Source organism: Dendropsophus ebraccatus, chromosome 1 (genome assembly GCF_027789765.1).
Source record: "Dendropsophus ebraccatus isolate aDenEbr1 chromosome 1, aDenEbr1.pat, whole genome shotgun sequence".
In the NCBI taxonomy this organism is placed as follows: Eukaryota; Metazoa; Chordata; class Amphibia; order Anura; family Hylidae; genus Dendropsophus; species Dendropsophus ebraccatus.
Window position 1 is genome coordinate 231,676,188 of NC_091454.1, and position 69,656 is coordinate 231,745,843.

Below are 69,656 nucleotides of genomic sequence, written 5' to 3' on the forward strand. Positions count from 1 at the left end.
CATTATAGTCTATGGGAGAAAAATCCTTGGGACCTGGAAATCAAAATTAGATGAATTGGAGGTCACCGAGTCCAAGACATCGATAGAAAGTGACACCTCAGGATGCACCTGGGAAAGCGGGGAGTCAGTGTTACGGGGAGTCAGTGTTACGGGGAGTCAGTATTACAGGGATCAGTATTACCGGCAATAATGCCCATCAATGTTATAGTTAATATTTAACCCCTTAAGGACTGCGGGCATATATTTACACCCTGCGGTCATTAAGGGAGTTCAGAGCAGCAGCGACGGGGACCACAGCTATTAGCGGACACAGCCTGATCACCGTGCCCGTTAATCAGGAATAACCCTAACCCCAGGGGGGGGGAATAACCCTAACCCCAGGGGGGGGAATAACCCTAACCCCAAGGGGGGAGAATAACCCTAACCCCAAGGGGGGAATAACCCTAACCCCAAGGGGGGAATAACCCTAAGCCCAGGGGGAATAACCCTAACCCCAGGGGGGGGGGGAATAACCCTAACCCCAGGGAGGGGGGGGGAATAACCCTAACCCCAGGGAGGGGGGGGAATAACCCTAACCCCAGGGGGGGGAATAACCCTAACCCCAGGGGGGGGAATAACCCTAACCCCAGGGGGGGAATAACCCTAAGGCCAGGGGGGAATAACCCTAACCCCAGGGGGGAATAACCCTAACCCCAGAGGGGAATAACCCTAAGCCCAGGGGGAATAACCCTAACCCCAGGGGGGGGGGGAATAACCCTAACCCCAGGGGGGGGGAATAACCCTAACCCCAGGGGGGGGAATAACCCTAACCCCAGGGGGGGAATAACCCTAAGCCCAGGGGGGGAAATAACCCTAACCCCAGGGGGGAATAACCCTAACCCCGCGGGGGGAATAACCCTAACCCCAGGGGGGAATAACCCTAAGCCCAGGGGGAATAACCCTAACCACAGGGGGGGGGGGAATAACCCTAACCCCAGGGGGGGGGAATAACCCTAACCCCAGGGGGGGGAATAACCCTAACCCCAGGGGGGGAATAACCCTAACCCCAGGGGGGGGGGGAATAACCCAAACCCCAGGGGGGGGGAATAACCCTAAGCCCAGGGGGGAATAACCCTAAGCCCAGGGGGGAATAACCCTAAGCCCAGGGGGGGGGGAATAACCCTAACCCCAGGGGGGGGGAATAACCCTAAGCCCAGGGGGGGGGGAATAACCCTAAGCCCAGGGGGAATAACCCTAACCCCAGGGGGGGGGAATAACCCTAACCCCAGGGGGGGGGAATAACCCTAACCCCAGGGGGAATAACCCTAACCCCAGGGGGGGGGGAATAACCCAAACCCCAGGGGGGGGGGAATAACCCTAACCCCAGGGTGAATAACCCTAACCCCAGGGGGGGGGGGAATAACCCTAACCCCAGGGGGGGGGAATAACCCTAACCCCAGGGGGGGGGGGAATAACCCTAACCCCAGGGGGGAATAACCCTAACCCCAGGGGGGAATAACCCTAAGCCCAGGGGGGAATAACCCTAAGCCCAGGGGGGAATAACCCTAAGCCCAGGGGGAATAACCCTAAGCCCAGGGGGGAATAACCCTCAGCCCAGGGGGGAATAACCCTAAGCCCAGGGGGGAATAACCCTAACCCCAGGGGGGGGGGGAATAACCCTAACCCCAGGGGGGGGGGGGGAATAACCCTAACCCCAGGGGGGGGGGGAATAACCCTAACCCCAGGGGGGGGGGAATAACCCTAACCCCAGGGGGGGGGGAATAACCCTAACCCCAGGGGGGGGGAATAACCCTAACCCCAGGGGGGGAATAACCCTAACCCCAGGGGGGGGAATAACCCTAACCCCAGGGGGGGGGGAGAATAACCCTAACCCCAGGGGGGAAATAACCCTAAACCCAGGGGGGAATAACCCTAACCCCAGGGGGGAGGGGGAAATAACCCTAACCCCAGGGGGGGGGATAACCCTAACCCCAACCCCAAGGGGGGGAATAACCCTAACCCCAGGGGGGGGGGGGATAACCCTAACCCCAGGGGGGGAATAACCCTAACCCCATGGGAGGAATAACCCTAACCCCAGGGGGGGGAATAACCCTAACCCCAGGGGGGGGGAATAACCCTAACCCCAAGGGGGGAATAACCATAAGCTCAGGGGGGTCTATGGTGTCTATGGAGCCAGCAGAAAGGCGTGCGCACGGACACACAACGGATTTCCACGGACATTGTCTGCGAGAATTCCGTAGTATGAACCCACCCCCAATTCTTGAGGAATTGAAGCAGAAAGTTTTCAGGCAGAATTCAAGCAGAATTTAAGCCCCCCCATTGACTTCTATAGGATTCCTCTAGCAGATCTACAGCAGAAAATTCTGCTTAGAAATTCTGCATTGTGAACAACAGAGCAGAAAACCCATTGAACACAATGGGACTCTGTACATATTTTATGGGAGGGATTTTAAGCTGAATTTCCTCTTCAACTCCTCACCTTTTCCTCAGTGTGCACATAGCCTAAGGCTATGTGCACACTGAGGAATTCTCGAGGAATTGAAGCAGAATTCAAGCAGAATTTAAGCCCCCATTGACTTCGGGTGCGTGCACACTACGGAATTGCAGCGTATAACCCGCGGTGTATTCCGTCGCTCGTCCCCGGCGGATTCTGCGTTCCGTAGAAAGAAGTGATATGTCAATTCTTTTGGCGGAAACGTGGATTCCGTGCCGAATTTTGGACAGAAATTTACTCTGTATGCACAGGCAGTCGGAAATCTCATTGTTCTCTATGGAAAAGAGCAATGTTGCATTTACACAGGCGGAATTCCGTGCGGATTCCGCCTGCTTTTTGCGGCGGAATTCGGGCACAATTCCACTAGAATTGCTCAGTGTGCACATTCTCTTACATGGGGGCAGGACGATAGGAACCTGGATTCCTATTTGGGTGCCTTCTTGGACCTTGGTAGTTTTCCACCCGGGGGTCGGTCCTTGGCCTCGGGGGCAGGTCGTTTAACTGGTAGCAAGCCTTCCGGTAATGGCCAGACCCTTTGCAAAAAGTACAGTAGGGTCTCTCAGAGGCCGGCCCTCTCCTAGGTGAAGGGCGTTCAGGACTGGCACGCCGGATGGGGGGTACAGGTGAGTGTGGGCGGCTGCCAGAAGACTCTCTAGGACTAGGAGCGGGAGAAACTTGCAAGTTCTTTAGGACCTGACGCACGTCTTTAAGAGTCTCTGCCATTGCCTCCACTTGTTCTTGCCGAGGCGTAACAATTACACAGAACGATGGTCGTTAGTTTTGATCCTTATTGCCATCATTACTAAGATCGTTTATTCCTTCTGATCCCAGCAAAACAACGGACAATGTGCAATTACACTGAACGATTAGTGAACAAACGCAGAACTTGGAATTACAGCGAACGATTAACAAGGATTTTAGGTTCAGATCTAAATGAACGATCGACACACAAACGATTTTTCGATCGTTGCCTGCAATTACACAGAACGATTATCGTTAAAATTTGAACGATATAACGATTTTCTGCAGGATAATCGGCCGGTGTAATAGGGCCCTTAGCAGGGGGTCACCGGTGCCTGGAGGGCTAAGTGACTCTGTGAATGGCATGTCAGGGTTCTGTCCGGCTAAAGGGGTTATCCAGCGCTACTAAGACATGGCCACCTTTCCCCCTACTCTTGTCTCCAGTTCAGGTGCAGTTTGCAATTAAGCTCCATTTACTTCAATGGAACTAAGTTTCAAAACCCACCCAAACTGGAGACAACAGTAGGGGGAAAGTGGCCATGTTTTAGTAGCACTGGAGAACCCTTTAAGTCCCGCAGTCTATCTTGTGTGGACCTGGAATCTACACCCTCTCTGAACCTGTCCACCTTCTGTGGTGTACCCCGGAGGTGTTATATCGGAGGGACGGCCGGTCACATGCTTATATCGGCGTGGCGCCAGTGCCTGGTGGGCACACAGATGTGACGGCACGCCTGCTGTTATAGTGTAAGGCCGGTTGTACCTTCTCCCCTGTGGTCGGTGTCCTGCCGGGATGCTATCGGGTCCCTTGGGATAGTGTAGTCACTGATGATACAGTCACAGGTGGTCAGAGCAGTGTAGTGACCCCCCGGATAGTAGGACCCCCCACCCACAGATAGGAGAGAGGTCCCAAGGTTGCGGTGTATATGCTGTGCAGGTGGTCAGAGCGGTGTAGTGACCCCCCCGGATAGTCGGACCCCCCACCCACTGATAGGGGAGAGGTCCCAAGGTTGCGGTGTATATGCTGTGCAGGTGGTCAGAGCGGTGTAGTGACCCCCCGGATAGTAGGACCCAGGGCCGGTCTTTGGGGTGTGCGAGCTGTGCGCTTGCACAGGGCGCCTCACTCCCGGCCAGCAGGGGGCGCTCCGGCAGAGAGCTGCACTGCACAGCTCCCAGCCTCGGGTCTCTGTGTCAGAAGCTGCAGTGAGTGTCCTCCACCACAGGGGGGCAGTGTGTGGCAGGCCGAGGGCGGCACCATGTCTCTCTCATCCTCCTGTGAGGAGGCAGGAGGAGGGGATCAGCGCTCCATATACACAGCCTGGGCTCCTAACAGCGGACTACTGTGCCCAGCACTGCACAACTCAGCACCAGGTACACCATCCGCAGTGGGGGAGGAGCCTCAGGCCGGCAGGGGGCGCTACAGTCATGTTCTGGAGGGAGGAGATGGAGCTCACCCTGGTAGGGCTGCTGCAGGCCTGAGGAAGCTGAGATACAGGCTGCTGCAGGCATGAGGAGGCTGAGATACAGGCTGCTGCAGTCCTGAGGAGGCTGAGATACAGGCTGCTGCAGGAATGAGGAAGCTGAGATACAGGCTGCTGCAGGCCTGAGGAAGCTGAGATACAGGCTGCTGCAGGCATGAGGAAGCTGAGATACAGGCTGCTGCAGGCATGAGGAGGCTGAGATACAGGCTGCTGCAGGCATGAGGAAGCTGAGATACAGGCTGCTGCAGGCATGAGGAAGCTGAGATACAGGCTGCTGCAGGCATGAGGAAGCTGAGATACAGGCTGCTGCAGGCCTGAGGAAGCTGAGATACAGGCTGCTGCAGGCATGAGGAAGCTGAGATACAGGCTGCTGCATGCCTGAGGAAGCTGAGATACAGGCTGCTGCAGGCCTGAGGAGGCTGAGATACAGGCTGCTGCAGGAATGCTGAGATACAGGCTGCTGCAGGCCTGAGGAAGCTGAGATACAGGCTGCTGCAGGCCTGAGGAAGCTGAGATACAGGCTGCTGCAGGCCTGAGGAAGCTGAGATACAGGCTGCTGCAGGAATGCTGAGATACAGGCTGCTGCAGGAATGCTGAGATACAGGCTGCTGCAGGCATGAGGAAGCTGAGATACAGGCTGCTGCAGGCATGAGGAAGCTGAGATACAGGCTGCTGCAGGCCTGAGGAAGCTGAGATACAGGCTGCTGCAGGCATGAGGAAGCTGAGATACAGGCTGCTGCAGGCCTGAGGAAGCTGAGATACAGGCTGCTGCAGGCCTGAGGAAGCTGAGATACAGGCTGCTGCAGGCATGAGGAAGCTGAGATACAGGCTGCTGCAGAAATGAGGAAGCTGAGATACAGGCTGCTGCAGGCATGAGGAAGCTGAGATACAGGCTGCTGCAGGCATGAGGAAGCTGAGATACAGGCTGCTGCAGGAATACTGAGATACAGGCTGCTGCAGGCATGAGGAAGCTGAGATACAGGCTGCTGCAGGAATGCTGAGATACAGGCTGCTGCAGGAATGCTGAGATACAGGCTGCTGCAGGAATGCTGAGATACAGGCTGCTGCAGGAATACTGAGATACAGGCTGCTGCAGGCATGAGGAAGCTGAGATACAGGCTGCAGCATGAGGAGGCTGAGATACAGGCTGCTGCAGGAATGCTGAGATACAGGCTGCTGCAGGAATGCTGAGATACAGGCTGCTGCAGGCATGAGGAAGCTGAGATACAGGCTGCAGCATGAGGAGGCTGAGATACAGGCTGCTGCAGGAATGCTGAGATACAGGCTGCTGCAGGCATGAGGAAGCTGAGATACAGGCTGCTGCAGGCCTGAGGAAGCTGAGATACAGGCTGCTGCAGGGCTGAGGAAGCTGAGATACAGGCTGCTGCAGGCATGAGGAAGCTGAGATACAGGCTGCTGCAGGAATGCTGAGATACAGGCTGCTGCAGGCATGAGGAAGCTGAGATACAGTCTGCTGCAGGAATGCTGAGATACAGGCTGCTGCAGGCCTGAGGAAGCTGAGATACAGGCTGCTGCAGGCATGAGGAAGCTGAGATACAGGCTGCTGCAGGCATGAGGAGGCTTAGATACAGGCTGCTGCAGGAATGCTGAGATACAGGCTGCTGCAGGCATGAGGAAGCTGAGATACAGTCTGCTGCAGGAATGCTGAGATACAGGCTGCTGCAGGCCTGAGGAAGCTGAGATACAGGCTGCTGCAGGCATGAGGAAGCTGAGATACAGGCTGCTGCAGGCATGAGGAAGCTGAGATACAGGCTGCAGCATGAGGAAGCTGAGATACAGGCTGCTGTAGGCCTGAGGAGGCTGAGATACAGGCTGCTGCAGGAATGCTGAGATACAGGCTGCTGCAGGCATGAGGAAGCTGAGATACAGGCTGCTGCAGGCCTGAGGAAGCTGAGATACAGGCTGCTGCAGGCATGAGGAAGCTGAGATACAGGCTGCTGCAGGAATACTGAGATACAGGCTGCTGCAGGCATGAGGAAGCTGAGATACAGGCTGCTGCAGGAATGCTGAGATACAGGCTGCTGCAGGAATGCTGAGATACAGGCTGCTGCAGGAATGCTGAGATACAGGCTGCTGCAGGAATGCTGAGATACAGGCTGCTGCAGGAATACTGAGATACAGGCTGCTGCAGGCATGAGGAGGCTGAGATACAGGCTGCTGCAGGCCTGAGGAAGCTGAGATACAGGCTGCTGCAGGAATGCTGAGATACAGGCTGCTGCAGGCATGAGGAAGCTGAGATACAGGCTGCTGCAGGCATGAGGAAGCTGAGATACAGGCTGCTGCAGGCATGAGGAAGCTGAGATACAGGCTGCAGCATGAGGAGGCTGAGATACAGGCTGCTGCAGGAATGCTGAGATACAGGCTGCTGCAGGCATGAGGAAGCTGAGATACAGGCTGCTGCAGGCCTGAGGAAGCTGAGATACAGGCTGCTGCAGGGCTGAGGAAGCTGAGATACAGGCTGCTGCAGGCATGAGGAAGCTGAGATACAGGCTGCTGCAGGAATGCTGAGATACAGGCTGCTGCAGGCATGAGAAAGCTGAGATACAGTCTGCTGCAGGAATGCTGAGATACAGGCTGCTGCAGGCCTGAGGAAGCTGAGATACAGGCTGCTGCAGGCATGAGGAAGCTGAGATACAGGCTGCTGCAGGCATGAGGAAGCTGAGATACAGGCTGCTGCAGGCATGAGGAAGCTGAGATACAGGCTGCTGCAGGAATGCTGAGATACAGGCTGCTGCAGTTATGAGGAAGCTGAGATACAGTCTGCTGCAGGAATGCTGAGATACAGGCTGCTGCAGGCCTGAGGAAGCTGAGATACAGGCTGCTGCAGGCATGAGAAAGCTGAGATACAGGCTGCTGCAGGCATGAGGAAGCTGAGATACAGGCTGCTGCAGGCATGAGGAAGCTGAGATACAGGCTGCTGTAGGCCTGAGGAGGCTGAGATACAGGCTGCTGCAGGAATGCTGAGATACAGGCTGCTGCAGGCATGAGGAAGCTGAGATACAGTCTGCTGCAGGAATGCTGAGATACAGGCTGCTGCAGGCCTGAGGAAGCTGAGATACAGGCTGCTGCAGGCATGAGGAAGCTGAGATACAGGCTGCTGCAGGAATACTGAGATACAGGCTGCTGCAGGCATGAGGAAGCTGAGATACAGGCTGCTGCAGGAATGCTGAGATACAGGCTGCTGCAGGAATGCTGAGATACAGGCTGCTGCAGGAATGCTGAGATACAGGCTGCTGCAGGAATGCTGAGATACAGGCTGCTGCAGGAATGCTGAGATACAGGCTGCTGCAGGAATACTGAGATACAGGCTGCTGCAGGCATGAGGAGGCTGAGATACAGGCTGCTGCAGGCCTGAGGAAGCTGAGATACAGGCTGCTGCAGGCATGAGGAAGCTGAGATACAGGCTGCTGCAGAAATGAGGAAGCTGAGATACAGGCTGCTGCAGGCATGAGGAAGCTGAGATACAGGCTGCTGCAGGCCTGAGGAAGCTGAGATACAGGCTGCTGCAGGCATGAGGAAGCTGAGATACAGGCAGCTGCAGGCCTGAGGAAGCTGAGATACAGGCTGCTGCAGGCATGAGGAAGCTGAGATACAGGCTGCTGCAGGCATGAGGAAGCTGAGATACAGGCTGCTGCAGGCCTGAGGAAGCTGAGATACAGGCTGCTGCAGGAATGCTGAGATACAGGCTGCTGCAGGCATGAGGAAGCTGAGATACAGTCTGTTGCAGGAATGCTGAGATACAGGCTGCTGCAGGCCTGAGGAAGCTGAGATACAGGCTGCTGCAGGCATGAGGAAGCTGAGATACAGGCTGCTGCAGGCATGAGGAAGCTGAGATACAGGCTGCTGCAGGCATGAGGAAGCTGAGATACAGTCTGCTGCAGGAATGCTGAGATACAGGCTGCTGCAGGCATGAGGAAGCTGAGATACAGTCTGCTGCAGGAATGCTGAGATACAGGCTGCTGCAGGCCTGAGGAAGCTGAGATACAGGCTGCTGCAGGCATGAGGAAGCTGAGATACAGGCTGCTGCAGGCATGAGGAAGCTGAGATACAGGCTGCTGCAGGCATGAGGAAGCTGAGATACAGGCTGCTGTAGGCCTGAGGAGGCTGAGATACAGGCTGCTGCAGGAATGCTGAGATACAGGCTGCTGCAGGCATGAGGAAGCTGAGATACAGTCTGCTGCAGGAATGCTGAGATACAGGCTGCTGCAGGCCTGAGGAAGCTGAGATACAGGCTGCTGCAGGCATGAGGAAGCTGAGATACAGGCTGCTGCAGGAATACTGAGATACAGGCTGCTGCAGGCATGAGGAAGCTGAGATACAGGCTGCTGCAGGAATGCTGAGATACAGGCTGCTGCAGGAATGCTGAGATACAGGCTGCTGCAGGAATGCTGAGATACAGGCTGCTGCAGGAATACTGAGATACAGGCTGCTGCAGGCATGAGGAGGCTGAGATACAGGCTGCTGCAGGCCTGAGGAAGCTGAGATACAGGCTGCTGCAGGCATGAGGAAGCTGAGATACAGGCTGCTGCAGGCATGAGGAAGCTGAGATACAGGCTGCTGCAGGAATACTGAGATACAGGCTGCTGCAGAAATGAGGAAGCTGAGATACAGGCTGCTGCAGGCATGAGGAAGCTGAGATACAGGCTGCTGCAGGCCTGAGGAAGCTGAGATACAGGCTGCTGCAGGCATGAGAAAGCTGAGATACAGGCAGCTGCAGGCCTGAGGAAGCTGAGATACAGGCTGCTGCAGGCATGAGGAAGCTGAGATACAGGCTGCTGCAGGCATGAGGAAGCTGAGATACAGGCTGCTGCAGGCCTGAGGAAGCTGAGATACAGGCTGCTGCAGGAATGAGGATGCTGAGATACAGGCTGCTGCAGGCCTGAGGATGCTGAGATACAGGCTGCTGCAGGCCTGAGGAAGCTGAGATACAGGCTGCTGCAGGCATGAGGAAGCTGAGATACAGGCTGCTGCAGGCCTGAGGAAGCTGAGATACAGGCTGCTGCAGGCATGAGGAAGCTGAGATACAGGCAGCTGCAGGCCTGAGGAAGCTGAGATACAGGCTGCTGCAGGCATGAGGAAGCTGAGATACAGGCTGCTGCAGGCATGAGGAAGCTGAGATACAGGCTGCTGCAGGCCTGAGGAAGCTGAGATACAGGCTGCTGCAGGAATGAGGATGCTGAGATACAGGCTGCTGCAGGCCTGAGGAAGCTGAGATACAGGCTGCTGCAGGCCTGAGGAAGCTGAGATACAGGCTGCTGCAGGCCTGAGGAAGCTGAGATACAGGCTGCTGCAGGCCTGAGGAAGCTGAGATACAGGCTGCTGCAGGCCTGAGGAAGCTGAGATACAGGCTGCTGCAGGCATGAGGAGGCTGAGATACAGGCTGCTGCAGGCATGAGGAAGCTGAGATACAGGCCTGCAGCAGCCTGTATCTCAGCTTCCTCAGGCCTGCAGCAGCCTGTATCTCAGCTTCCTCAGGCCTGCAGCAGCCTGTATCTCAGCATCCTCATGCCTGCAGCAGCCTGTATCTCAGCTTCCTCAGGCCTGCAGCAGCCTGTATCTCAGCGTCCTCATGCCTGCAGCAGCCTGTATCTCAGCTTCCTCATGCCTGCAGCAGCCTGTATCTCAGCTTCCTCAGGCCTGCAGCTGCCTGTATCTCAGCTTCCTCATGCCTGCAGCAGCCTGTATCTCAGCTTCCTCAGGCCTGCAGCAGCCTGTATCTCAGCTTCCTCATGCCTGCAGCAGCCTGTATCTCAGCTTCCTCAGGCCTGCAGCAGCCTGTATCTCAGCTTCCTCAGGCCTGCAGCAGCCTGTATCTCAGCATCCTCATTCCTGCAGCAGCCTGTATCTCAGCTTCCTCAGGCCTGCAGCAGCCTGTATCTCAGCTTCCTCATGCCTGCAGCAGCCTGTATCTCAGCTTCCTCATGCCTGCAGCAGCCTGTATCTCAGCTTCCTCAGGCCTGCAGCTGCCTGTATCTCAGCTTTCTCATGCCTGCAGCAGCCTGTATCTCAGCTTCCTCAGGCCTGCAGCAGCCTGTATCTCAGCTTCCTCATGCCTGCAGCAGCCTGTATCTCAGCTTCCTCATTTCTGCAGCAGCCTGTATCTCAGTATTCCTGCAGCAGCCTGTATCTCAGCTTCCTCATGCCTGCAGCAGCCTGTATCTCAGCTTCCTCATGCCTGCAGCAGCCTGTATCTCAGCTTCCTCCGGCCTGCAGCAGCCTGTATCTCAGCCTCCTCATGCCTGCAGCAGCCTGTATCTCAGTATTCCTGCAGCAGCCTGTATCTCAGCATTCCTGCAGCAGCCTGTATCTCAGCATTCCTGCAGCAGCCTGTATCTCAGCATTCCTGCAGCAGCCTGTATCTCAGCTTCCTCATGCCTGCAGCAGCCTGTATCTCAGTATTCCTGCAGCAGCCTGTATCTCAGCTTCCTCATGCCTGCAGCAGCCTGTATCTCAGCTTCCTCAGGCCTGCAGCAGCCTGTATCTCAGCATTCCTGCAGCAGACTGTATCTCAGCTTCCTCATGCCTGCAGCAGCCTGTATCTCAGCATTCCTGCAGCAGCCTGTATCTCAGCCTCCTCAGGCCTACAGCAGCCTGTATCTCAGCTTCCTCATGCCTGCAGCAGCCTGTATCTCAGCTTCCTCATGCCTGCAGCAGCCTGTATCTCAGCTTCCTCATGCCTGCAGCAGCCTGTATCTCAGCTTCCTCAGGCCTGCAGCAGCCTGTATCTCAGCATTCCTGCAGCAGACTGTATCTCAGCTTCCTCATGCCTGCAGCAGCCTGTATCTCAGCATTCCTGCAGCAGACTGTATCTCAGCTTCCTCATGCCTGCAGCAGCCTGTATCTCAGCTTCCTCATGCCTGCAGCAGCCTGTATCTCAGCTTCCTCATGCCTGCAGCAGCCTGTATCTCAGCTTCCTCATGCCTGCAGCAGCCTGTATCTCAGCATTCCTGCAACAGACTGTATCTCAGCTTCCTCATGCCTGCAGCAGCCTGTATCTCAGCCTCCTCGGGCCTGCAGCAGCCTGTATCTAAGCCTCCTCATGCCTGCAGCAGCCTGTATCTCAGCTTCCTCATGCCTGCAGCAGCCTGTATCTCAGCTTCCTCATGCCTGCAGCAGCCTGTATCTCAGCCTCCTCATGCCTGCAGCAGCCTGTATCTTAGCTTCCTCATGCCTGCAGCAGCCTGTATCTCAGCTTCCTCATGCCTGCAGCAGCCTGTATCTCAGCTTCCTCATGCCTGCAGCAGCCTGTATCTCAGCTTCCTCATGCCTGCAGCAGCCTGTATCTCAGCATTCCTGCAGCAGCCTGTATCTCAGCTTCCTCATGCTGCAGGCATGAGGAAGCTGAGATACAGGCTGCTGCAGGCCTGAGGAAGCTGAGATACAGGCTGCTGCAGGCATGAGGAAGCTGAGATACAGGCTGCTGCAGGCATGAGGAAGCTGAGATACAGGCTGCTGCAGGCATGAGGAAGCTGAGATACAGGCTGCTGCAGGCATGAGGAAGCTGAGATACAGGCTGCTGCAGGCATGAGGAAGCTGAGATACAGGCTGCTTCAGGAATGAGGAAGCTGAGATACAGGCTGCTGCAGGAATGAGGAGGCTGAGATACAGGCTGCTGCAGGCATGAGGAAGCTGAGATACAGGCTGCTGCAGGCCTGAGGAAGCTGAGATACAGGCTGCTGCAGGAGTGCTGAGATACAGGCTGCTGCAGGCATGAGGAGGCTGAGATACAGGCTGCTGCAGGCATGAGGAGGCTGAGATACAGGCTGCTGCAGGCATGAGGAGGCTGAGATACAGGCTGCTGCAGGCATGAGGAAGCTGAGATACAGGCTGCTGCAGGAATGAGGAGGCTGAGATACAGGCTGCTGCAGGCATGAGGAAGCTAAGATACAGGCTGCTGCAGGCATGAGGAGGCTGAGATACAGGCTGCTGCAGGCATGAGGAAGCTGAGCTACAGGCTGCTGCAGGCATGAGGAAGCTGAGATACAGGCTGCTGCAGGCATGAGGAAGCTGAGATACAGGCTGCTGCAGGCATGAGGAGGCTTAGATACAGGCTGCTGCAGGCCCGAGGAGGCTGAGATACAGGCTGCAGCATGAGGAAGCTGAGATACAGGCTGCTGCAGGCATGAGGAGGCTGAGATACAGGCTGCTGCAGGCATGAGGAAGCTGAGATACAGGCTGCTGCAGGAATGAGGAGGCTGAGATACAGGCTGCTGCAGGCATGAGGAAGCTAAGATACAGGCTGCTGCAGGCATGAGGAGGCTGAGATACAGGCTGCTGCAGGCATGAGGAAGCTGAGCTACAGGCTGCTGCAGGCATGAGGAAGCTGAGATACAGGCTGCTGCAGGCATGAGGAAGCTGAGATACAGGCTGCTGCAGGCATGAGGAGGCTTAGATACAGGCTGCTGCAGGCCCGAGGAGGCTGAGATACAGGCTGCAGCATGAGGAAGCTGAGATACAGACTGCTGCAGGCATGAGGAAGCTGAGATACAGGCTGCTGCAGGCCTGAGGAAGCCGAGATACAGGCTGCTGCAGGAATGCTGAGATACAGGCTGCTGCAGGCATGAGGAAGCTGAGATACAGGCTGCTGCAGGCATGAGGAAGCTGAGATACAGGCTGCTGCAGGCCTGAGGAAGCTGAGATACAGTCTGCTGCAGGAATGCTGAGATACAGGCTGCTGCAGGCCTGAGGAAGCTGAGATACAGGCTGCTGCAGGCATGAGGAAGCTGAGATACAGGCTGCTGCAGGCATGAGGAAGCTGAGATACAGGCTGCTGCAGGCATGAGGAAGCTGAGATACAGGCTGCTGCAGGCATGAGGAATGCTGAGATACAGGCTGCAGCATGAGGAAGCTGAGATACAGGCTGCAGCATGAGGAAGCTGAGATACAGGCTGCTGTAGGCCTGAGGAGGCTGAGATACAGGCTGCTGCAGGAATGCTGAGATACAGGCTGCTGCAGGCCTGAGGAAGCTGAGATACAGTCTGCTGCAGGAATACTGAGATACAGGCTGCTGCAGGAATGCTGAGATACAGGCTGCTGCAGGAATACTGAGATACAGGCTGCTGCAGGAATACTGAGATACAGGCTGCTGCAGGCATGAGGAGGCTGAGATACAGGCTGCTGCAGGCCTGAGGAAGCTGAGATACAGGCTGCTGCAGGCCTGAGGAAGCTGAGATACAGGCTGCTGCAGGCATGAGGAAGCTGAGATACAGGCTGCTGCAGGCCTGAGGAAGCTGAGATACAGGCTGCTGCAGGCATGAGGAAGCTGAGATACAGGCTGCTGCAGGCATGAGGAAGCTGAGATACAGGCTGCTGCAGAAATGAGGAAGCTGAGATACAGGCTGCTGCAGGCATGAGGAAGCTGAGATACAGGCTGCTGCAGGAATACTGAGATACAGGCTGCTGCAGGCATGAGGAAGCTGAGATACAGGCTGCTGCAGGAATGCTGAGATACAGGCTGCTGCAGGAATGCTGAGATACAGGCTGCTGCAGGAATACTGAGATACAGGCTGCTGCAGGAATACTGAGATACAGGCTGCTGCAGGCATGAGGAAGCTGAGATACAGGCTGCTGCAGGAATGCTGAGATACAGGCTGCTGCAGGCATGAGGAAGCTGAGATACAGGCTGCTGCAGGCATGAGGAAGCTGAGATACAGGCTGCTGCAGGGATGAGGAAGCTGAGATACAGGCTGCTGCAGGGATGAGGAAGCTGAGATACAGGCTGCTGCAGGCCTGAGGAAGCTGAGATACAGGCTGCTGCAGGCATGAGGAAGCTGAGATACAGGCTGCTGCAGGCATGAGGAAGCTGAGATACAGGCTGCTGCAGGAATGAGGAAGCTGAGATACAGGCTGCTGCAGGCATGAGGAAGCTGAGATACAGGCTGCTGCAGGCCTGAGGAAGCTGGGATACAGGCTGCTGCAGGCATGAGGAAGCTGAGATACAGGCAGCTGCAGGCCTGAGGAAGCTGAGATACAGGCTGCTGCAGGCATGAGGAAGCTGAGATACAGGCTGCTGCAGGCATGAGGAAGCTGAGATACAGGCTGCTGCAGGCCTGAGGAAGCTGAGATACAGGCTGCTGCAGGAATGAGGAAGCTGAGATACAGGCTGCTGCAGGCCTGAGGAAGCTGAGATACAGGCTGCTGCAGGCCTGAGGAAGCTGAGATACAGGCTGCTGCAGGCATGAGGAAGCTGAGATACAGGCTGCTGCAGGCATGAGGAAGCTGAGATACAGGCTGCAGCATGAGGAAGCTGAGATACAGGCTGCTGTAGGCCTGAGGAGGCTGAGATACAGGCTGCTGCAGGAATGCTGAGATACAGGCTGCTGCAGGCATGAGGAAGCTGAGATACAGTCTGCTGCAGGAATGCTGAGATACAGGCTGCTGCAGGCCTGAGGAAGCTGAGATACAGGCTGCTGCAGGCATGAGGAAGCTGAGATACAGGCTGCTGCAGGAATACTGAGATACAGGCTGCTGCAGGCATGAGGAAGCTGAGATACAGGCTGCTGCAGGAATGCTGAGATACAGGCTGCTGCAGGAATGCTGAGATACAGGCTGCTGCAGGAATGCTGAGATACAGGCTGCTGCAGGAATGCTGAGATACAGGCTGCTGCAGGAATGCTGAGATACAGGCTGCTGCAGGAATACTGAGATACAGGCTGCTGCAGGCATGAGGAGGCTGAGATACAGGCTGCTGCAGGCCTGAGGAAGCTGAGATACAGGCTGCTGCAGGAATGCTGAGATACAGGCTGCTGCAGGCATGAGGAGGCTGAGATACAGACTGCTGCAGGCATGAGGAGGCTGAGATACAGGCTGCTGCAGGCATGAGGAGGCTGAGATACAGACTGCTGCAGGCATGAGGAAGCTAAGATACAGGCTGCTGCAGGCCTGAGGAAGCTGAGATACAGGCTGCTGCAGGCATGAGGAAGCTGAGCTACAGGCTGCTGCAGGCATGAGGAAGCTGAGATACAGGCTGCTGCAGGCATGAGGAAGCTGAGATACAGGCTGCTGCAGCATGAGGAAGCTGAGATACAGGCTGCTGCAGGCCTGAGGAAGCTGAGATACAGGCTGCTGCAGGAATACTGAGATACAGGCTGCTGCAGGCCTGAGGAAGCTGAGATACAGGCTGCTGCAGGCATGAGGAGGCTGAGATACAGGCTGCTGCAGGCATGAGGAAGCTGAGATACAGGCTGCTGCAGGCATGAGGAAGCTGAGATACAGGCTGCTGCAGGGATGAGGAAGCTAAGATACAGGCTGCTGCAGGCCTGAGGAAGCTGAGATACAGGCTGCTGCAGGCCTGAGGAAGCTGAGATACAGGCTGCTGCAGGCCTGAGGAAGCTGAGATACAGGCTGCTGCAGGCATGAGGAAGCTGAGATACAGGCTGCTGCAGGCATGAGGAAGCTGAGATGCAGGCTGCAGCATGAGGAAGCTGAGATACAGGCTGCTGTAGGCCTGAGGAGGCTGAGATACAGGCTGCTGCAGGAATGCTGAGATACAGGCTGCTGCAGGCATGAGGAAGCTGAGATACAGTCTGCTGCAGGAATGCTGAGATACAGGCTGCTGCAGGCCTGAGGAAGCTGAGATACAGGCTGCTGCAGGCATGAGGAAGCTGAGATACAGGCTGCTGCAGGAATACTGAGATACAGGCTGCTGCAGGCATGAGGAAGCTGAGATACAGGCTGCTGCAGGAATGCTGAGATACAGGCTGCTGCAGGAATGCTGAGATACAGGCTGCTGCAGGAATGCTGAGATACAGGCTGCTGCAGGAATGCTGAGATACAGGCTGCTGCAGGAATGCTGAGATACAGGCTGCTGCAGGAATGCTGAGATACAGGCTGCTGCAGGAATGCTGAGATACAGGCTGCTGCAGGAATACTGAGATACAGGCTGCTGCAGGCATGAGGAGGCTGAGATACAGACTGCTGCAGGCATGAGGAGGCTGAGATACAGGCTGCTGCAGGCATGAGGAGGCTGAGATACAGACTGCTGCAGGCATGAGGAAGCTGAGATACAGGCTGCTGCAGGAATGAGGAGGCTGAGATACAGGCTGCTGCAGGCATGAGGAAGCTAAGATACAGGCTGCTGCAGGCCTGAGGAAGCTGAGATACAGGCTGCTGCAGGCCTGAGGAAGCTGAGATACAGGCTGCTGCAGGCATGAGGAAGCTGAGCTACAGGCTGCTGCAGGCATGAGGAAGCTGAGATACAGGCTGCTGCAGGCATGAGGAAGCTGAGATACAGGCTGCTGCAGCATGAGGAAGCTGAGATACAGGCTGCTGCAGGCCTGAGGAAGCTGAGATACAGGCTGCTGCAGGAATACTGAGATACAGGCTGCTGCAGGCCTGAGGAAGCTGAGATACAGGCTGCTGCAGGCATGAGGAGGCTGAGATACAGGCTGCTGCAGGCATGAGGAAGCTGAGATACAGGCTGCTGCAGGCATGAGGAAGCTGAGATACAGGCTGCTGCAGGGATGAGGAAGCTAAGATACAGGCTGCTGCAGGCCTGAGGAAGCTGAGATACAGGCTGCTGCAGGCATGAGGAAGCTGAGATACAGGCTGCTGCAGGCATGAGGAAGCTGAGATACAGGCTGCTGCAGGCCTGAGGAAGCTGAGATACAGGCTGCTGCAGGAATACTGAGATACAGGCTGCTGCAGGCATGAGGAAGCTGAGCTACAGGCTGCTGCAGGCCTGAGGAAGCTGAGATACAGGCTGCTGCAGGCATGAGGAGGCTGAGATACAGGCTGCTGCAGGCATGAGGAAGCTGAGATACAGGCTGCTGCAGGGATGAGGAGGCTGAGATACAGGCTGCTGCAGGCATGAGGAGGCTGAGATACAGGCTGCTGCAGGCATGAGGAAGCTGAGATACAGGCTGCTGCAGGGATGAGGAAGCTAAGATACAGGCTGCTGCAGGCCTGAGGAAGCTGAGATACAGGCTGCTGCAGGCCTGAGGAAGCTGAGATACAGGCTGCTGCAGGCATGAGGAGGCTGAGATACAGGCTGCTGCAGGCCTGAGGAAGCTGAGATACAGGCTGCTGCAGGCATGAGGAGGCTGAGATACAGGCTGCTGCAGGCATGAGGAAGCTGAGATACAGGCTGCTGCAGGGATGAGGAAGCTAAGATACAGGCTGCTGCAGGCCTGAGGAAGCTGAGATACAGGCTGCTGCAGGCCTGAGGAAGCTGAGATACAGGCTGCTGCAGGCATGAGGAAGCTGAGATACAGGCTGCTGCAGGCCTGAGGAAGCTGAGATGCAGGCTGCTGCAGGAATGCTGAGATATGAGAAAGAAATATGAAATCCATCTAGTAATTACTATACTATGTTTTCTCTTGGGTTTGCTGACCACTCCTGCCGGTCACCCAGCTTTCCTAGTGTTCTGTACGGCCATTCTGTTGTTCCTTTCTTACTAAACAACCAGACAGATTGTATATAGGAGGATATTGGCTGATCATTACCTGTCACCCAGCTTTCCCAGCCTCCTGAATGTGATGCAGCAGTGCTCCCCTTACCCCCTGAGGAGGATGCTGGGGACAGTGTTATGTATGATGTGTGTGTAGACATCACTGGGATGGAGGGCGGCCATGATGTGTGTGATGTGACGTCCTCTCATAGAGGAGCAGAGCTGTGCCTGGCTGGATGGAGGGGAGAGGCCCAGCAACAGGGGGATGGGGAGGCCTGGGGCCTTATATACAAGCCTGGCCTCTACACACATCATGTATATACTGTATGTATGTGTATATACTGCATGTGTGTATATACTGTGTGTATATATTTATTAGAGATGAGCGAATTGCTGGCGCAGCGCTCTGTTCATCAAGCCGATTGCCTTTCAGCGCTGCTCCACTCCCCGTTGCTTCACGCTGGGTGCCAGGGAAAAGCTGGATCCAATCCTGATAAACTAAGAGAATATTCCCAGGATTGGATCCAGCTTTTCCTGGGAGGGGTGGCCGGGAGCAGAGCAGCGCTGACAGGCAAACGGCTGGATGAGCAGAGTGCTGAGCAAGCCAAGCACTTAGCTTTGTTGAGATGAGCGTCTCTCTCTATCTATCTATCTATCTATCTATCTATATCTATATATATATATATATATATATATATATATATATATATATATATATATATATACAGTATTTATATATATATACACACACACACACACACACTGGGATAGATGAGCTGATATATTAAATGAAACCGCTGTACCAGCTGCACTGCTCTGCTCTTACAGAGGTAGTCACCCAGCTTTCCTAGTCTGCTCTGCTCTTACAGAGGTAGTCACCCAGCTTTCCTAGTCTGCACTGCTCCTACAGAGGTAGTCACCCAGCTTTCCTAGTCTGCACTGCTCCTACAGAGGTAGTCACCCAGCTTTCCTAGTCTGCACTGCTCCTACAGAGGTTGTCACCCAGCTTTCCTAGTCTGCACTGCTCCTACAGAGGTAGTCACCCAGCTTTCCTAGTCTGCACTGCTCTTACAGAGGTAGTCACCCAGCTTTCCTAGTCTGCACTGCTCTTACAGAGGTAGTCACCCAGCTTTCCTAGTCTGCACTGCTCCTACAGAGGTAGTCACTCAGCTTTCCTAGTCTGCACTGCTCCTACAGAGGTTGTCACCCAGCTTTCCTAGTCTGCACTGCTCCTACAGAGGTAGTCACTCAGCTTTCCTAGTCTGCACTGCTCCTACAGAGGTAGTCACCCAGCTTTCCTAGTCTGCACTGCTCCTACAGAGGTAGTCACCCAGCTTTCCTAGTCTGCACTGCTCCTACAGAGGTTGTCACCCAGCTTTCCTAGTCTGCACTGCTCCTACAGAGGTAGTCACCCAGCTTTCCTAGTCTGCACTGCTCCTACAGAGGTAGTCACCCAGCTTTCCTAGTCTGCACTGCTCTTACAGAGGTAGTCACCCAGCTTTCCTAGTCTGCTCTGCTCTTACAGAGGTAGTCACCCAGCTTTCCTAGTCTGCACTGCTCCTACAGAGGTAGTCACCCAGCTTTCCTAGTCTGTACTGCTCCTACAGGGGTAGTCACCCAGCTTTCCTAGTCTGCACTGCTCCTACAGGGGTTGTCACCCAGCTTTCCTAGTCTGCACTGCCCCTACAGAGGTAGTCACCCAGCTTTCCTAGTCTGCACTGCTCCTACAGAGGTTGTCACCCAGCTTTCCTAGTCTGCACTGCTCCTACAGAGGTAGTCACCCAGCTTTCCTAGTCTGCACTGCTCTTACAGAGGTAGTCACCCAGCTTTCCTAGTCTGCACTGCTCCTACAGAGGTAGTCACTCAGCTTTCCTAGTCTGCACTGCTCCTACAGAGGTAGTCACCCAGCTTTCCTAGTCTGCACTGCTCCTACAGAGGTAGTCACCCAGCTTTCCTAGTCTGCACCGCTCCTACAGAGGTAGTCACCCAGCTTTCCTAGTATGCACCGCTCCTACAGAGGTAGTCACCCAGCTTTCCTAGTCTGCACCGCTCCTACAGAGGTAGTCACCCAGCTTTCCTAGTCTGCACCGCTCCTACAGAGGTAGTCACCCAGCTTTCCTAGTCTGCACCGCTCCTACAGAGGTAGTCACCCAGCTTTCCTAGTCTGCACTGCTCCTACAGAGGTAGTCACCCAGCTTTCCTAGTCTGCACTGCTCCTACAGAGGTAGTCACCCAGCTTTCCTAGTATGCACTGCTCCTACAGAGGTAGTCACCCAGCTTTCCTAGTCTGCACTGCTCCTACAGAGGTAGTCACCCAGCTTTCCTAGTCTGCACTGCTCCTACAGAGGTAGTCACCCAGCTTTCCTAGTATGCACCGCTCCTACAGAGGTAGTCACTCAGCTTTCCTAGTCTGCACTGCTCCTACAGAGGTAGTCACCCAGCTTTCCTAGTCTGCACTGCTCCTACAGAGGTAGTCACCCAGCTTTCCTAGTATGCACCGCTCCTACAGAGGTAGTCACTCAGCTTTCCTAGTCTGCACTGCTCCTACAGAGGTAGTCACCCAGCTTTCCTAGTCTGCACTGCTCCTACAGCTGTAGTGTGTACATGGGTGTATACATGTAAATACTCGTCTTGTAGTTTGTACAATACAGGATGTGTACATATACATATACAGCTATGTACACACTACAGGACTTGTATGTAGAGGTATACAGCTATGTACTGCATAGCTGTATCACGTCCTGTAGTGGCTGTATACCTGTATATACATGTCCTGTAGTGGCTGTATACCTGTATATACATGTCCTGTAGTGGCTGTATACCTGTATATACATGTCCTGTAGTGGATGTATACCTGTATATACACTCCTGTAGTGGCTGTATACCTGTATATACATGTCCTGTAGTGGCTGTATACCTGTATATACATGTCCTGTAGTGGATGTATACCTGTATATACATGTCCTGTAGTGGATGTATACCTGTATATACACGTCCTGTAGTGGCTGTATACCTGTATATACACGTCCTGTAGTGGATGTATACCTGTATATACATGTCCTGTAGTGGCTGTATACCTGTATATACATGTCCTGTTGTGGATATATACCTGTATATACATGTCCTGTAGTGGCTGTATACCTGTATATACACGTCCTGTAGTGGATGTATACCTGTATATACATGTCCTGTAGTGGCTGTATACCTGTATATACATGTCCTGTAGTGGCTGTATACCTGTATATACATGTCCTGTAGTGGCTGTATACCTGTATATACATGTCCTGTAGTGGATGTATACCTGTATATACACTCCTGCAGTGTGAGCATAGCTGTATACCTGTGTATATAATAATAACAAATAATAATAATGACTATAGACTAAATAGCACGGCCTTGTGTTGATGCTCAGTAAGTTCCTTTTTGGCATGGCTAAGTGGATGTGGCTTGCAAAAAAAGGGTGTGGCTTGTTAAAAGGGGCGTGTCATAATTATCGTTACCGTTATGTTAGTTGTTTGGGGGGGCTGGCGGTGGTAGATGTGTGAATGGCTGGGGGGAGGAGGCTGAAGGAGCTTTATGTTACATTAAGGGGGGGGGGGGGGGGGCACCGAAAAAAGGTTTTGCACAGGGCGCCATTTACCCTAAGGCCGGCCCTGGTGTAGGACCCCCCACCCACAGATAGGGGAGAGGTCCCAAGGTTGTGGTGTATATACTGTGCAGGTGGTCAGAGCGGTGTAGTGTCCCTCCCGGATAGTAGGACCCCCCACCCACAGATAGGGGAGAGGTCCCAAGGTTGTGGTGTATATGCTGTGCAGGTGGTCAGAGCAGTGTAATGATCCCCCGGATAGTAGGACCCCCCACCCACAGATAGGGGAGAGGTCCCAAGGTTGCGGTGTATATGCTGTGCAGGTGGTCAGAGCAGTGTAATGATCCCCCGGAGAGTAGGACCCCCCCACCCACAGATAGGGGAGAGGTCCCAAGGGTGTGGTGTATATGCTGTGCAGGTGGTCAGAGCGGTGTAATGACCCCCCGGAGAGTAGGACCCCCCCACCCACAGATAGGGGAGAGGTCCCAAGGGTGTGGTGTATATGCTGTGCAGGTGGTCAGAGCGGTGTAGTGTCCCTCCCGGATAGTAGGACCCCCCACCCACAGATAGGGGAGAGGTCCCAAGGTTGTGGTGTATATACTGTGCAGGTGGTCAGAGCGGTGTAGTGTCCCTCCCGGATAGTAGGACCCCCCACCCACAGATAGGGGAGAGGTCCCAAGGTTGTGGTGTATATACTGTGCAGTTGGTCAGAGCGGTGTAATGACCTCCCGGATAGTAGGACCCCCCACCCACAGATAGGGGAGAGGTCCCAAGGTTGCGGTGTATATGCTGTGCAGGTGGTCAGAGCGGTGTAATGACCCCCCGGATAGTAGGACCCCCCACCCACAGATAGGGGAGAGGTCCCAAGGTTGCGGTGTATATGCTGTGCAGGTGGTCAGAGCGGTGTAATGACCCCCCGGAGAGTAGGACCCCCCCACCCACAGATAGGGGAGATGCGGTGTATATGCTGTGCAGGTGGTCAGAGCGGTGTAATGACCCACCGGAGAGTAGGACCCCCCACCCACAGATAAGGGAGAGGTCCCAAGGGTGTGGTGTATATGCTGTGCAGGTGGTCAGAGCGGTGTAATAACCCTCCCGGATAGTAGGACCCCCCACCCACAGATAGGGGAGAGGTCCCAAGGTTGTGGTGTATATACTGTGCAGGTGGTCAGAGCGGTGTAGTGTCCCTCCCGGATAGTAGGACCCCCCACCCACAGATAGGGGAGAGGTCCCAAGGGTGTGGTGTATATACTGTGCAGGTGGTCAGAGCGGTGTAGTGTCCCTCCCGGATAGTAGGACCCCCCACCCACAGATAGGGGAGAGGTCCCAAGGTTGTGGTGTATATACTGTGCAGGTGGTCAGAGCGGTGTAGTGTCCCTCCCGGATAGTAGGACCCCCCACCCACAGATAGGGGAGAGGTCCCAAGGGTGTGGTGTATATGCTGTGCAGGTGGTCAGAGCGGTGTAATGACCTCCCGGATAGTAGGACCCCCTACCCACAGATAGGGGAGATGTAGTGTATATGCTGTGCAGGTGGTCAGAGCGGTGTAATGACCCCCCGGAGAGTAGGACCCCCCACCCACAGATAGGGGAGAGGTCCCAAGGTTGCGGTGTATATGCTGTGCAGGTGGTCAGAGCGGTGTAATGACCCCCCGGAGAGTAGGACCCCCCACCCGCAGATAGGGGAGAGGTCCCAAGGTTGCGGTGTATATGCTGTGCAGGTGGAGATGAATGACCACAGACTCTGAGATAACATTGAGTTGGTTACTACTTGTAAATGTGCAGCAGGTGATACAGAAGGTCTCTGACAAAGTTACAATACAGACTTGGACGTGGGACCACCAGATCTGTAGGATAAGTGCAGTGTAGGAGATAGTCGTGTCGGTAGAGTTGTGCTGAGGTAGAGTAGCAGAGAGGAGGATGCCGTGAGAGTCCCAACCCATGTAGTAATGTGCTCTGCCGGGATGTTGGAGGATACAATAGAATACTTGTGGAAGAACACCGGTGCCTGTGTATTGAACTTTACACCACCTGATGCCCACTAGCGTTGGCCAAACCGTACTAATGGGTGACACTGTCAGCATAGGGACAGGGAGACACAAGGACAGGTGAGCCCTGAAGCTGGCACCCGCCCTACCTGCTGGCCCCAGATGCCCTAGGTGGCAAACGGACAACTGGACGGGAGTCCCTGTACTGCTAGGGTGCAACACGAAACAAAACAAGACAGACACACACAACAAGAGCGAGGTCAGAATTCCGGGTCAGCAACAGTCTAGCGACGAGGTACAAAAACGTGTCCAAGGGATAGTCAAAATACAAGCCAAAAGGTCCGGTAAACAGGAATATCTAAGTCAGGGAAAACACGAGGTCAAGAAACACTAGGAGTACTAGGCTCTATCACAGGCAAGATACTCAGACAGGGGATTATACTTATGGGACCTGTAGTCCCAGCCCCAAGGCGTGATTGGGGCTGAGGCTCCAGGTCCTGCCCAGATACTGACAGCTGAGTCAGCTGTCAGTCATTGATTAGTGAACTCACTACACCTATGCTGATCTGTCAGGGAGTGAATACTGGCCACTACTACAACATGAATAGCAGAGCAGAGCAAAACCTGACATGCAGTCTGGCTGCTAAGGACGCCGAGCCAAACGCATAGCCCGAGTCCTAACAGACACAGGCCCCAGACCTTGTTACCTGGCATGAGCGGAATGCTGAGGGTTCCCTGCTGACACCCACGCTGTGAGATGGAGTTCATAGGCTTACTGCAACTTTGCTCCACCCGGATCAGTTCTTGACTCTGTGGCTCTATAGTGGATACTGTCCCGCTCTGCGACTTCTCCTTGTCCACAGCGTGGGTTGAGGTGATCTGTTCCTCTCCTAAGAGGTTTAACACTGCATAGTGCTTGGCGTAGGTACTTGTAAGAAGGTTGGTAACAGTGTGTTGTCTTGCGTCCTACCCATGTGGGGCAACGGCTAAGACTGAACTGCGGGGACCTGGCAGAGGGCTAGAGCCCGGACAAGACTGCTGTGGAGAGCTATCTAGCTTGAGTCCTTTCTCCACACCGTCCCGAACGGAAAGCTCTTGCTCCTCCCCCACCCATGGGACTAACTTCCCCCATAGTGTGTATAGTGCACTGTGATTGGGTGAACAGAGTGCAATAGAAGAAAAGAGAGGAGAGGTGATAGGAAAGAATAAAGCAGAAATCCTTCTGGTCTACAGATTCTGGAAACACACAAACACAATAACCCTTTACGATCCTTCAGCTGTGCAGCTTCCATATAACAATACATAATACAGCGACATCTAGTGGTCAACTTTCACCATAACAAGACACAAAAGTACAGACTTTTGCGAAGGGTGTAAACAATAGTAACACCCCTAGTGGGACACCACAGTATGACTATTACTGCAGTTGTTACTACTATCACTGTCCTGTAACTATAACCTCTATCAGCCTTTATGATAATGGATGTTACAGCGCCCCCTATCTGAGGGTATATTCACATGGTGGGGTTGTATTGTGCCGTAGCTCATGTGCTCTTTGTGACTAGTCCTACATGCTGTGGCTCCTGGCAGTGTGAGGGTTAATGCAGGGATTATACCGGGATATACCAGCAGTGGCCACCAGGTGGAGCTGTGGGATAAGCAATGATTCCCCTATCACCTGCCCTCCCTCCCCAGCTCTGAGCATTCCCCTCCCTCTGTCTCATGTGTCAGCTGTTCTCTCCTACCTGCTGTCTCTCCCTCCTTCCTGCAGTCTCCCAGTCTCCCTGAGGGGGGCCCCGCCCTGCGCTCTCCTCCCCCTGCCCTGACACCTCCCCTAACAAAGCAAAAAATAGCCTGACACCAAGAGAGACAGCAGGAAAGAGAGAGCCAGAGAGACCGCCAAAGGGGGAGACCCCACCAGCTGCACCCTGGGGGGAGGGCCGCAAGGTAGGAACTGCCCCCACCCCAACTTTATACTCACCCCATAACCCTTCTCATTGCTCCCCCCCCCCCCCCACCGTGTTATCTACAGGACCCCCGTATCACCCCCAGCACTAGTATACCCCCCCCCCCCATCTACAGGACCCCCGTATCACCCCCAGCACTAGTATACCCCCCCCCCCATCTACAGGACCCCCGTATCACCCCCAGCACTAGTATAACATGTATACCCCTCATCTACAGGACCCCTGTATCACCCCCAGCACTAGTATACCCCCCCATCTACAGGACCCCCGTATCACCCCTAGCACTAGTATACCCCCCATCTACAGGACCCCCGTATCACCCCCAGCACTAGTATACCCCCCCCCCCATCTACAGGACCCCCGTATCACCCCCAGCACTAGTATAACATGTATACCCCCCATCTACAGGACCCCCGTATCACCCCCAGCACTAGTATACCCCCCATCTACAGGACCCCCGTATCACCCCCAGCACTAGTATACCCCCCCATCTACAGGACCCCCGTATCACCCCCAGCACTAGTATAACATGTATACCCCCCCATCTACAGGACCCCCGTATCACCCCCAGCACTAGTATACCCCCCATCTACAGGACCCCCGTATCACCCCCAGCACTAGTATACCCCCCCATCTACAGGACCCCCGTATCACCCCCAGCACTAGTATACCCCCCATCTACAGGACCCCCGTATCACCCCCAGCACTAGTATAACATGTATACCCCCCATCTACAGGACCCCCGTATCACCTCCAGCACTAGTATACCCCCCCATCTACAGGACCCCCGTATCACCCCCAGCACTAGTATACCCCCCCATCTACAGGACCCCCGTATCACCCCCAGCACTAGTATAACATGTATACCCCCCCATCTACAGGACCCGCGTATCACCCCCAGCACTAGTATACCCCCCCATCTACAGGACCCCCGTATCACCCCCAGCACTAGTATACCCCCCCATCTACAGGACCCCCGTATCACCCCCAGCACTAGTATAACATGTATACCCCCCATCTACAGGACCCCCGTATCACCCCCAGCACTAGTATACCCCCCCATCTACAGGACCCCCGTATCACCCCCAGCACTAGTATACCCCCCCCCCATCTACAGGACCCCCGTATCACCCCCAGCACTAGTATACCCCCCCATCTACAGGACCCCCGTATCACCCCAGCACTAGTATACCCCCCCATCTACAGGACCCCCGTATCACCCCCAGCACTAGTATACCCCCCCCATCTACAGGACCCCCGTATCACCCCCAGCACTAGTATACCCCCCCATCTACAGGACCCCCGTATCACCCCCAGCACTAGTATACCCCCCCATCTACAGGACCCCCGTATCACCCCCAGCACTAGTATACCCCCCCATCTACAGGACCCCCGTATCACCCCCAGCACTAGTATACCCCCCCCCCCCCATCTACAGGACCCCCGTATCACCCCCGGCACTAGTATACCCCCCCATCTACAGGATCCCCGTATCACCCCCAGCACTAGTATAACATGTATACCCCCCCATCTACAGGACCCCCGTATCACCCCCAGCACTAGTATACCCCCCCCCATCTACAGGACCCCCGTATCACCCCCAGCACTATTATACCCCCCCCATCTACAGGACCCCGTATCACCCCCAGCACTAGTATACCCCCCATCTACAGGACCCCCGTATCACCCCCAGCACTAGTATACCCCCCCATCTACAGGACCTCTGTATCACCCCCAGCACTAGTATACCCCCCCCCCCCCCCATCTACAGGACCCCCGTATCACCCCCAGCAGTAGTATAACATGTATACCCCTCCCCCACCACCTACAGGACCCCCGTATCACCCCCAGCACTAGTATACCCCCCCCCCCATCTACAGGACCCCCGTATCACCCCCAGCACTAATATACCCCCCCATCTACAGGACCCCCGTATCACCCCCAGCACTAGTATACCCCCCCCATCTACAGGACCCCCGTATCACCCCCAGCACTAGTATACCCCCCCCCCCATCTACAGGACCCCCGTATCACCCCCAGCACTAGTATACCCCCCCATCTACAGGACCCCCGTATCACCCCCAGCACTAGTATACCCCCCCCATCTACAGGACCCCCGTATCACCCCCAGCATTAGTATACCCCCCCATCTACAGGACCCCCGTATCACCCCCAGCACTAGTATACCCCCCCCCCATCTACAGGACCCCCGTATCACCCCCAGCATTAGTATACCCCCCCCATCTACAGGACCCCGTATCACCCCCAGCACTAGTATACCCCCCCCCATCTACAGGACCCCCGTATCACCCCCAGCACTAGTATACCCCCCCCCATCTACAGGACCCCCGTATCACCCCCAGCACTAGTATAACATGTATACCCCCCCATCTACAGGACCCCCGTATCACCCCCAGCACTAGTATACCCCCCCCATCTACAGGACCCCCGTATCACCCCCAGCACTAGTATACCCCCCCATCTACAGGACCTCCGTATCACCCCCAGCACAAGTATACCCCCCCCCCATCTACAGGACCCCCGTATCACCCCCAGCAGTAGTATAACATGTATACCCCTCCCCCACCACCTACAGGACCCCCGTATCACCCCCAGCACTAGTATAACATGTATACCCCCCATCTACAGGACCCCTGTATCACCCCCAGCACTAGTATACCCCCTATCTACAGGACCCCCGTATCACCCCCAGCACTAGTATAACATGTATACCCCCCATCTACAGGACCCCCGTATCACCCCCAGCACTAGTATACCCCCCATCTACAGGACCCCCGTATCACCCCCAGCACTAGTATACCCCCCCATCTACAGGACCCCCGTATCACCCCCAGCACTAGTATACCCCCCCCTTACATCTACAGGACCTCCGTATCACCCCCAGCACTAGTATAACATGTATACCCCCCCATCTACAGGACCCCCGTATCACCCCCAGCACTAGTATACCCCCCCCCCATCTACAGGACCCCCGTATCACCCCCAGCACTAGTATACCCCCCCATCTACAGGACCCCCGTATCACCCCCAGCACTAGTATACCCCCCCATCTACAGGACCCCCGTATCACCCCCAGCACTAGTATAACATGTATACCCCCCCATCTACAGGACCCCCGTATCACCCCCAGCACTAGTATACCCCCCCCCATCTACAGGACCCCCGTATCACCCCCAGCACTAGTATACCCCCCCCCCCCCCATCTACAGGACCCCCGTATCACCCCCAGCACTAGTATACCCCCCCCCCCCCCCATCTACAGGACCCCCGTATCACCCCCAGCACTAGTATACCCCCCCCCATCTACAGGACCCCCGTATCACCCCCAGCACTATTATACCCCCCCCATCTACAGGACCCCCGTATCACCCCCAGCACTAGTATACCCCCCCATCTACAGGACCCCCGTATCACCCCCAGCATTAGTATACCCCCCCCATCTACAGGACCCCCGTATCACCCCAGCACTAGTATACCTCCCCCATCTACAGGACCCCCGTATCACCCCCAGCATTAGTATACCCCCCCCATCTACAGGACCCCGTATCACCCCCAGCACTAGTATACCCCCCCATCTACAGGACCCCCGTATCACCCCCAGCACTAGTATACCCCCCCCATCTACAGGACCCCGTATCACCCCCAGCACTAGTATACCCCCCCCCATCTACAGGACCCCCGTATCACCCCCAGCACTAGTATAACATGTATACCCCCCCATCTACAGGACCCCCGTATCACCCCCAGCACTAGTATACCCCCCCCCCCCATCTACAGGACCCCCGTATCACCCCCAGCACTAGTATACCCCCCCCCCATCTACAGGACCCCCGTATCACCCCCAGCACTAGTATACCCCCCCATCTACAGGACCTCCGTATCACCCCCAGCAGTAGTATAACATGTATACCCCTCCCCCACCACCTACAGGACCCCCGTATCACCCCCAGCACTAGTATAACATGTATACCCCCCATCTACAGGACCCCTGTATCACCCCCAGCACTAGTATACCCCCCATCTACAGGACCCCCGTATCACCCCCAGCACTAGTAAACCCCCCCATCTACAGGACCCCCGTATCACCCCCAGCACTAGTATACCCCCCCATCTACAGGACCCCCGTATCACCCCCAGCACTAGTATACCCCCCCCCATCTACAGGACCCCCGTATCACCCCCAGCACTAGTATAACATGTATACCCTCCATCTACAGTGTCTGTCTGTCTCTTCTCCTCAGTGTCTGTGTCTGTCTCTTCTCCTCAGTGTCTGTGTCTGTCTCTTCTCCTCAGTGTCTGTGTCTGTCTCTTCTCCTCAGTGTCTGTCTGTCTCTTCTCCTCAGTGTCTTTGTCTGTCTCTTCTCCTCAGTGTCTGTCTGTCTCTTCTCCTCAGTGTCTGTCTGTCTCTTCTCCTCAGTGTCTGTCTGTCTCTTCTCCTCAGTGTCTGTGTGTGTCTCTTCTCCTCAGTGGCTGTCTGTGTGTGTCTCTCCTCCTCAGTGGCTGTCTGTGTCTGTCTCTTCTCCTTACTCAGTGGCTGTCTGTGTGTGTCTCTTCTCCTCACCCAGTGGCTGTCTGTGTGTCTCTTCTCCTCACTCAGTGGCTGTCTGTGTGTGTCTCTTCTCCTCACTCAGTGGCTGTCTGTGTGTGTCTCTTCTCCTCACTCAGTGGCTGTCTGTGTGTGTCTCTCCTCCTCAGTGGCTGTCTGTGTGTGTCTCTCCTCACTCAGTGGCTGTCTGTGTGTGTCTCTCATCCTCAGTGGCTGTCTGTGTGTGTCTCTTCTCCTTAGTGGCTGTCTGTGTGTGTCTCTTCTCCTCAGTGGCTGTCTGTGTGTGTCTCTTCTCCTCAGTGGCTGTCTGTGTGTCTCTCATCCTCAGTGGCTGTCTGTGTGTGTCTCTTCTCCTTAGTGGCTGTCTGTGTGTGTCTCTTCTCCTCAGTGGCTGTCTGTGTGTCTCTTCTCCTCAGTGGCTGTCTGTGTGTCTCTTCTCCTCAGTGGCTGTCTGTGTGTGTCTCTTCTCCTTAGTGTCTGGCTGTGTCTGTCTCTTCTCCTTAGTGGCTGTCTGTGTGTGTCTCTTCTCCTCAGTGGCTGTCTGTGTGTCTCTTCTCCTCAGTGGCTGTCTGTGTGTCTCTTCTCCTCAGTGGCTGTCTGTGTGTGTCTCTTCTCCTCAGTGGCTGTCTGTGTGTGTCTCTCCTCAGTGGCTGTCTGTGTGTGTCTCTTCTCCTCACTCAGTGGCTGTCTGTGTGTGTCTCTTCTCCTCAGTGGCTGTGTGTGTCTCTCCTCCTCAGTGGCTGTCTGTGTGTGTCTCTTCTCCTCAGTGGCTGTCTGTGTGTGTCTCTTCTCCTCAGTGGCTGTCTGTGTGTGTCTCTCCTCCTCAGTGGCTGGCTGTGTGTGTGTCTCCTCCTCAGTGGCTGTCTGTGTGTGTCTCTTCTCCTCACTCAGTGGCTGTCTGTGTGTGTCTCTTCTCCTTAGTGGCTGTCTGTGTGTGTCTCTTCTCCTCAGTGGCTGTCTGTGTGTGTCTCTTCTCCTCCTCAGTGGCTGGCTGTGTGTGTCTCTTTTCCTCACTCAGTGGCTGTCTGTGTGTGTCTCTTCTCCTCCTCAGTGGCTGTCTGTGTGTGTCTCTTCTCCTTAGTGGCTGTCTGTGTGTGTCTCTTCTCCTCAGTGGCTGTCTGTGTGTGTCTCTTCTCCTCACTCAGTGGCTGTCTGTGTGTGTATCTTCTCCTCCTCAGTGGCTGTCTGTGTGTGTCTCTTCTCCTCCTCAGTGGCTGGCTGTGTGTGTCTCTCCTCCTCAGTGGCTGGCTGTGTGTGTCTCTCCTCCTCAGTGGCTGTCTGTGTGTGTCTCTTCTCCTCCTCAGTGGCTGTCTGTGTGTGTCTCTTCTCCTCCTCAGTGGCTGGCTGTGTGTGTCTCTTCTCCTTAGTGGCTGTCTGTGTGTCTCTCCTCCTCAGTGGCTGTCTGTGTGTGTCTCTTCTCCTTAGTGGCTGTCTGTGTGTGTGTGTCTTCTCCTCACTCAGTGGCTGGCTGTGTGTGTCTCTTCTCCTCACTCAGTGGCTGTCTGTGTGTGTCTCTTCTCCTTAGTGGCTGTCTGTGTCTGTCTCTCCTCCTCAGTGGCTGTCTGTGTGTCTCTTCTCCTCAGTGGCTGTCTGTGTGTGTCTCTTCTCCTCACTCAGTGGCTGTCTGTGTGTGTCTCTTCTCCTCACTCAGTGGCTGTCTGTGTGTGTCTCTCCTCCTCAGTGGCTGTCTGTGTGTGTCTCTTCTCCTCAGTGGCTGTCTGTGTGTGTCTCTCCTCACTCAGTGGCTGTCTGTGTGTGTCTCTCATCCTCAGTGGCTGTCTGTGTGTGTCTCTTCTCCTCAGTGGCTGTCTGTGTGTGTCTCTTCTCCTCAGTGGCTGTCTGTGTGTGTCTCTTCTCTTCAGTGGCTGTCTGTGTGTGTCTCTCCTCCTCAGTGGCTGTCTGTGTGTGTCTCTTCTCTTCAGGGGCTGTCTGTGTGTGTCTCTCCTCCTCAGTGGCTGTCTGTGTGTGTCTCTCCTCCTCAGTGGCTGTCTGTGTGTGTCTCTTCTCCTCAGTGGCTGTCTGTGTGTGTCTCTTCTCCTCAGTGGCTGTCTGTGTGTGTCTCTTCTCCTCCTCAGTGGCTGGCTGTGTGTGTCTCTTCTCCTCACTCAGTGGCTGTCTGTGTGTGTCTCTTCTCCTCAGTGGCTGTCTGTGTGTGTCTCTTCTCCTCAGTGGCTGTCTGTGTGTGTCTCTTCTCCTTAGTGTCTGGCTGTGTGTGTCTCTTCTCCTTAGTGGCTGTCTGTGTGTGTCTCTCCTCACTCAGTGGCTGTCTGTGTGTGTCTCTTCTCCTTAGTGGCTGTCTGTGTGTGTCTCTTCTCCTTAGTGGCTGGCTGTGTGTGTCTCTTCTCCTTAGTGGCTGTCTGTGTGTGTCTCTTCTCCTCAGTGGCTGTCTGTGTGTGTCTCTTCTCCTCAGTGGCTGTCTGTGTGTGTCTCTTCTCCTTAGTGTCTGGCTGTGTCTGTCTCTTCTCCTTAGTGGCTGTCTGTGTGTGTCTCTTCTCCTCAGTGGCTGTCTGTGTGTGTCTCTTCTCCTTAGTGTCTGGCTGTGTGTGTCTCTTCTCCTTAGTGGCTGTCTGTGTGTGTCTCTCCTCACTCAGTGGCTGTCTGTGTGTGTCTCTTCTCCTTAGTGGCTGTCTGTGTGTGTCTCTTCTCCTCAGTGGCTGTCTGTGTGTGTCTCTTCTCCTCAGTGGCTGTCTGTGTGTGTCTCTTCTCCTTAGTGTCTGGCTGTGTCTGTCTCTTCTCCTTAGTGGCTGTCTGTGTGTGTCTCTTCTCCTTAGTGGCTGTCTGTGTGTGTCTCTTCTCCTCAGTGGCTGTCTGTGTGTGTCTCTTCTCCTCAGTGGCTGTCTGTCTCTTTTCCTGACTTTTCCCTGGGCTGTCTCACTTTTTCCATGGAAACTTTCTGGGTGTATGTCTCTGCACATCTGGCTCTGTGTTTCCTTTGTTTGGGGCTCCACGTTCCTCTCCCGGCGGTCTCCTCCTCCTCCTCATCAGATTCCTCTGCCGGCTACAGCCGATTATTGTATGTGAGATGCTCACCACACCCGTCGCCAGCCGCCTGACCGGCCCAGGATCCTGCATAAACACGGCCGCACAATACCCACCCAGCATCATCCAATGAGAGAGCCGCACAGGACTGTCCACAGAACGGCCACCACCGGCGAGGGGCTGCCGCAAGGCTTGTGCTCTGGGGGATCAGGCCTGAGCCTAGAGAATGGCTATCCTGTCCTGAGAAGGGGGAGGATGGGACACACTGGTGCCTATCCTCCAGATAGGGTGTCCCCTCTATATTACCCCTGAGCTGTCGTGGCTGGGTATCTGCCGTATATTACCCCCTGAGCTGTCATGGCTGGGTATCCGCTGTATATTACCCCCTGAGCTGTTATGGCTGGGTATCCGCTGTATATTACCCCCTGAGCTGTTATGGCTGGGTATCCACTGTATATTACCCCCTGAGCTGTGGTGGCTGGGTATCCGCTGTATATTACCCCCTGAGCTGTGGTGGCTGGGTATCTGCCGTATATTACCCCCTGAGCTGTCATGGCTGGGTATCCGCTGTATATTACCCCCTGAGCTGTGGTGGCTGGGTATCCACTGTATATTACCCCCTGAGCTGTGGTGGCTGGGTATCCGCTGTATATTACCCCATGAGCTGTCGTGGCTGGGTATCCGCTGTATATTACCCCATGAGCTGTCGTGGCTGGGTATCTGCCGTATATTACCCCCTGAGCTGTCGTGGCTGGGTATCCACTGTATATTACCCCCTGAGCTGTGGTGGCTGGGTATCCACTGTATATTACCCCCTGAGCTGTGGTGGCTGGGTATCCGCTGTATATTACCCCATGAGCTGTCGTGGCTGAGTATCTGCCGTATATTACCCCCTGAACTATGGTGGCTGGGTATCTGCTGTATATTACCCCCTGAGCTGTCATGGCTGGGTATCCGCTGTATATTACCCCCTGAGCTGTCATGGCTGGGTATCCGCTGTATATTACCCCCTGAGCTGTCGTGGCTGGGTATTCGCTGTATATTACCCCCTGAGCTGTGGTGACTGGGTATCCGCTGTATATTACCCCCTGAGCTGTGGTGGCTGGGTATCCGCTGTATATTACCCCCTGCGCTGTGGTGGCTGGGTATCAGCTGTATATTACCCCCTGAGCTGTGGTGGCTGGGTATCCGCTGTATATTACCCCCTGCGCTGTGGTGGCTGGGTATCAGCTGTATATTACCCCCTGAGCTGTGGTGGCTGGGTATCCGCTGTATATTACCCCCTGAGCTGTGGTGGCTGGGTATCCGCTGTATATTACCCCCTGAGCTGTCGTGGCTGGTTGCCCCCCCTCTATATTACCCCCTGAGCTGTCGGGGCTGGTTGCCCCCCCCCTCTATATTACCCGCTGAGCTGTCGTGGCTGGTTGCCCCCCTCTATATTACCCCCTGAGCTGTCGTGACTGGTTGCCCCCCTCTATATTACCCCCTGAGCTGTCGTGGCTGGTTGCCCCCCCCCCTCTATATTACCCCCTGAGCTGTCGTGGCTGGTTGCCCCCCCTCTATATTACCCCCTGAGCTGTCGTGGCTGGTTGCCCCCCCTCTATATTACCCCCTGTGATGGGCAGTGATGGGGCCCATCGCACCTACTGATCCCCATAATAATAGGACGTGCACTCCCAGCGTGGTCTGACAGCTGCAGAGGGGATCATTGGCTCGGTATATCCTGCCTCCGGGGTGCCACCTCCAGCCTCACATCACCATGACCTTACAGTGGACTCCTCTAACCCCCGTCTTCTCTGTATCCTATAGGTCACTGAATGCATCACAGAGGGCAGGATTAAACATGGCGGCTCCAGGTAATGCACCTTTTGGGGGGTTCTAGGTGAGATTATGGTCTACAGATGGCAGCTCCAGGTAACACCTGGTAGGATCAGTTATGGGGATGTCTCTCCTTGGGGTTCTGGTCTATAGATGGAGGTCTCTGGTAACACCTGGTAGGATCAGTTATGGTGCAGTCTCTCCTTGGGGTTCTGGTCTATAGATGGAGGTCTCTGGTAACATGCTGTAGGATCAGTTATGGGGATGTCTCTCCTTGGGGTTCTGGTCTACAGATGGAGGTCTCTGGTAACATGCTGTAGGATCAGTTATGGTGCAGTCTCTTGGGGTTCTGGTCTATAGATGGAGGTCTCTGGTAACATGCTGTAGGATCAGTTATGGGATCGTCTCTTCTTGGGGTTCTGGTCTATAGATGGAGGTCTCTGGTAACATGCTGTAGGATCAGTTATGGGGATGTCTCTCCTTGGGGTTCTGGTCTACAGATGGAGGTCTCTGGTAACATGCTGTAGGATCAGTTATGGGGATGTCTCTCCTTGGGGTTCTGGCTTACAGATGGAGGTCTCTGGTAACATGCTGTAGGATCAGTTATGGTGCAGTCTCTTCTTGGGGTTCTGGTGTATAGATGGAGGTCTCTGGTAACCTGCTGTAGGATCAGTTATGGTGCAGTCTCTTCTTGGGGTTCTGGCTTATAAATGGAGGTCTCTGGTAACATGCTGTAGGATCAGTTATGGGGATGTCTCTCCTTGGGGTTCTGGCTTACAGATGGAGGTCTCTGGTAACATGCTGTAGGATCAGTTATGGTGCAGTCTCTTGGGGTTCTGGTCTATAGATGGAGGTCTCTGGTAACATGCTGTAGGATCAGTTATGGGGACGTCTCTCCTTGGGGTTCTGGCTTATAGATGGAGGTCTCTGGTAACATGCTGTAGGATCAGTTATGGGGATGTCTCTCCTTGGGGTTCTGGTCTATAGATGGAGGTCTCTGGTAACATGCTGTAGGATCAGTTATGGGGATGTCTCTCCTTGGGGTTCTGGTCTACAGATGGAGGTCTCTGGTAACATGCTGTAGGATCAGTTATGGTGCAGTCTCTTGGGGTTCTGGTCTATAGATGGAGGTCTCTGGTAACATGCTGTAGGATCAGTTATGGGATCGTCTCTTCTTGGGGTTCTGGTCTATAGATGGATGTCTCTGGTAACATGCTGTAGGATCAGTTATGGGGATGTCTCTCCTTGGGGTTCTGGTCTACAGATGGAGGTCTCTAGTAACATGCTGTAGGATCAGTTATGGGGATGTCTCTCCTTGGGGTTCTGGCTTACAGATGGAGGTCTCTGGTAACATGCTGTAGGATCAGTTATGGTGCAGTCTCTTGGGGTTCTGGTCTATAGATGGAGGTCTCTGGTAACATGCTGTAGGATCAGTTATGGGGACGTCTCTCCTTGGGGTTCTGGCTTATAGATGGAGGTCTCTGGTAACATGCTGTAGGATCAGTTATGGGGACGTCTCTTCTTGGGGTTCTGGTCTATAGATGGAGGTCTCTGGTAACATGCTGTAGGATCAGTTATGGGGACGTCTCTCCTTGGGGTTCTGGTCTATAGATGGAGGTCTCTGGTAACATGCTGTAGGATCAGTTATGGGGACGTCTCTTCTTGGGGTTCTGGTCTATAGATGGAGGTCTCTGGTAACACCTGGTAGGATCAGTTATGGTGCAGTCTCTTCTTGGGGTTCTGGCTTATAGATGGAGGTCTCTGGTAACACCTGGTAGGATCAGTTATGGGGACGTCTCTCCTTGGGGTTCTGGTCTATAGATGGAGGTCTCTGGTAACATGCTGTAGGATCAGTTATGGGGACGTCTCTCCTTGGGGTTCTGGCTTATAGATGGAGGTCTCTGGTAACATGCTGTAGGATCAGTTATGGGGACGTCTCTTCTTGGGGTTCTGGTCTATAGATGGAGGTCTCTGGTAACATGCTGTAGGATCAGTTATGGGGATGTCTCTCCTTGGGGTTCTGGTCTACAGATGGAGGTCTCTGGTAACATGCTGTAGGATCAGTTATGGTGCAGTCTCTTGGGGTTCTGGTCTGCAGATGGAGGTCTCTGGTAACATGCTGTAGGATCAGTTATGGGGACGTCTCTTCTTGGGGTTCTGGTCTATAGATGGAGGTCTCTGGTAACCTGCTGTAGGATCAGTTATGGTGCAGTCTCTTGGGGTTCTGGTCTATAGATGGAGGTCTCTGGTAACATGCTGTAGGATCAGTTATGTGGACGTCTCTTCTTGGGGTTCTGGTCTATAGATGGAGGTCTCTGGTAACATGCTGTAGGATCAGTTATGGGGACGTCTCTTGGGGTTCTGGTCTATAGATGGAGGTCTCTGGTAACATGCTGTAGGATCAGTTATGGGGACGTCTCTTCTTGGGGTTCTGGTCTATAGATGGAGGTCTCTGGTAACATGCTGTAGGATCAGTTATGGGGACGTCTCTTCTTGGGGTTCTGGTCTATAGATGGAGGTCTCTGGTAACATGCTGTAGGATCAGTTATGGGATCGTCTCTTCTTGGGGTTCTGGTCTATAGATGGAGGTCTCTGGTAACATGCTGTAGGATCAGTTATGGGGTTGTCTCTCCTTGGGGTTCTGGTCTACAGATGGAGGTCTCTGGTAACATGCTGTAGGATCAGTTATGGTGCAGTCTCTTCTTGGGGTTCTGGTCTGCAGATGGAGGTCTCTGGTAACACCTGGTAGGATCAGTTATGGGGACGTCTCTCCTTGGGGTTCTGGCTTATAGATGGAGGTCTCTGGTAACATGCTGTAGGATCAGTTATGGGGACGTCTCTCCTTGGGGTTCTGGTGTATAGATGGAGGTCTCTGGTAACATGCTGTAGGATCAGTTATGGGGACGTCTCTCCTTGGGGTTCTGGCTTATAGATGGAGGTCTCTGGTAACACCTGGTAGGATCAGTTATGGGGACGTCTCTCCTTGGGGTTCTGGTCTATAGATGGAGGTCTCTGGTAACCTGCTGTAGGATCAGTTATGGTGCAGTCTCTTGGGGTTCTGGTCTATAGATGGAGGTCTCTGGTAACATGCTGTAGGATCAGTTATGTGGACGTCTCTTCTTGGGGTTCTGGTCTATAGATGGAGGTCTCTGGTAACCTGCTGTAGGATCAGTTATGGTGCAGTCTCTTGGGGTTCTGGTCTATAGATGGAGGTCTCTGGTAACATGCTGTAGGATCAGTTATGGGGACGTCTCTTCTTGGGGTTCTGGTCTATAGATGGAGGTCTCTGGTAACCTGCTGTAGGATCAGTTATGGTGCAGTCTCTTGGGGTTCTGGTCTATAGATGGAGGTCTCTGGTAACATGCTGTAGGATCAGTTATGGGGACGTCTCTTCTTGGGGTTCTGGTCTATAGATGGAGGTCTCTGGTAACATGCTGTAGGATCAGTTATGGGGACGTCTCTTCTTGGGGTTCTGGTCTATAGATGGAGGTCTCTGGTGGCACTGTAGTATCTGTAGGATCCATTTTATAGGGTGCTCTATTAAAGGTTTCTGTCTATGCCAGGTGTGATGTTCTGCAGAGGACTTAGGATGTGTCTCTTCTCACCCAGGTTACCCTTCACCTGCTGCTGGATACCAGAGTCCACCATATCCATCTGCTCCATACCCCACCAGCCCTTCCGCTCCCCCTCCCCCTCCAACTCCTGGTTTCCATGAGTACCCTGGACCTGGCTGCAGCATCCCCCCCCAGCACCACATGCATCCCGCTCCTCATCCACAGCTCGACCCTCCCCCAGGGGGAGCACCATACATGCCAGTGAGCAGCGGCAGCGCCCCCAGTGCACTGGAGTACCTAAGCCAGGTATGTACTACACCTATGTACTACTCCCAACATTCACCTGTGTGCACTATACACTATTAGGCTTTATATACCTGTTCAAGGAGACAACACTATTATAGACGTACTGAGTATAGATGGTACTATTATACAGCACTGAGTATAGATGGTACTATTATACAGCACTGAGTATAGATGGTACTATTATACGGCACTGAGGATGGATGGTACTATTATAGACGTACTGAGGATGGATGATACTATTATACGGCACTGAGGATGGATGGTACTATTATAGACGTACTGAGGATGAATGGTACTATTATACAGCACTGAGGATGGATGGTACTATTATAGACGTACTGAGGATGAATGGTACTATTATACAGCACTGAGGATGGATGGTACTATTATACAGCACTGAGGATGGATGGTACTATTATACAGCAGTGAGGATGGATGGTACTATTATACAGCACTGAGGATGGATGGTACTATTATACGGCACTGAGGATGAATGGTACTATTATACAGCACTGAGGATGAATGGTACTATTATAGACGTACTGAGGATGAATGGTACTATTATACGGCACTGAGGATGGATGGTACTATTATACAGCACTGAGGATGGATGGTACTATTATACAGCACTGAGGATGGATGGTACTATTATACAGCACTGAGGATGGATGGTACTATTATAGACGTACTGAGGATGGATGGTACTATTATACAGCACTGAGGATAGATGGTAGTATTATATGGCACTGAGGATGGATGGTACTATTATACAGCACTGAGGATGGATGGTACTATTATACAGCACTGAGGATGGATGGTACTATTATACAGCACTGAGGATGGATGGTACTATTATAGACGTACTGAGGATGGATGGTACTATTATACAGCACTGAGGATGGATGGTACTATTATACAGCACTGAGGATGGATGGTACTATTATAGACGTACTGAGGATGAATGGTACTATTATACAGCACTGAGGATGGATGGTACTATTATAGACGTACTGAGGATGAATGGTACTATTATAGACGTACTGAGGATGGATGGTACTATTATACGGCACTGAGGATGGATGGTACTATTATACAGCACTGAGGATAGATGGTACTATTATACAGCACTGAGATGGATGGTACTATTATACAGCACTGAGGATGGATGGTACTATTATACAGCACTGAGGATGGATGGTACTATTATACAGCACTGAGGATGGATGGTACTATTATACGGCACTGAGGATGGATGGTACTATTATACAGCACTGAGGATAGATGGTACTATTATACAGCACTGAGATGGATGGTACTATTATACAGCACTGAGGATGGATGGTACTATTATACAGCACTGAGGATGGATGGTACTATTATACAGCACTGAGGATAGATGGTACTATTATACGGCACTGAGGATGGATGGTACTATTATACAGCAGTGAGGATGGATGGTACTATTATACGGCACTGAGGATGGATGGTACTATTATACAGCACTGAGGATGGATGGTACTATTATAGGGGCACTGAGGATGGATGATACTATTATAGGGGCACTGAGGATGGATGGTACTATTATACGGCACTGAGTACACATGCTCATCCTGTGTCCGGAGGAGGATTAGTACACATGCTCATCCTGTGTCCGGAGGAGGATTAGTACACATGCTCATCCTGTGTCCGGAGGAGGATTAGTACACATGCTCATCCTGTGTCCAGAGGAGGATTAGTACACATGCTCATCCTGTGTCCAGAGGAGGATTAGTACACACGCTCATTCTGGTGCGGCCCCCTGTAGGCTCCTGCACCCTGTGTCCGGAGGAGGATTAGTACACATGCTCATCCTGTGTCCGGAGGAGGATTAGTACACATGCTCATCCTGTGTCCGGAGGAGGATTAGTACACCTGCTCATCCTGTGTCCGGAGGAGGATTAGTACACATGCTCATCCTGTGTCCGGAGGAGGATTAGTACACATGCTCATCCTGTGTCCGGAGGAGGATTAGTACACATGCTCATCCTGTGTCCGGAGGAGGATTAGTACACATGCTCATCCTGTGTCCGGAGGAGGATTAGTACACATGCTCATCCTGTGTCCGGAGGAGGATTAGTACACATGCTCATCCTGTGTCCGGAGGAGGATTAGTACACATGCTCATCCTGTGTCCGGAGGAGGATTAGTACACATGCTCATCCTGTGTCCGGAGGAGGATTAGTACACATGCTCATCCTGTGTCCGGAGGAGGATTAGTACACATGCTCATCCTGTGTCCGGAGGAGGATTAGTACACATGCTCATCCTGTGTCCGGAGGAGGATTAGTACACATGCTCATCCTGTGTCCGGAGGAGGATTAGTACACATGCTCATCCTGTGTCCGGAGGAGGATTAGTACACATGCTCATCCTGTGTCCGGAGGAGGATTAGTACACATGCTCATCCTGTGTCCGGAGGAGGATTAGTACACATGCTCATCCTGTGTCCGGAAGAGGATTAGTACACATGCTCATCCTGTGCCCGGAGGAGGATTAGTACACACGCTCATCCTGTGTCCGGAGGAGGATTAGTACACACGCTCATCCTGTGTCAGGAGGAGGATTAGTACACACGCTCATCCTGTGTCAGGAGGAGGATTAGTACACACGCTCATCCTGTGTCAGGAGGAGGATTAGTACACACGCTCATCCTGTGTCAGGAGGAGGATTAGTACACACGCTCATCCTGTGTCAGGAGGAGGATTAGTACACACGCTCATCCTGTGTCAGGAGGAGGATTAGTACACACGCTCATCCTGTGTCAGGAGGAGGATTAGTACACACGCTCATCCTGTGTCAGGAGGAGGATTAGTACACACGCTCATCCTGTGTCAGGAGGAGGATTAGTACACACGCTCATCCTGTGTCAGGAGGAGGATTAGTACACACGCTCATCCTGTGTCCGGAGGAGGATTAGTACACATGCTCATCCTGTGTAAGGAGGAGGATTAGTACACATGCTCATCCTGTGTCAGGAGGAGGATTAGTACACATGCTCATCCTGTGTCAGGAGGAGGATTAGTACACACGCTCATCCTGTGTCCGGAGGAAGATTAGTACACATGCTCATCCTAGTGCGGCCCCCTGTAGGCTCAGCAGTGATATGTATATATACAGCTGTGCTGTGCGGTTGTGTAGCAGTGATATGTATATACAGCTGTACTGTGCGGTTGTGTAGCAGTGATATATGTATATACAGCTGTACTGTGCGGTTGTGTAGCAGTGATATGTATATACAGCTGTACTGTGCGGTTGTGTAGCAGTGATATATGTATATACAGCTGTACTGTGCGGTTGTGTAGCAGTGATATGTGTATATATACAGCTGTACTGTGCGGTTGTGTAGCAGTGATATGTATATATACAGCTGTGCTGTGCGGTTGTGTAGCAGTGATATGTATATATACAGCTGTGCTGTGCGGTTGTGTAGCAGTGATATGTATATATACAGCTGTGCTGTGCGGTTGTGTAGCAGTGATATGTATATATACAGCTGTACTGTGCGGTTGTGTAGCAGTGATATGTATATATACAGCTGTGCTGTGCGGTTGTGTAGCAGTGATATATGTATATACAGCTGTACTGTGCGGTTGTGTAGCAGTGATATGTGTATATACAGCTGTACTGTGCGGTTGTGTAGCAGTGATATGTATATATACAGCTGTACTGTGCGGTTGTGTAGCAGTGATATGTATATATACAGCTGTGCTGTGCGGTTGTGTAGCAGTGATATGTATATACAGCTGTACTGTGCGGTTGTGTAGCAGTGATATGTATATATACAGCTGTACTGTGCGGTTGTGTAGCAGTGATATGTATATATACAGCTGTACTGTGCGGTTGTGTAGCAGTGATATGTGTATATATACAGCTGTGCGGTTGTGTAGCAGTGATATATGTATATACAGCTGTACTGTGCGGTTGTGTAGCAGTGATATATGTATATACAGCTGTACTGTGCGGTTCTGTAGCAGTGATATATGTATATACAGCTGTACTGTGCGGTTCTGTAGCAGTGATATGTATATATACAGCTGTGCTGTGCGGTTGTGTAGCAGTGATATGTATATATACAGCTGTGCTGTGCGGTTGTGTAGCAGTGATATGTATATACAGCTGTGCTGTGCGGTTGTGTAGCAGTGATATGTATATACAGCTGTACTGTGCGGTTGTGTAGCAGTGATATGTATATACAGCTGTACTGTGCGGTTGTGTAGCAGTGATATGTATATATACAGCTGTACTGTGCGGTTGTGTAGCAGTGATGTGTATACAGCTGTACTGTGCGGTTGTGTAGCAGTGATATGTATATATACAGCTGTGCGGTTGTGTAGCAGTGATATGTATATACAGTTGTACTGTGCGATTCTGTAGCAGTGATATGTGTATATATAAAGCTGTACTGTGCGGTTGTGTAGCAGTGATGTGTATACAGCTGTACTGTGCGTTTGTGTAGCAGTGATATGTATATATACAGCTGTGCGGTTGTGTAGCAGTGATATGTGTATATATACAGCTGTACTGTGCGGTTGTGTAGCAGTGATATGTGTATATATACAGCTGTGCGGTTGTGTAGCAGTGATATATGTATATACAGCTGTACTGTGCGGTTGTGTAGCATTGATATATGTATATACAGCTGTACTGTGCGGTTCTGTAGCAGTGATATGTATATACAGCTGTGCTGTGCGGTTGTGTAGCAGTGATATGTATATACAGCTGTACTGTGCGGTTGTGTAGCAGTGATATATGTATATACAGCTGTACTGTGCGGTTGTGTAGCAGTGATATATGTATATACAGCTGTACTGTGTGGTTGTGTAGCAGTGATTTATGTATATACAGCTGTACTGTGCGGTTGTGTAGCAGTGATATGTATATACAGCTGTACTGTGCGGTTGTGTAGCAGTGATATGTATATATACAGCTGTGCTGTGCGGTTGTGTAGCAGTGATATGTGTATATATAAAGCTGTACTGTGCGGTTGTGTAGCAGTGATGTGTATACAGCTGTACTGTGCGGTTGTGTAGCAGTGATATGTATATATACAGCTGTGCGGTTGTGTAGCAGTGATATGTATATACAGTTGTACTGTGCGATTCTGTAGCAGTGATATGTGTATATATAAAGCTGTACTGTGCGGTTGTGTAGCAGTGATGTGTATACAGCTGTACTGTGCGGTTGTGTAGCAGTGATATGTATATATACAGCTGTGCGGTTGTGTAGCAGTGATATGTGTATATATACAGCTGTACTGTGCGGTTGTGTAGCAGTGATATGTGTATATATACAGCTGTGCGGTTGTGTAGCAGTGATATATGTATATACAGCTGTACTGTGCGGTTGTGTAGCATTGATATATGTATATACAGCTGTACTGTGCGGTTCTGTAGCAGTGATATGTATATACAGCTGTACTGTGCCGTTGTGTAGCAGTGATATGTATATATACAGCTGTACTGTGCGGTTGTGTAGCAGTGATATATGTATATACAGCTGTACTGTGCGGTTGTGTAGCAGTGATATGTGTATATATACAGCTGTACTGTGCGGTTCTGTAGCAGTGATATATGTATATACAGCTGTACTGTGCGGTTGTGTAGCAGTGATATATGTATATACAGCTGTACTGTGCGGTTGTGTAGCAGTGATATGTATATACAGCTGTGCTGTGCGGTTGTGTAGCAGTGATATGTATATATACAGCTGTACTGTGCGGTTGTGTAGCAGTGATATCTGTATATACAGCTGTACTGTGCGGTTGTGTAGCAGTGATATGTATATATACAGCTGTACTGTGCGGTTGTGTAGCAGTGATATGTGTATATATACAGCTGTGCGGTTGTGTAGCAGTGATATGTGTATATATACAGCTGTACTGTGCGGTTGTGTAGCAGTGATATGTGTATATATACAGCTGTACTGTGCGGTTGTGTAGCAGTGATATGTGTATATATACAGCTGTGCGGTTGTGTAGCAGTGATATGTGTATATATACAGCTGTACTGTGCGGTTGTGTAGCAGTGATATGTATATATACAGCTGTACTGTGCGGTTGTGTAGCAGTGATATATGTATATACAGCTGTACTGTGCGGTTGTGTAGCAGTGATATGTGTATATATACAGCTGTACTGTGCGGTTCTGTAGCAGTGATATATGTATATACAGCTGTACTGTGCGGTTGTGTAGCAGTGATATGTATATATACAGCTGTACTGTGCGGTTGTGTAGCAGTGATATATGTATATACAGCTGTACTGTGCGGTTGTGTAGCAGTGATATATGTATATACAGCTGTACTGTGCGGTTGTGTAGCAGTGATATGTATATACAGCTGTGCTGTGCGGTTGTGTAGCAGTGATATGTATATACAGCTGTACTGTGCGGTTGTGTAGCAGTGATATCTGTATATACAGCTGTACTGTGCGGTTGTGTAGCAGTGATATGTATATATACAGCTGTACTGTGCGGTTGTGTAGCAGTGATATCTGTATATACAGCTGTACTGTGCGGTTGTGTAGCAGTGATATGTATATATACAGCTGTACTGTGCGGTTGTGTAGCAGTGATATGTGTGTATATATACAGCTGTGCGGTTGTGTAGCAGTGATATGTGTATATATACAGCTGTACTGTGCGGTTGTGTAGCAGTGATATGTGTATATATACAGCTGTGCGGTTGTGTAGCAGTGATATGTGTATATATACAGCTGTACTGTGCGGTTGTGTAGCAGTGATATGTGTATATACAGCTGTACTGTGCGGTTGTGTAGCAGTGATATATGTATATACAGCTGTACTGTGCGGTTGTGTAGCAGTGATATGTGTATATATACAGCTGTACTGTGCGGTTGTGTAGCAGTGATATGTGTATATATACAGCTGTACTGTGCGGTTGTGTAGCAGTGATATCTGTATATACAGCTGTACTGTGCGGTTCTGTAGCAGTGATATATGTATATACAGCTGTACTGTGCGGTTGTGTAGCAGTGATATGTATATATACAGCTGTACTGTGCGGTTGTGTAGCAGTGATATATGTATATACAGCTGTACTGTGCGGTTGTGTAGCAGTGATATATGTATATACAGCTGTACTGTGCGGTTGTGTAGCAGTGATATGTATATACAGCTGTGCTGTGCGGTTGTGTAGCAGTGATATGTATATATACAGCTGTACTGTGCGGTTGTGTAGCAGTGATATCTGTATATACAGCTGTACTGTGCGGTTGTGTAGCAGTGATATGTATATATACAGCTGTACTGTGCGGTTGTGTAGCAGTGATATCTGTATATACAGCTGTACTGTGCGGTTGTGTAGCAGTGATATGTATATATACAGCTGTACTGTGCGGTTGTGTAGCAGTGATATGTGTATATATACAGCTGTACTGTGCGGTTGTGTAGCAGTGATATGTGTATATATACAGCTGTGCGGTTGTGTAGCAGTGATATGTGTATATATACAGCTGTACTGTGCGGTTGTGTAGCAGTGATATGTATATATACAGCTGTACTGTGCGGTTGTGTAGCAGTGATATATGTATATACAGCTGTACTGTGCGGTTGTGTAGCAGTGATATGTGTATATATACAGCTGTACTGTGCGGTTGTGTAGCAGTGATATGTGTATATATACAGCTGTACTGTGCGGTTCTGTAGCAGTGATATGTATATACAGCTGTACTGTGCGGTTGTGTAGCAGTGATATGTATATATACAGCTGTGCTGTGCGGTTGTGTAGCAGTGATATGTATATATACAGCTGTACTGTGCGGTTGTGTAGCAGTGATATGTATATACAGCTGTACTGTGCGGTTGTGTAGCAGTGATATATGTATATACAGCTGTACTGTGCGGTTGTGTAGCAGTGATATGTATATACAGCTGTGCTGTGCGGTTGTGTAGCAGTGATATCTGTATATACAGCTGTACTGTGCGGTTGTGTAGCAGTGATATGTATATATACAGCTGTGCTGTGCGGTTGTGTAGCAGTGATATATGTATATACAGCTGTACTGTGCGGTTCTGTAGCAGTGATATATGTATATACAGCTGTACTGTGCGGTTCTGTAGCAGTGATATATGTATATACAGCTGTACTGTGCGGTTGTGTAGCAGTGATATGTATATATACAGCTGTACTGTGCGGTTGTGTAGCAGTGATATATGTATATACAGCTGTACTGTGCGGTTGTGTAGCAGTGATATGTATATACAGCTGTACTGTGCGGTTGTGTAGCAGTGATATGTATATATACAGCTGTGCGGTTGTGTAGCAGTGATATGTGTATATATAAAGCTGTACTGTGCGGTTGTGTAGCAGTGATGTGTATACAGCTGTACTGTGCGGTTGTGTAGCAGTGATATGTATATATACAGCTGTGCGGTTGTGTAGCAGTGATATGTGTATATATACAGCTGTACTGTGCGGTTGTGTAGCAGTGATATGTGTATATATACAGCTGTGCGGTTGTGTAGCAGTGATATATGTATATACAGCTGTACTGTGCGGTTGTGTAGCAGTGATATGTATATATACAGCTGTACTGTGCGGTTGTGTAGCAGTGATATGTGTATATATACAGCTGTACTGTGCGGTTGTGTAGCAGTGATATGTGTATATATACAGCTGTGCGGTTGTGTAGCAGTGATATATGTATATACAGCTGTACTGTGCGGTTGTGTAGCAGTGATATATGTATATACAGCTGTACTGTGCGGTTGTGTAGCAGTGATATATGTATATACAGCTGTACTGTGTGGTTGTGTAGCAGTGATTTATGTATATACAGCTGTACTGTGCGGTTGTGTAGCAGTGATATGTATATACAGCTGTGCTGTGCGGTTGTGTAGCAGTGATATGTATATATACAGCTGTGCTGTGCGGTTGTGTAGCAGTGATATCTGTATATACAGCTGTACTGTGCGGTTGTGTAGCAGTGATATGTGTATATATACAGCTGTGCTGTGCGGTTGTGTAGCAGTGATATGTATATACAGCTGTGCTGTGCGGTTGTGTAGCAGTGATATGTGTATATATACAGCTGTACTGTGCGGTTGTGTAGCAGTGATATGTATATATACAGCTGTGCTGTGCGGTTGTGTAGCAGTGATATGTATATATACAGCTGTGCTGTGCGGTTGTGTAGCAGTGATATCTGTATATACAGCTGTGCTGTGCGGTTGTGTAGCAGTGATATGTGTATATATACAGCTGTGCGGTTGTGTAGCAGTGATATGTGTATATATACAGCTGTACTGTGCGGTTGTGTAGCAGTGATATTTGTATATATACAGCTGTACGGTTGTGTAGCAGTGATATGTGTATATATACAGCTGTACTGTGCGGTTGTGTAGCAGTGATATGTGTATATATACAGCTGTACTGTGCGGTTCTGTAGCAGTGATATGTATATACAGCTGTACTGTGCGGTTGTGTAGCAGTGATATGTATATATACAGCTGTACTGTGCGGTTGTGTAGTAGTGATATATGTATATACTGCTGTACTGTGCGGTTGTGTAGCAGTGATATGTATATACAGCTGTGCTGTGCGGTTGTGTAGCAGTGATATGTGTATATACAGCTGTACTGTGCGGTTGTGTAGCAGTGATATGTATATACAGCTGTACTGTGCGGTTGTGTAGCAGTGATATGTATATATACAGCTGTACTGTGCGGTTGTGTAGCAGTGATATATGTATATATACAGCTGTACTGTGCGGTTGTGTAGCAGTGATATGTATATATACAGCTGTGCGGTTGTGTAGCAGTGATATATGTATATACAGCTGTACTGTGCGGTTGTGTAGCAGTGATATGTATATACAGCTGTACTGTGCGGTTGTGTAGCAGTGATATGTGTATATACAGCTGTACTGTGCGGTTGTGTAGCAGTGATATGTATATACAGCTGTACTGTGCGGTTCTGTAGCAGTGATATGTATATATACAGCTGTACTGTGCGGTTGTGTAGCAGTGATATATGTATATACAGCTGTACTGTGCGGTTGTGTAGCAGTGATATGTATATATACAGCTGTGTGGTTGTGTAGCAGTGATATGTATATATACAGCTGTACTGTGCGGTTGTGTAGCAGTGATATGTATATATACAGCTGTGCTGTGCGGTTGTGTAGCAGTGATATGTATATACAACTATGCTGTGCGGTTGTGTAGCAGTGATATGTATATATACAGCTGTACTGTGCGGTTGTGTAGCAGTGATATGTATATATACAGCTGTACTGTGCGGTTGTGTAGCAGTGATATATGTATATACTGCTGTACTGTGCAGTTGTGTAGCAGTGATATGTATATACAGCTGTACTGTGCGGTTGTGTAGCAGTGATATGTATATATACAGCTGTGCTGTGCGGTTGTGTAGCAGTGATATGTATATATACAGCTGTACTGTGCGGTTGTGTAGCAGTGATATATGTGTATACTGCTGTACTGTGCAGTTGTGTAGCAGTGATATGTATATACAGCTGTACTGTGCGGTTGTGTAGCAGTGATATGTATATATACAGCTGTGCTGTGCGGTTGTGTAGCAGTGATATGTATATACAACTATGCTGTGCGGTTGTGTAGCAGTGATATGTATATATACAGCTGTACTGTGCGGTTGTGTAGCAGTGATATGTGTATATATACAGCTGTACTGTGCGGTTGTGTAGCAGTGATATGTATATACAGCTGTGCTGTGCGGTTGTGTAGCAGTGATATGTGTATATACAGCTGTACTGTGCGGTTGTGTAGCAGTGATATGTATATACAGCTGTACTGTGCGGTTCTGTAGCAGTGATATGTGTATATATACAGCTGTACTGTGCGGTTGTGTAGCAGTGATATGTATATATACAGCTGTGCTGTGCGGTTGTGTAGCAGTGATATCTGTATATACAGCTGTACTGTGCGGTTGTGTAGCAGTGATATATGTATATACAGCTGTACTGTGCTGTTCTGTAGCAGTGATATGTATATACAGCTGTGCTGTGCGGTTGTGTAGCAGTGATATGTATATATACAGCTGTGCTGTGCGGTTGTGTAGCAGTGATATGTATATATACAGCTGTGCTGTGCGGTTGTGTAGCAGTGATATGTATATATACAGCTGTACTGTGCGGTTGTGTAGCAGTAATATGTATATATACAGCTGTGTGGTTGTGTAGCAGTGATATGTATATATACAGCGGTGCTGTGTGGTTGTGTAGCAGTGATATGTATATACAGCTGTACTGTGCGGTTGTGTAGCAGTGATATGTATATACAGCTGTACTGTGCGGTTGTGTAGCAGTGATATGTATATATACAGCTGTGTGGTTGTGTAGCAGTGATATATGTATATACAGCTGTACTGTGGTTGTGTAGCAGTGATATGTATATATACAGCTGTACTGTGCGGTTGTGTAGCAGTGATATATGTATATACAGCTGTACTGTGCGGTTGTGTAGCAGTGATATGTATATACAGCTGTTCTGTGCGGTTGTGTAGCAGTGATATGTATATATACAGCTGTGCTGTGCGGTTGTGTAGCAGTGATATCTGTATATACAGCTGTACTGTGCGGTTGTGTAGCAGTGATATATGTATATACAGCTGTACTGTGCGGTTCTGTAGCAGTGATATGTATATACAGCTGTGCTGTGCGGTTGTGTAGCAGTGATATGTATATATACAGCTGTGCTGTGCGGTTGTGTAGCAGTGATATGTATATATACAGCTGTGCTGTGCGGTTGTGTAGCAGTGATATCTGTATATACAGCTGTACTGTGCGGTTGTGTAGCAGTGATATATGTATATACAGCTGTACTGTGCGGTTCTGTAGCAGTGATATGTATATACAGCTGTGCTGTGCGGTTGTGTAGCAGTGATATGTATATATACAGCTGTGCTGTGCGGTTGTGTAGCAGTGATATGTATATATACAGCTGTACTGTGCGGTTGTGTAGCAGTGATATGTGTATATATACAGCTGTGCTGTGCGGTTGTGTAGCAGTGATATGTATATATACAGCTGTGCTGTGCGGTTGTGTAGCAGTGATATGTATATATACAGCTGTGCGGTTGTGTAGCAGTGATATGTATATATACAGCTGTGCTGTGCGGTTGTATATCCGGCTGTATACGCTGCAGTCTGCGGTCAGCACTTCCTCCTCTTCCTCACAGAAGGCTCAGTGTGTGGGGGGGGGGAGGGCTGGGGTTTCGGGGGCGGGTGAGGAGGCGGGTGAGGAGGCGGGTGAGGAGGCCTGTCAGGGCAGCTGCTGCTCATGTGTCAGGATGATGGGGGTCATGGTGACAGCTCGGTGCTACTCCATCCTGACCACCTGTCCACATCACGGGGGGGGGGGGGGACCGGACGAGTGACATCACGGGTGTCATTCTATTTGCTGACTCCGCCCTGTCATGTGACCTGTGTGAACTGATGATGTCACTGCCAGTCCCCCGGTCATGTCCCTCACCCTCTCTCTCTTTATACAGATAGACCAAATATTAATCCACCAAAAGACAGAACTGCTGGAAGGTAAGTGACAACGTGGGGGAAGGGGGCAGTTCCCCCCCCCCCCCCTGATCCTCATATCTGATATCTGCCCCGTCCCCCCCGATCCTCATATCTGATATCTGCCCGATTTCCCCCCCCCCCGATCCTCATATCTGATATCTGCCCCGTCCCCCCCGATCCTCATATCTGATATTTGCCCCGTCCCCCGATCCTCATATCTGATATCTGCCCCACCCCCCCGATCCTCATATCTGATATCTGCCCGATTTCCCCCCCCCCCGATCCTCATATCTGATATCTGCCCCGTCCCCCCCGATCCTCATATCTGATATTTGCCCCGTCCCCCGATCCTCATATCTGATATCTGCCCCGTCCCCCCCCGATCCTCATATCTGATATCTGCCCCGTCCCCCCCCCCGATCCTCATATCTGATATTTGCCCCGTCCCCCGATCCTCATATCTGATATCTGCCCCGTCCCCCCCGATCCTCATATCTGATATCTGCCCCGTCCCCCCCCCGATCCTCATATCTGATATTTGCCCCGTCCCCCGATCCTCATATCTGATATCTGCCCCACCCCCCCGATCCTCATATCTGATATCTGCCCGATTTCCCCCCCCCGATCCTCATATCTGATATCTGCCCCCCCGATCCTCATATCTGATATCTGCCCGATTTTCCCCCCCCCCCATCCTCATATCTGATATCTGCCCCGTCCGCCCCGATCCTCATATCTGATATTTGCCCCGTCCCCCCCGATCCTCATATCTGATATCTGCCCGATTTCCCCCCCCCCGATCCTCATATCTGATATCTGCCCCATCCCCCCCGATCCTCATATCTGATATTTGCCCCGTCCCCCCCGATCCTCATATCTGATATTTGCCCCGTCCCCCCCCCATCCTCATATCTGATATCTGCCCCACCCCCCCGATCCTCATATCTGATATCTGCCCGATTTCCCCCCCCCCCCCCCGATCCTCATATCTGATATTTGCCCCGTCCCCCCGATCCTCATATCTCGCACTGATCAGTCACCCCTCCCCCATCTTCCGCAGCTCTCACAGGATATGAGACTTGCAATCAGTATGAATTACGGAATATTCTGGGTCAGCGGATCTTCACAGCGCAGGAGCGGAGCACAGTGTGCGCCCGGTGGTGCTGCGGGACCCTTCGCCCACTAACTCTGCAAGTGTGCGACAACACTGGACGGGAGGTCATCCACTTCATCCGCCCCCTGAAGTGCACCAGCTGCTGCTTCCCCTGCTGTTTACAGGAGGTAACCCCTCAGCTCTGCACCACACCCCCACCCTCTCCTCTCTCTCCTCGGCTGATCTGCCATCTCTCTGTCCACAGCTGGAGGTTCAGAGCCCCCCTGGTCACACCATTGGGTACGTTGTACAGAGCTGGCATCCCTTTGTCCCTAAGTATTGTCTCCTCACTGAGAGCCGGGAGCCGGTGCTGAAGGTGGTCGGGCCGTGTCTCATGTCTAGTTGTTGTGGAGACGTGAACTTCCAGGTGAGAGATCAGGAGATCCAGGTATGTCCTCCCATATGACCCAGGTATGGCCTCCTCCCATATGACCCAGGTCTGGCCTCCTCCCATATGACCCAGGTATGGCCTCCTCCCATATGACCCTGGTATGGCCTCCTCCCATATGACCCTGGTATGGCCTCCTCCCACTGTATATGACCCAGGTATGGCCTCTTCCCACTGTATATGACCCAGGTATGGCCTCTTCCCACTGTATATGACCCAGGTATGGCCTCCTCCCACTGTATATGACCCAGGTATGGCCTCTTCCCACTGTATATGACCCAGGTATGGCCTCCTCCCACTGTATATGACCCAGGTATGGCCTCTTCCCACTGTATATGACCCAGGTATGGCCTCCTCCCACTGTATATGACCCAGGTATGGCCTCTTCCCACTATATATGACCCAGGTATGGCCTCCTCCCACTGTATATGACCCAGGTATGGCCTCCTCCCACTGTATATGATCCAGGTATGGCCTCCCCCCGTATGATCCAGGTATGCCCCCCCCCCCCCCCGTATGATCCAGGTATGGCCTCCTCCCACTGTATATGATCCAGGTATGGCCTCCTCCCACTGTATATGATCCAGGTATGGCCTCCCCCCGTATAACCCAGGTCTGGCCTCCTCCCACTGTATATGATCCAGGTATGGCCTCCCCCCGTATAACCCAGGTCTGGCCTCCTCCCACTGTATATGACCCAGGTATGGCCTCCTCCCACTGTATATGACCCAGGTATGGCCTCTTCCCACTGTATATGACCCAGGTATGGCCTCCTCCCACTGTATATGACCCAGGTATGGCCTCCTCGCACTGTATATGACCCAGGTATGGCCTCCTCCCACTGTATATGATCCAGGTATGGCCTCCCCCCGTATGATCCAGGTATGGCCTCCTCCCACTGTATATGATCCAGGTATGGCCTCCTCCCACTGTATATGATCCAGGTATGGCCTCCCCCCGTATAACCCAGGTATGGCCTCCTCCCACATGACCCAGGTATGGCCTACCCCCGTATAACCCAGGTCTGGCCTCCTCCCACTGTATATGACCCAGGTATGGCCTCCTCCCACTGTATATGACCCAGGTATGGCCTCCTCCCACTGTATATGACCCAGGTATGGCCTCCTCCCACTGTATATGACCCAGGTATGGCCTCCTCCCACTGTATATGACCCAGGTATGGCCTCCTCCCACTGTATATGACCCAGGTATGGCCTCCTCCCACTGTATATGACCCAGGTATGGCCTCCTCGCACTGTATATGACCCAGGTATGGCCTCCTCCCACTGTATATGATCCAGGTATGGCCTCCCCCCGTATGATCCAGGTATGGCCTCCTCCCACTGTATATGATCCAGGTATGGCCTCCTCCCACTGTATATGATCCAGGTATGGCCTCCCCCCGTATAACCCAGGTATGGCCTCCTCCCACATGACCCAGGTATGGCCTACCCCCGTATAACCCAGGTCTGGCCTCCTCCCACTGTATATGACCCAGGTATGGCCTCCTCCCACTGTATATGACCCAGGTATGGCCTCCTCCCACTGTATATGACCCAGGTATGGCCTCCTCCCACTGTATATGACCCAGGTATGGCCTCCTCCCACTGTATATGACCCAGGTATGGCCTCCTCCCACTGTATATGACCCAGGTATGGCCTCCTCCCACTGTATATGACCCAGGTATGGCCTCCTCCCACTGTATATGATCCAGGTATGGCCTCCTCCCACTGTATATGATCCAGGTATGGCCTCCTCCCACTGTATATGATCCAGGTATGGCCTCCCCCCGTATGATCCATGTATGGCCCCCCCCCCCCCCCGTATGACCCAGGTATGGCCTCCTCCCACTGTATATGATCCAGGTATGGCCTCCTCCCACTGTATATGATCCAGGTATGGCCTCCCCCCGTATGATCCATGTATGGCCCCCCCCCCCCGTATGACCCAGGTATGGCCTCCTCCCACTGTATATGACCCAGGTATGGCCTCCTCCCGTATGACCCAGGTATGGCCTCCTCCCACTGTATATGATCCAGGTATGGCCTCCTCCCGTATGACCCAGGTATGGCCTCCTCCCACTGTATATGATCCAGGTATGCCCCCCCCCCCCCCATATGACCCAGGTATGGCCTCCTCTCACTGTATATGATCCAGGTATGGCCTTCTCCCACTGTATATGATCCAGGTATGGCCCCCCCCCCCCCCATATGACCCAGGTATGGCCTCCTCCCACTGTATATGATCCAGGTATGGCCTTCTCCCACTGTATATGATCCAGGTATGGCCTCCCCCCGTATGATCCAGGTATGGCCTCCTCCCACTGTATATGATCCAGGTATGGCCTCCCCCCGTATGATCCAGGTATGGACCCCCCCTACCGTATGACCCAGGTATGGCCTCCTCCCACTGTATATGATCCAGGTATGGCCTCCTCCCGTATGACCCAGGTATGGCCTCCTCCCACTGTATATGATCCAGGTATGGCCTCCTCCCGTATGACCCAGGTATGACCTCCTCCCACTGTATATGATCCAGGTATTGCCGCCTCCTATATGACCCACATATTGCCCCCTTACCGAATGATCTTTGGTCCTTGTTGACCATCTCGAGGATTAATTCTCAGCCTGATCTTCCTCCTCTTCCTTTGTTTCTTTTCCTTCTTCACCTTCGCTCTTCTGTCTCCTGCTATTCATCCTCCTCACCACCTTCTCCATGCTCTGCATTGTACTTGGTCTCCTCTTTATCCTGAGTCATTTTCCTCCTCCATCCCTTCCTCTTCTTCATCCTCCTCTTCAACCAGAGTGTTTGTTCTTCTTCCTCCTCCTCATCCTCTATGTTCTGCACTACTCTTCATTCTGAGCCCTTATTCTTGCTCTTCCTCCTGTTCTATGCTCCACATTGTTCCTCCTCCTCTTCCTCCTCCTCCATGCTTTCTTGGTTGTCTTCTTTACCCCCAGTTGTCCTCCAGACCATTGTCCCTGTTCTCAATCTCATTTTTCATGCTCCTCCTTCCATATTCTCCCCTCTTTACTTGATCCTATCAGTTCACTTTCCCCCATCCAGGTAGACGTCTCATTCTCGGCCGGTGTCTCTTTTCCAGGCTTTTCTTCTCGGCCTTAATGGTCCTTATCTTCTCAACCATTGCTTCCATCCCATTTCATCACCCCACTCTTTCTCCATCCTTTAGGTTAAACCACTATGCGAGTCTCGTAGCGTGGGCAGGATCAGTAAGCAGTGGACTGGACTGCCCAAAGAAATATTCACTGATGCCGATAACTTTGGAATCCAGTTCCCCAAAGATTTGGATGTGAAGATGAAGGCTGTGCTCATCGGGGCCTGCTTTGTATTGGTGAGACCTACTGTGGGGCCATATCCATGGAAGGGATGGGTGTGGGGGAGTTACTGGGATAGTACATGACTGAGGCTAAAAGACCACAAAATCTACTAAGGGTCTACTATGGAGTTATTGGTTTGAGGTTTACTATATGGTCACTGGTTTGGGGTCTAGCATAGGGGTCATTGGGTTGAGATCTATTATGGAGTTATTGGTTTGAGGTCCCTCTATGGAATCATTGGTTTGATGTTCCTCTGTGGAGTCTTTGGTTTGAGGTCCTCTGTGGAGTCTTTGGTTTGGGGCCTGTTGTAAGGTCTTTGGTTTGAGGTTTTCTGTGGAGTCTTTGGTTTGAGATTCTCTGTGGAGTCTTTGGTTTGAGGTTCTCTGTGGAGTCTTTGGGTTTGAGGTCCTCTGTGGAGTCTTTGGTTTGAGGTCCTCTGTGGAGTCTTTGGTTTGAGGTCCTCTTTGGAGTCTTTGGTTTGAGGTCCTCTGTGGAGTCTTTGGTTTGAGGTCCTCTGTGGAGTCTTTGGTTTGGGGTCTGTTGTAAGGTCATTGGTTTGAGGTCCTCTATGGAGTCATTGGTTTGAGGTCCTCTGTGGAGTCTTTGGTTTGAGGTCCTCTGTGGAGTCTTTGGTTTGAGGTCCTCTGTGGAGTCTTTGGTTTGAGGTCCTCTATGGAGTCTTTGGTTTGAGGTCCTCTGTGGAGTCTTTGGTTTGAGGTCCTCTGTGGAGTCTTTGGTTTGGGGTCTGTTGTAAGGTCATTGGTTTGAGGTCTTCTATGGAGTCATTGGTTTGAGGTCCTCTGTGGAGTCTTTGGTTTGGGGTCTGTTGTAAGGTCATTGGTTTGAGGTTCTCTATGGAGTCTTTGGTTTGAGGTCCTCTATGGAGTCTTTGGTTTGGTCCTTTATGGAGAGGTTGGTGTGAGGACTATTATAGTGGATCAGGTCATGATATTTTTGGTCTCCACCCTTCATGTAATAGTGATTTCCTCCTCTGGGATTGCGCCTAACCCCATGTGACATCTCCGTGACCTGCCATCATCTGGACCTTTCTTTTCTGTCTCCAGGATTATGCGTTCTTTGAGAGGTCAAGAAGTAAGAAAGAGCGTCACACGGTGATCGGCTAACGGCGCTGGATATTGCCACTAATGCCTTAAGTTCCTCCTCCCATCATCCGTGTATCCTCCAGTTTACACCCCCCCCATACACTGACGTTTACACATTACTCATGAGCTGCCGTGTTTTCTACAGACGAGTCTATTATATATAAACCTCTTTATGTATGTGACAATAAATATTATTACTCTATACTACGTGTCCCGACATGGTAAGAGCTCTGACCAGGAGCCACCATGATGTGGCGGCAAAGTGTTACCCCGAGGGGAGTCCCTCAGTCCTCACACCTCCTCCACCGTTATATCCATCCATCAGTACCATCCACCTGATGCCAGGACACATGATCTCCAGCAGAACATTGCCCATCACCCCCCCCCCCCCCCCATCTTGTCTTCTCCCTAAGGTAAGTGATTCCCCCGGCCGTCCACCAGGACACATGATCTCCAGCAGAACATTGCCCATCACACCCCCCCCCCCCCCATCTTGTCTTCTCCCTAAGGTAAGTGATTCCCCCGGCCGTCCACCAGGACACATGATCTCCAGCAGAACATTGCCCATCACACCGCCCCCGCCATCTTGTCTTCTCCCTAAGGTAAGTGATTCCCCCGGCCGTCCACCAGGACACATGATCTTCAGCAGAACATTGCCCATCACACCGCCCCCGCCATCTTGTCTTCTCCCTAAGGTAAGTGATTCCCCCAGCTGTCCACCAGGACACATGATCTCCAGCAGAACATTACCCATCACACCGCCCCCCGCCATCTTGTCTTCTCCCTAAGGTAAGTGATTCCCCCGGCTGTCCACCAGGACACATGATCTCCAGCAGAACATTACCCATCACACCGCCCCCCCGCCATCTTGTCTTCTCCCTAAGGTAAGTGATTCCCCCGGCCGTCCACCAGGACACATGATCTCCAGCAGAACATTGCCCATCACACCGCCCCCGCCATCTTGTCTTCTCCCTAAGGTAAGTGATTCCCCCGGCAGTCCACCAGGACACATGATCTTCAGCAGAACATTGCCCATCACACCGCCCCCGCCATCTTGTCTTCTCCCTAAGGTAAGTGATTCCCCCGGCCGTCCACCAGGACACATGATCTCCAGCAGAACATTACCCATCACACCGCCCCCGCCATCTTGTCTTCTCCCTAAGGTAAGTGATTCCCCCGGCTGTCCACCAGGACACATGATCTCCAGCAGAACATTACCCATCACACCGCCCCCCGCCATCTTGTCTTCTCCCTAAGGTAAGTGATTCCCCCGGCTGTCCACCAGGACACATGATCTCCAGCAGAACATTACCCATCACACCGCCCCCCGCCATCTTGTCTTCTCCCTAAGGTAAGTGATTCCCCCGGCCGTCCACCAGGACACATGATCTCCAGCAGAACATTGCCCATCACACCGCCCCCGCCATCTTGTCTTCTCCCTAAGGTAAGTGATTCCCCCGGCCGTCCACCAGGACACATGATCTTCAGCAGAACATTGCCCATCACACCGCCCCCGCCATCTTGTCTTCTCCCTAAGGTAAGTGATTCCCCCGGCCGTCCACCAGGACACATGATCTCCAGCAGAACATTACCCATCACACTACCCCCGCCATCTTGTCTTCTCCTCCATGTAAGTGATGTCTTGGGCGACACATGATCTCCAGAAGAACATTACCCATCACACTGTCCCCGCCATCTTGTCTTCTTCCCCAGGAAAGTGACGCACCCGGCTGTCCACCAGGACACATGATCTTCAGCAGAACATTGACCTGTTCATGATCAGCTGATTGGGTGAGCACTGAACAGCACCACGCATCCAATTGTGGCTGCAGCTGGTACTGCACCAATGGGAAACTTATAAATTCACAGGGATTGAGATATTGTAATCCTTCCAGTGACAGGAAGGAGATAAAGCAGAATATAGGATGGTCTTACTAATAACCCCCCCCCACACACACACACACACACCCGCTGCTGCTACACCGGAGACCTGGCCCTTCCCTTATAGGAGCATAAATCACACTTCATAGATTCATAAGCTAAAGCACAACTAGGATCAGGTCCAAAGAAAACCTGGCGTGTCGGGCGCACCCATTACACATTGTTCTCAGTGATCTGACAGCCTGAGTGTTATACATGGAGGCCGGACCCCTCCGGGCTGACACTCCTCTGTATCAGGAAACACTAAGGCCTCTCCGACATGTTTCACCACAGCTGCAGAATCATCAGACTATTGCAGAGATTCCTCATAGATTATATTTACAGCCTCTGTTTCTGCACAACCTGAAGATTGGCATCAACTGGTTACCTGGGGTCACCGGTCTGCCAGGAAGGTAGAATGATGTGACTAAGGGATCAAGATGGAGTCACAGGACTGGTAAGAGGTGGAGTCACGGGACTGGTAGGAGGTAGAGTCACAGGATCGGTAGGAGGTGGAGTTATAGGACTGGTAGGAGGTGGAGTCACAGGACTGGTAGGAGGTGGAGTCACGGGACTGGTAGGAGGTAGAGTCACAGGATCAGTAGGAGGTGGAGTTATAGGACTGGTAGGAGGTGGAGTCACAGGACTGGTAGGAGGTGGAGTCACAGGATCGGTAGGAGGTGGAGTTATAGGACTGGTAGGAGGTGGAGTCACGGGACTGGTAGGAGGTAGAGTCACAGGATCGGTAGGAGGTGGAGTTATAGGACTGGTAGGAGGTGGAGTCACGGGACTGGTAGGAGGTAGAGTCACAGGATTGGTAGTAAGTGGAGTTATAGGACTGGTAGGAGGTGGAGTCACAGGACTGGTAGGAGGTGGAGTCACGGGACTGGTAGGAGGTAGAGTCACAGGATCGGTAGGAGGTGAAGTTATAGGACTGGTAGGAGGTGGAGTCACAGGACTGGTAGGAGGTGGAGTCACGGGACTGGTAGGAGGTAGAGTCACAGGATTGGTAGGAGGTGGAGTTATAGGACTGGTAGGAGGTGGAGTCACAGGACTTGTACAATATGGAGTTATAGGACTGGTAGGGTCACAGGACTGGTAGGAGGTGGAGTTGTAGTGTCCCAGCACAGGTGTGCCATTAAGTCTTTTCTGCACCTGGGTAAAGTAACGCGCTCAGGTTCCCACAGTGGGATATGATCAGAGCGTGTTCTGTGTTTTCCCCACTAGGTGTCACTACTGTGTTTTCTATTTGTCTTGTAGTGAGCACAGCTGAAGGAAACAATAGGTTATTGTATTTGTCACATGTGTGTTTTCCACCAATCACAGGGAGGATTAGTCTTACCGCTATAAAATGGAGGGTAGTTCCTGGTGTGTGTGTGGGGGGGTCTTCTAGTTTCCGTCACCAGAGACAGTTCCTGCTGCAGTGAAGTCAGGGCCGGGATCAGGCCAGGACCCTTGTCCGAGACCAAAAGACTTTCTCTATTTTTGTGCAAGTAACCACTGCTAGCATACAGCGTTCGAGCCCTGAGGAGGGAGTGACGTCCGCTGAGGAGAACCTCGGCCGTGCCAGGGATACTCTCCACAAGATACAGGGCAGTATACCTATATGCACCTATGTATGATCCAATACAGTAAGGTCCTTCTGCAAACCTTATACGTCAAAGCAAAAAAAGAGGGAGAATAAGGCCGCCAACAAAAGATTCAGGACCAATAAATGAAGTCTATTATTTATCCTATTCAGTATAGGAGCTGACACATAAACAGATCCCCCAAGAGATTGGTGGTAAGTCGTGAAGTGAATATCCACAATACAAACGTATATGAGGTATACCTTTTTCCGGTTGTGGGCCATTTGGGCATTTATAGAATCATCCGAAGACCCTGCACTACACACCCAATGCACTTGCACCCCCCCACCACCCTGAGTATTGTAATTAACCTCACAAGATGCCCTGGTAACCCCCAGCGGTGCCCTGGCCCTTTAGGTAACCCCCAGCGGTGCCCTGGCCCTTTAGGTAACCCCCAGCGGTGCCCTGGTCCTGTAGTTATCCCCCGCTGTGCCCTGGTCCTGTAGTTATCCCCCAGCGGTGCCCTGGTCCTGTAGTTACACCCCAGCGGTGCGCCTGGTCCTGTAGTTACACCCCCAGCGGTGCCCTGGTCCTGTAGGTATCCCCCAGCGGTGCCCTGGTCCTGTAGTTATCCCCCAGCGCTGCCCTGGTCCTGTAGTTACCCCCCAGCGGTGCCCTGGTCCTGTAGTGTTCCCCCAGCGGTGCCCTGGTCCTGTAGTTATCCCCCAGCGCTGCCCTGGTCCTGTAGTTACCCCCCAGCGGTGCCCTGGTCCTGTAGTGTTCCCCCAGCGGTGCCCTGGTCCTGTAGTGTTCCCCCAGCGGTGCCCTGGTCCTGTAGTTACCCCCCAGCGGTGCCCTGGTCCTGTAGTGTTCCCCCAGCGGTGTCCTGGTCCTGTAGTTATCCCCCAGTGGTGCCCTGGTCCTGTAGTTATCCCCCAGTGGTGCCCTGGTCCTGTAGTTATACCCCAGAGCTGCCCTGGTCCTGTAGTTATCCCCCAGTGGTGCCCTGGTCCTGTAGTTATCCCCCAGCGGTGCCCTGGTCCTGTAGTTATCCCCCAGTGGTGTCCTGGTCCTGTAGTTATCCCCCAGCGGTGCCCTGGTCCTGTAGTGTTCCCCCAGCGGTGCCCTGGTCCTGTAGTTATCCCCCAGCGGTGCCCTGGTCCTGTAGTTATCCCCCAGCGGTGCCCTGGTCCTGTAGTTATCCCCCAGCGGTGCCCTGGTCCTGTAGTTATCCCCCAGCGGTGTCCTGGTCCTGTAGTTATACCCCAGCGGTGCCCTGGTCCTGTAGTTATCCCCCAGCGGTGTCCTGGTCCTGTAGTTATACCCCAGCGGTGCCCTGGTCCTGTAGTTATCCCCCAGTGGTGCCCTGGTCCTGTAGTTATCCCCCAGCGGTGCCCTGGTCCTGTAGTTACCCCCCAGCGGTGCCCTGGTCCTGTAGTTATACCCCAGCGGTGCCCTGGTCCTGTAGTTATCCCCCAGAGCTGCCCTGGTCCTGTAGTTATCCCCCAGCGGTGCCCTGGTCCTGTAGTGTTCCCCCAGCGGTGCCCTGGTCCTGTAGTTATCCCCCAGCGGTGTCCTGGTCCTGTAGTTATCCCCCAGTGGTGCCCTGGTCCGGTAGTTATCCCCCAGTGGTGCCCTGGTCCTGTAGTTATCCCCCAGCGGTGCCCTGGTCCTGTAGTTACCCCCCAGCGGTGCCCTGGTCCTGTAGTTATCCCCCAGCGGTGCCCTGGTCCTGTAGTTATCCCCCAGAGCTGCCCTGGTCCTGTAGTTATCCCCCAGCGGTGCCCTGGTCCTGTAGTTATCCCCCAGCGGTGCCCTGGTCCTGTAGTTATCCCCCAGCGGTGCCCTGGTCCTGTAGTTACCCCCCAGCGGTGCCCTGGTCCTGTAGTTATCCCCCAGCGGTGTCCTGGTCCTGTAGTTACCCCCCAGCGGTGCCCTGGTCCTGTAGTTATCCCCCAGCGGTGCCCTGGTCCTGTAGTGTTCCCCCAGCGGTGCCCTGGTCCTGTAGTTACCCCCCAGCGGTGCCCTGGTCCTGTAGTTATCCCCCAGAGCTGCCCTGGTCCTGTAGTTATCCCCCAGCGGTGCCCTGGTCCTGTAGTTATCCCCCAGCGGTGCCCTGGTCCTGTAGTTATCCCCCAGCGGTGCCCTGGTCCTGTAGTTATCCCCCAGCGGTGCCCTGGTCCTGTAGTTATCCCCCAGCGGTGCCCTGGTCCTGTAGTGTTCCCCCAGCGGTGCCCTGGTCCTGTAGTGTTCCCCCAGCGGTGCCCTGGTCCTGTAGTGTTCCCCCAGCGCTGCCCTGGTCCTGTAGTTATCCCCCAGCGGTGCCCTGGTCCTGTAGATATCCCCCAGCGGTGCCCTGGTCCTGTAGTTATCCCCCAGTGGTGCCCTGGTCCTGTAGTTATCCCCCAGCGGTGCCCTGGTCCTGTAGTTATCCCCCAGTGGTGCCCTGGTCCTGTAGTTATCCCCCAGCGGTGTCCTGGTCCTGTAGTTATCCCCCAGTGGTGCCCTGGTCCTGTAGTTATCCCCCAGCGCTGCCCTGGTCCTGTAGTTATCCCCCAGCGGTGCCCTGGTCCTGTAGTTATCCCCCAGCGGTGTCCTGGTCCTGTAGTTATCCCCCAGTGGTGTCCTGGTCCTGTAGTTATCCCCCAGCGCTGCCCTGGTCCTGTAGTGTTCCCCCAGCGGTGCCCTGGTCCTGTAGTGTTCCCCCAGCGGTGCCCTGGTCCTGTAGTTATCCCCCAGTGGTGCCCTGGTCCTGTAGTTATCCCCCAGCGGTGTCCTGGTCCTGTAGTTATCCCCCAGTGGTGCCCTGGTCCTGTAGTTATCCCCCAGCGGTGTCCTGGTCCTGTAGTTATCCCCCAGCGGTGCCCTGGTCCTGTAGTTATCCCCCAGCGGTGCCCTGGTCCTGTAGTGTTCCCCCAGCGCTGCCCTGGTCCTGTAGTTACACCCCAGCGGTGTCCTGGTCCTGTAGTTACACCCCAGCGGTGCCCTGGTCCTGTAGTTATCCCCCCGCAGTGCCCTGGTCCTGTAGTTACCCCCCAGCGGTGCCCTGGTCCTGTAGTTATCCCCCAGCGGTGCCCTGGTCCTGTAGTTATCCCCCAGCGGTGCCCTGGTCCTGTAGTTATCCCCCAGCGGTGCCCTGGTCCTGTAGTTATCCCCCAGCGGTGTCCTGGTCCTGTAGTTATCCCCCAGCGGTGCCCTGGTCCTGTAGTGTTCCCCCAGCGCTGCCCTGGTCCTGTAGTGTTCCCCCAGCGCTGCCCTGGTCCTGTAGTGTTCCCCCAGCGGTGCCCTGGTCCTGTAGTTATCCCCCAGCGGTGCCCTGGTCCTGTAGTTATCCCCCAGCGGTGCCCTGGTCCTGTAGTGTTCCCCCAGCGGTGCCCTGGTCCTGTAGTTATCCCCCAGCGGTGCCCTGGTCCTGTAGTGTTCCCCCAGCGGTGTCCTGGTCCTGTAGTTATCCCCCAGCGGTGCGCCTGGTCCTGTAGTTACCCCCCAGCGGTGCCCTGGTCCTGTAGATATCCCCCAGCGGTGCCCTGGTCCTGTAGTGTTCCCCCAGCGGTGCCCTGGTCCTGTAGATATCCCCCAGCGGTGCCCTGGTCCTGTAGTTACACCCCAGCGGTGCCCTGGTCCTGTAGTTATCCCCCAGCGCTGCGCCTGGTCCTGTAGTTATCCCCCAGCGGTGCCCTGGTCCTGTAGTTATCCCCCAGCGCTGCGCCTGGTCCTGTAGGTATCCCCCAGCGGTGTCCTGGTCCTGTAGTTATCCCCCAGCGGTGCCCTGGTCCTGTAGTTATCCCCCAGCGGTGCCCTGGTCCTGTAGTGTTCCCCCAGCGGTGCCCTGGTCCTGTAGTTATCCCCCAGCGGTGCCCTGGTCCTGTAGTTATCCCCCAGCGGTGCCCTGGTCCTGTAGTTATCCCCCAGCGGTGTCCTGGTCCTGTAGTTATCCCCCAGCGATGAGTCACATGATCATAAGGGGGTGGAGTCACAGGAATGGAAGGAGGTGGAGTCACAGGACCTGTATGAAGTGGAGTCACATAACCAATAGGATCAATCATGTGATAGTCCCGGTATATACTGTATACTGTACTATCCTCCCTGTATATACTGTGCTATTCTCCTGGTATATACTGTATACTGTGCTTTCCACTCTGTATATACTGTATACTGTACTATCCTCCCTGTATATACTGTATACTGTGCTATCCTCCTGGTATATACTGTAAACTGTGCTATCCTCCCTGTATATACTATGCTGTTCTCCTGGTATATACTGTATACTGTACTATCCTCCCTGTATATACTGTCCTATCCTCCGTGTATATACTGTATATACTGTGCTATCCTCCCTGTATATACTGTATTCTGTCCTATCCTCCCTCTATATCCTGTATACTGTACTATCCTCCCTGTATATACTGTATACTGTGGTATCCTCCCTCTATATCCTGTATACTGTATTATCCTCCCTGTATATACTGTATCCTGTGCTATTCTCCTGGTATATACTGTACTATCCTCCCTGTATATACTGTATACTGTACTATCCTCCCTGTATATACTGTATACTGTACTATATTCCCTGTATATACTGTACTATCCTCCCTGTATATACTGTATCCTGTGCTATTCTGGTATATACTGTATACTGTGCTATCCTCCCTGTATATACTGTCCTATCCTCCCTGTATATACTGTCCTATCCTCCCTGTATATACTGTATACTGTGCTATTCTCCTGGTATATACTGTATACTGTGCTATCCTCCCTGTATATACTGTATACTGTACTATATTCCCTGTATATACTGTACTATCTTCCCTGTATATACTGTACTATCCTCCCTGTATATACTGTATACTGTGCTATCCTCCATGTATATACTGTATACTGTGCTATCCTCCCTGTATATACTGTATGCTGTGCTATCCTCCTGGTATATACTGTATACTGTACTATCCTCCCTGTATATACTGTATACTGTGCTATCCTCCCTGTATATACTGTATACTGTACTATCCTCCCTGTATATACTGTATACTGTGCTATCCTCCCTGTATATACTGTATGCTGTGCTATCCTCCCTGTATATACTGTATATACTGTGCTATCCTCCCTGTATATACTGTATGCTGTGCTATCCTCCCTGTATATACTGTATATACTGTGCTATCCTCCCTGTATATACTGTATGCAGTACTATCCTCCCTGTATATACTGTATGCTGTGCTATCCTCCCTGTATATACTGTCCTATCCTCCCTGTATATACTGTATATACTGTACTATCCTCCCTGTATATACTGTATACTGTGCTATCCTCCCTGTATATACTGTATACTGTACTATCCTCCCTGTATATACTGTATACTGTGCTATCCTCCCTGTATATACTGTATGCTGTGCTATCCTCCCTGTATATACTGTATATACTGTGCTATCCTCCCTGTATATACTGTATATACTGTGCTATCCAGGGCCGGACTGGGACTTAAAATCAGCCCTGGCACTCAAACCTCAGCAGCCCACATAATATATCCTCCCCAATATATGATAGATAGCGGTGTGCTATACATGCTGTAGCAAATTCTGCTCACTACTTCATTAAATATATGAACCCTACCATCAACACATAGAAAACAATATAATCTGCTGTGGATTTGTTGTTGCATATTTATGTATTTCAGCTGCACCAAATCCACAATGGATCGGTGTGGTCCATACCAGGTACAAAGAAATAGATCCTGGAATACAGGTGAGGGAAGATATAAGCGACAGGACCTTTAGTCTAGTCTAAACTTTTATAATCAACCTTTCCATTACCACCTGAAGTGTCACAGAGGCGGAGACAAGCCACAGCTGCACCTCCCACTGCCCCTTCCTGCTCTGACTGATTTACATACACGGCGATGCTGCGGATGTCGCTGTGACACTTTAGCTAGTAATGAAAAGAATGATTATGAAATGAGTGATTATAGTGCAATTACGTCCAGTGACTTACAGGAGTTGTCTTCTCTGCATGAATTGCAAGTGACGTTTTTAAACTTGTTCTCTTTTTCTTGCTCGGCCATCAGGAAGACTTCTCCGGCCGTGACTCCTCTCTGCAAGATCTACCAGACAAATAATTTAGGATCCTTGCTCCAGCATCATCCCCAAGTGTATTTCTTCACACAGTAACCTTGCTCCTTTTTGACCCCCTATAAGCAGTTAGGCCCAGTCTGTGCCTCTAAACAATAGTCCAGCCCTTCTGCACCCCATATAGTATTATAGTATAAAGTTCACTCTGTACCACCATATAGTAATAGGAGTCTTCTGTGCTGTGTCTCCGTATAGTAATAAAACATTTTCCCCTATAGTAGTAAGGCCCCTTCTATGCCCCAAATGCCCTCTCTGTGCTTCAATAGATTATAGGCCTCCTCTCTATCCCAACATAGTATTGGACCACCCTCTTTGGCTGCATGAAACATAGGCCCCACTGTATTGGTCCTCTCTAAGCCTTCTTATAGTATAGCCAAGGCTTTTAATGATATATTAAAAGCTGCATGGCCCCTCAACTAGTTTCTTTTTGCAAAGAGCATCATCAGGAGGAGGGCATATTTCATTTGCCCCCTCCTCCTGATCACACTTATGTCATTTGCCCCCTCCTGATTGATGCTTATGTCATTTGCCCCCCTCCTGATGACGCTTATGTCATTTGCCCCACCTCCTCCTGATGGCGCTAATGTCACTTGCCCCCCTCCTGATGACGCTTATGTTATTTGCCCCTCCTCCTGATGACGCTTATGTCATTTGCCCCACCTCCTCCTGTTGACGCTAATGTCATTTGCCCCACCTCTTCCTGATGATGCTAATGTCACTTGCCCCCCTCCTGATGACGCTTATGTCATTTGCCCCACCTCCTCCTGATGATGCTAATGTCATTTGCCCCCCTCCTGATGACGCTTATGTCATTTGCCCCCTCCTCCTGATGACGCTAATGTCATTTGCCCCCCTCCTGATGACACTTATGTCACTTATGTCAACAAGTCCCCCCTGGAAAAACAGGAGATACAGCCTATGACCTAGGCTGTATTGCTGTTTAAAGATGGGACTCGTGCTATCTCCACCTTCCCTACGGAGCGGGAATACAGCGGGATTAAAAGGCCGATTGTTCAGGTTCATATGACGCCAAACCTCGGCCAGGCTCACTCATCTCTAATTATGACCTTAAAGTCACTAAATGTGTGCACAAAAGCCATTTTAATATCAAGTTTTAAATTAGCACAATAAACCGTAAAGGACCATTTAGGACTTTTTGAGCAGCTACTGTATGGCTCAAAAAGTGAGTGTGAACATAGCCTGACAGAAAGAAGTTCAGCACTTCTTTCTTGTGTATTTGAATTCACAGCCTTATAAGAGATCCATAATGCAAGACACCATTGTTTTCAACAAATGCGGCAGGTGATGGTGATGGAGTCTTGTATCAGGGATTTGCTATAAAGTTGTGAATATTATTTCACTGGAAGAAAGTGCTGGACTTTTGTCTATGGAATCCTATGTACATTTAGTCACATTAAAATACAGATTATTCCAGTGGTGTAAGTGCTGTAGGATGTGCTGGTCACCTGCATCCACACATCATGCATGCTATAAATACATCATAAACACACAACACACACTGTGCATACATACATATATCATATACACACACACACACACACTGTGCATACATACATATATCATATACACACACACACACACGGTGCATACATATACACACACACTGTGCATACCTACATATATTATATATACACACACACTGTGCATATACTGTATACATATATCATATACACACACACGGTGCATACATAAACACACACTGTGCATACATACATATATCATATATACACACACACATGGTGCATACATATATCATATATACCCACACACACGGTGCATGCATAGATACATCCATATATCATGAATACACACACACTGTGCATACATACATACATACATACATCATATATACACACACACTGCATGCATACATATATCATATATACACACACACTGTGCATACATACAGACATCATATATACACACACTGCATGCATACATATATAATATATACACACACACTGTGCCTACATAGAGACATCATATATACACACACTGCATGCATACATATATCATATATACACACCCACTGTGCATACATACATACAGACAGACATACACACACACACTGTGCATACATACATACATACACACACTGAGCATACATACATACATATACACACACACACTCACACTGTGCATACATACCATACATACATACACACACACTGTGCATACATACATACACACACTGTGCATATATACATATATCATACATACATACACATTTAGCATTAAACAGATTGTGCTGACACTACAGTTCATGTATCGTGACCTCTCAGCATGACTTGTCTAACACTGGCAGTATACACTTTGCATAGCGCTGTTTATTGCAGATTCCCTGGGCTGGGTGCACTACAACCAACCATGGCATCCCTGTCACACAATGGAGACTATAAGCTAGGACAGCATCTCCTTCATGCAAAAAATGTGGTTTCATATTCTGCCATATTGCATATACAAAATGTACATAATATTGTATGTGCTATCTGTCAGAATAAGAAGACACATGAAGTTTTTGCATGAAGTAGATGCTGTCCTCTGGATTTTGTTTAATACATGCATAATATATATGTACAAACATACATTATATACACATATGCC

At 51.8% G+C, this 69,656-nt stretch overlaps 1 protein-coding gene across 1 annotated transcript; it reads left to right on the forward strand.

Moving 5' to 3' along the window:
* Positions 1-25,528: 25,528 nt before the first annotated feature.
* LOC138770911 (phospholipid scramblase 1-like) lies at positions 25,529-57,620 on the forward strand. The gene is made up of 8 exons (XM_069950226.1): positions 25,529-25,641; positions 35,017-35,063; positions 38,635-38,885; positions 51,414-51,456; positions 52,496-52,716; positions 52,794-52,955; positions 56,168-56,329; positions 57,380-57,620. Exons 2-8 carry the CDS (start codon positions 35,051-35,053, stop codon positions 57,437-57,439), a joined length of 912 nt encoding a protein of 303 aa, XP_069806327.1. The 5' UTR covers positions 25,529-25,641; positions 35,017-35,050; the 3' UTR covers positions 57,440-57,620.
* The last annotated feature ends 12,036 nt before the right edge of the window (positions 57,621-69,656 follow it).

What these genes read in the sequence shown, in the direction of transcription:
- LOC138770911 (XM_069950226.1), top strand. An exon ending in TCCCCTGCTGTTTACAGGAG is followed by an intron (nt 52,717 to 52,793) that starts GTAACCCCTCAG and finishes CTCTGTCCACAG; the next exon opens with CTGGAGGTTCAGAGCCCCCC. An exon ending in GTGGAGACGTGAACTTCCAG is followed by an intron (nt 52,956 to 56,167) that starts GTGAGAGATCAG and finishes TCCATCCTTTAG; the next exon opens with GTTAAACCACTATGCGAGTC.